A 72,089-nucleotide genomic window follows, 5' to 3' on the forward strand; every position below is an offset into this window, starting at 1 on the left:
AACCCCTGACTCCTCCTCCATAAGGAGCGCATCACTGAAATGAACCCGTTTGGCCTGACATAGAGCCCATATTCACATTTGAATCCATCCGCCGACCTCAAGCTGATCCTACTCGCACTGAACTAGGTTAATTACCTTTCAAAGGCCCCTAACAACTCATCCTTCGCTCGTAACACATAAGAACATCCATCATAGCCGAAGAAATCATCCGTAGTCCACAACTCAATAGACTGAGTGTCCTTCGGGCATATTTTTCTCAATTCAATGATATTATCGCAACCTTCATATTTGGTTCAAGTCTTCAATCAATCAAGTGACTAACTGCCATACTTACACAATCTTCCTGAGGGACACCCTCCCACAACCTACCATTACGAATAACTGGGTCGTGCCCCCAAACCACCGACTGCACAATTGCTGAAAAGCGATCAAGGATCATTAACCAGGATGCAAAGCCCTTTCACAAAACTCCGTTCTCAGTTTACGTCGAAGACAATACCGATTTACCTTAACGTCGAGACTTCTTCCCGGCTCATCCGAGCTCGTGACATCCTTGTCTATACTGAGTTGTTACCTCTATCTTCACCTCAAATTCCATACCACTCATTGCACCCAACATGCCAACATACGATAAAACACGCTCTTCATCACAGCTTCGGAACCATTATTAGATTAACACTTCATCATGTAAAACTTTCCACTTAACTCACTTCAGGAGAACCATAGCAACACACAGGTGAATTCTCATAACCGTAGAATATGCAAATCTCTAAGTAGTGGTCTAACCTACCATAACCCTTTCGGGATTCGCCTACACGTCACAGACCCATAATAATGGAGTACTCTCGAATAACATCGTTTACGGCGGACGACAGGCCTTACCTGAACCGCCGCAAATCACACGCGTAACCTGATCATGCTGAAGGAATTGATCTCTACCACCAATATGCCAACAGATATTTGGCTAACCAATCCATCTTCTTTCGACTTACCCTGATTGCCCTAGAAATAATAGTAACTGCATTCAACATATAACACCATCCATTCCCGAGTGACTTTGAATCGCGAGACCATGCTGTCTCACATCCTACGAACCATTCAGTACCTTCCAACTGCTACATCGCAAATCAAAACATCCTAGAACATTCTACGAATTCCGAACCATTACTTGCACCTTCCTGATAGTGCTACATAGGAGCCCATAATTGACATAGAAAAATTACACATCTTGACCTCTCCCAATGGAGATTCAGTTTTAATCACATATACAACTTCAAGATACCCAATTGCCACATGTAGAATCTCGACCACATTAGTACCATTCTCGAGAGTCATTTACTCTATTTAACTGCATTTATTCTGGTCAAATGAACAGAACCCCCCGTGCCTCGTTAGCACTCCGACACCGCAAGATATGACCTCGTCACAATACAAGCACGCATCTTCCTACTCTATGCACCGAGCACCCTTTACTAGCAGTAACTTAAGACATTCTGTGATTCTCACACACATACGAGGTACTGTATAACCTTTGAAAGAAAAAAATAATAATAAATTCCTTCACAGTCATCCTCGACCCCAATCTCCACAAGCCACAACTAACTCACCCACGCGCCTCAAACTGGAACGAACATAGCACCTAGCCGTGCAATAAACTTAATCAATAGCAAACTCCCCAACTTGGCTCGAAGCCATAGATCAAAAAGCACTCAACAAATCCTACGCATGTACTCTATTGCTGTCATGATATCATAGTGAGATTAACTCAAATCCTCTATCGGCTTGTGAAATCATAGATCAGTTAGAATTTAACTCTCCTGCAATTCTCACCTTCACCTTCGCGACAGATACACCCACTCCCTAAGCGACCAATTTAGATTTCAACACATTTTCTTCACTTGTAAATGAGATATCCTAACATACACATAAAGATCATACCACTTTAGAACACTCCGCAGGAGATAACCCACCTATTTTCGCCTCAATATAACATTTCTGTATGTCTTCCACCATTATACACATTACACAGGTACTTCGTCTTCCTGAGTCTGAACTCATACCGTAACATGTAACTTACTTCACTCCCAACTAGGATCCTGAAAAGATTCCTCACACGCCCATAACTCGGAGCTATACCTCGAATCACGATGGAAATTCAAACACCTAATAGTTCTTCTATCATCCAGTAGGCCTTCCTCGCCACTTCCAAGTCATATAGATACCTCTCGCAGTGCTAACGTACTCATCACATAGCTACCCAACTATCATTCCCGCTAATGGGGACAATACCGAAAGTATAAGTTCAAAAACACACCTCACATAATCAGCATCTTGGTGCTCAAGCCATAAGCAAAATCCGGCCTCAAGTCCACCCAACTGGCCCGACATCAACTCACAAGGATCACGTCTCACCCCTCGATCAGTGCATCACAAGCTATTTAGGCACATCTGTTACTGAGCGCTCACGCGCGCGTACGAACACGTTGAATGAATTTCAAGAGTTTCTTTTCAAGCTGAATCAAGAACGCACGATAAGAATTCAAGAATGTGAGGTTTTCCTAAAGGTTCTGCAGCCTCTCGAGGATAAGTACAGACGTCTCCGTACCGATCCACGAGACTCTACTAAACCGGCTCATGACTCGCGAGACCAAGTAACCTAAGCTCTGATACCACCTTGTCACGACCCCAACCCCGATCGTGATGGCGCCCAACACACTGCTAGGCAAGCCCGACCATTTACACAACCTTAACCAAATAACCTAGATGGATAAAGGAATATTCACAAATAAATAAATAAAAACAGCAATTTAAATGCGGAATCTCTGAAATAATTTCTAACATTCGAAAATCCCAAGATAAAATACTAAATAACCCACAGATCTGGTGTCACGAACATGAGCATCTAAAACGGAATATATTCACCTATCACAGGTCTGTCTAGGAAAAATACGAATAAAATGATAAAATGGATGTGAGAGATCAAGGCTGCGAACGCCATGCAACTACCTCGATACTCCCGGATAAATGCTGCTCTACTAAACAAGTCCTCACTCACCCTGTGGTGTACCTGAATCTGCACACAAGGTGCAGGGAGTATTGTGAGTACTTGTAACCCAGAAAGTAATAAACATAAATAAGGGTTGAGAGTAAGAAATCCTGGACAGGCACAAAGTAAGCTATAATTACAGCAGCTCAATCTAAATAACATCAACTCAATAAACTAATGAAAAACAATTATAGAATATCACAACAGATAAATAAGTAAATGGCAATCAAGTATGCAATGCAACACATAAACTGGTACCTCCAGTACCCCGCTGCGGCCGTGCAGCCCGCTCCATTTATTTAACGTCGACGGCGCTCACTGGGGGTGTGCAGACTCCGGGAGGGGCCCCTTACGGCCCAAGCGCAATAATAAGTCATATCGCGGCATCAACTAGGCCCTCGACCTCATATCAATATCAATTTCATACCACTGCGGCGTGCAGTCCGATCCCATACTCAGTCCAATATCACATAAGCCTTTCGGCACAATAATATAAAAATATTCAGCCCAAACTTCATTTAAAAATATTACTTTAGTTTCTACATTTAGAAAAATGGCTGAGTTTACAAAACGGTATTAAGTTATAGGACTGAGTTCAATGATATGTAGAAATGGTAAGAAACCAGTAAAAATAATCCCTGAAGGATTCAAGTAGTTGGCACGAAGCCCAATTATGACAATTATTCCATTTTTTTTATAAGGATCACAAAACTACAATCAATTAGGTAGTAATTTTATTAAGCGGGACGGACCAAGTCACAATCCCCGACGGTGCTCTACCCCACGCCCGTTATCCGGCGTGCAAGTCACCTCACATAGCACTACATTGTGCAAATTTCGGGGTTTCAAACCCTCAACACAGCATTTACATTTATTACTAACCTCAAGCCGGCCAAAGTCCTAGCTTGCTATGCCCTTGCCTTTCGAATTCACCTCTTCGCGGGTCGAATCTGACCAAAACCACAACGAATACGTCACAATATGCTAAGGGAATATAACCCAATCGAAAAGACTCGAAAAACATCGAAAATCACGAAGTTGGCAAAACCCGAGCCCCGGGCCCACTTCTCGAAAAATTATAAATTTTACATCACCGGATTCCTTATCTCGCCGCGAGTCTATACATATAAAGAACACTAAAATCGGAGTCCAAATGACCCCTCAAATTCCCATTTTTGTTCTCTTAGGTTTCAAGCCCTAAACCACCATTTTTGACCTTAAATCCTTGAGTTTTCAGTCTAATTTCATGTGTTTGCACCATAAAATCGTGTTTTTGGTTTAGAAATTCTTACCTCAATGAAGTCCCTTGATTCCTCTCCTCCAACTCGCCCAAATTCTCCAAGTCCGAAGTGAAAATATGAAATCCTTTCAAAAATTCGCGAAGGGAAATAAAAACTATTCTGACCAGTTATTTCCGCATCTGCGGCTCCCGCTTTTGCGGTCAATGCACCGCTTTTGCGGACATATCCGCTTCTGCGGTTTAACATCCGCTCCTGCGCCTCCCGCTTCTGCGGACAAATTAACGCATCTGCGGATCCCCATAAGAGCTCAAATACCGCATCTGCGGTCCTCCTGTCGCATCTGCGACTCTGCAGATGCAGTCACCAATTCCGCACCTGCGGTCCCTGCCGCTTCTGCGTCTCTCCTCTCGCTTCTGCGGTCCCAATTCCGCAGAAGCGAAAATACCAGAAGCATCACAGGTTCTGCAAATCTCTTAAGTTCAAAACTTCCCGTTAGCCATCCGAAATCACCCCGAGGCCCTCGGGACCTCAACAAAAAATACAAGCATGATCCAATACCTTATTCAAACATGCTCCGATCATTAAAACACCTCGAACAACACTAAAACCATCATTTCTCATCGAATTCAATCCTAAGTTCTTCTAAAACTTCCGAAACACGCATTCGATCAGAAACCCAACCAAAACACCTCCGAATGACCTGAAATTTTGCACACACCTCCAAAATCACCTAACGAAGCTACTGCAACTCTCGAAATCTCATTCCGAACCCCGGATCAACATTTCACCTACCAACCGGAATTCGCCAAAATACTAACTTCGCCAATTCAAGCCTAATTCTACACCGAACCTCCAAAATCAATTTCGATCGCACTCCTAAGTCACAAATCATCCCCCGAAGCTAACCAAATCATCGGAATTCAAATCCGAGCCCTCTAACACAAAAGTCAACATCCGGTTGACTTTTCCAACTTAAGCCTTCTTAAAAGAGACTAAGTGTCTCATTTCTTATCAAAACCATTCCAAACCTAATCTAACACATCAAATACTGATAATGAAACTTAAAGAAGCATAACATGGGGAAAACGGGGCGGTAACTCACACGACGACGGGTCGGGTCGTCACAGATTGGCTACGGGCTTCCTATTTTTCCGTTAGCGGAGGAGCTTTGCCAGTTCTATAACGTATGCCCGGCTCAGCTCACGCCATATACCCTAAAGGTGCTCTTTCTACTGACCAAGTATGTAGAGTTGGCCGGATGTGAGGTCTCGGTTCATCATCTCTTACATTTGTTCAATGCCGGCTATCTGAGAGGGACCATGGTGCATTTGAGAAGCCGTGGTACGAAATTACTGGTGACCGGAACTGACGACCGAGCGACCCGCGGGTTCTGGCGCAAGTATTTTTTCATTAGGACCGAGCACGTGGTCTCTAATCCTGCCGGGTTCCCAGAGAGGTGGAATTCGACACGTAAGTATTGCAACTTGTTAAGTTCCTTATCGCTTGCCACTGTTGTAGTTCTGACTCTTGTATTGCATCCATGGCTCGTCCGCCCCAACCCGTCGTCGGTCTCAGGAGGTGGGTTGCCGGCTTGCTACCCCATGCGGAAGAGACCCGCACATGGCCTGTCTTCATGCGGCGCTATGGCCCCAAAGTTGTTTCAGGTAGACTTCTTATTTTTGTCTTGCAAATTTTGAAAACCCACTCACTTGTTCATTTTTACGACAACAGGTCGAGGGGCTTCCAGGAAGAGGGCGCCAGTTCCTATTTCCACGCAATCCGGCATTGCCTCGGATGCTCGCGATATATTATGCGAGTCTATCTGAGGGGGTCTCCCCCTAGTTCCTTTCCATGGGGCCACGTCCACGACTGCGGTCATGAAGGAGTCGGCATCATTACTACCGGCCCCGCAACCCGTGGACGAGTCTTCCAATGGTGAGGAGCCGTTGGAGAGAAAAAGGAGGAGGTTGGAGACGGGTAAGGGTGTGGCCACCGAGGCTGACGGGAGTGGGATACCTCGAACGACGCCCAGACCTGTATTCATGGACGACGCCATTCTGTCTGGAAGGTCGGCTCAACAGTGGAGTGCCGCCCCTGGTGGTAGTTCGATACGTGCCGTAGAAGGGGGGTCGTCGACTGACGTCGGAGGACCTGACAAGTGAGATGAGGAATCAGACTCTGACGTCATCCAGGAAGATATGAATGAGTTTGTGGGCGGTCACACCCACGTGGAGATGACGACGGATGGGTCCGACCGTCGCATTGTGATTTCGGGGGCTTACAACTTGCTGCTAAACAGCGAGCAGGCTGCATCGGCCCTTACCCTGCTATGTGCCGCTCCTGAGAGCGAGATGCTCAACGCCGTGAACGACGCGGAACTTTCACGTAGGGTGCTGGCATGGCCTTACAGGTACTCTTTATTCTCTCTTTTTCGTATTATAGGACTGACCTGTGGCGTGCTTATCTCTGCTTTTCTTTTCAGACCCTCATTTTGGAAGTGGAGAAGCGACGCCGTGAGCAGAAAATGATGGCTCTCTACAAGACGATGCTGAAGAAGTATCGAAAATATCGCTCTAAACATCGAGCGGTGGTCGACCTCTAACAGTAGAACCCCGAGTTTCAGGTGTTCCGCGAGGGGCCTGAGCGGAGGCAGGCCCAGTTAGAGCACAGGGGGGCTGAACTAGAAGAGACGGACAGTGAGCTGGTAAAAGCCGTGGCCCATAACAGCGAGTTGGAGGCTCTCCTCAGGGCGAAAGATGATGAGCTTGAACTGAGTCGAGGGGTGGCGGCGGAGAATGTCGGCCTTTATCGGAGGGTAGCGGATCTGACCGCCGAGCTTGACGCCAGGATGGCGAAAATTAGTGGACTTAGGGAGGAGCTAAGTGCTAATGCTGGTAGAGAGACGGAATTACAAAGACGGGCTGCTCCCCCACGGTCAGAGGAAGTGGGTCACCTTTCTCAACCCTCCTTGTCTCGTCCTTCGTCTGGTCAGAGTACGCGTCGCAACGCGTATGAGATGTGGGTCTTTGCGGAGGCCCGACTTGACATGTATAGGGCACTTCGTGCTGAGGGTCGGGCGACGGAGGAGGAGGTTCGGGCAAGGCAAAGCGAGGCTCGCACTGCTCGTGAAGCATGTGGGTACTGCCTCGATTCTCCAGATGGGGAGGGTTCCACTTTCGAGGATATCGATCGCCTCGACTCAGATTCTTGGTATAACGATGTTTATTGCCCAGGGGGCCACGAGTAGCCACAAACTTGTATACTTGTATATATATTTTTTGGTTTTGGGGAATGTACTAGGGCCCATCCGCGGGGGCAAATGTAAATATTTCGTGTTGTAATATAAACTTTGTTTTTATTGCCTCGTCTATTTGTTGCCTTTCCCTCCTGGGGTTTTCTTTTGTAATGCTTAGCCTCCGTAGAGGTTGCTTTCGTTATTCATTAACGAGGTCGTCGTGGTTTGAGCGAGGTCGGACCAATGTCGAGGGCATTAGCCATTAGGACGTTGCTTCGACTGTCGTCGAAGTAATCTGTCGTGGTTCGAACGAGGTCGAATCCGATGTCAATGGCCTTAGCTATTAGGATGTTGCTTCGAGTGTCGTCAAAGTAGTGTGCATCGTGGAGTCGAACCCGATATCGATGGCCTTAGCCATTAGGGCGTTGCTTCGACTGTCGTCGAAGTAATTTGTCGTGGTTCGAACGAGGTCAAATCTGATGTCGATGGCCTTAGCCATTAGGGCGTTGCTTCGACTGTTGTCGAAGTAATCTGTCGTGGTTAGAACGAGGTCGAATCCGATGTCGATGGTCTTAGCCATTAGGGCATTGCTCTGACTGTCGTCGAAGTAATCTATCGTGGTTTGAGCAAGGTCGAATCCGATGTCGATGGCCTTAGCCATTAGGGCGTTGCTTCGACTGTCGTCGAAGTAATCTATCGTGGTTCGAACGAGGTCGAATCCGATGTCGATGGCCTTAGCCATTAGGACGTTCGTCCAGTGGAGACTCCCGCTCGTAGAATAGAGACCGACTTTTGTTCGTGTAATGGAGATTTCTGTTCATTCAAATGGAGACTGTTCATTCAATGGAGAATTTTGTTCATATAATGGAGAATTCTGTTCATACAATGGAGAATAACTAGTGTAGTCCCCTCATTACATTGGCCTAGAGACCGTGTCGACCGGCTGATGTGATGAATCCGCGCCCTGATGTCACCGGGTATCCCCTTCGCCCATTGTTGCGGCGATCCCTCCTTACCTCGGATTGTACTAACGTTAGTCGTTGGATTGGGCCGTTAAGATCGTCTTCATCCGCTCTTACTTCGGCGCAGTAGGCGTTATGAATCTCTTCCCATGTGGTGGGGGGATACTTCATGAGTCTGTTGAGCAGCTTCTTGGTTACTTTTGATCCGTTTTTGTTCAACCCATTTTGGAAAGCTGCAACCGCCATTCCCTCTGATACATTTGGCAGTCCCATTCTTACCCTGTTGAATCGGTCCAGGAAGTCCCGGAGTCCTTCACCTGTCGTTTGTCTGATGGCGAAAATATCATTGACCCTAGCTTCGGCCTTCTTTGCTCCTGCATGAGCGGTGGCGAATTTGTCCGCCATCTCCTCGAACGTTGATATCGATCGAGCGGGTAGTTGAGATTACCATGTTAACGCCCCTCCTGTCAAAGTTTCACCAAACTTTTTTAACAACACGGATGGGACTTGTTCTTTTGATAAGTCGTTGCCTTTTACAACGGTTACATAATGGATCAGATGGTCTCTGGATCTGTGGTCCCGTCATATATTTTCAAGTATTGTGGAATTTTGAAGGTTTTTGGGATTGGGTGAGGAGCAGCTTCCTCACTGTATGGTTGCTCGACAAATCTTCCCACGTCGCGTTTTGGCAATAGCTTAGGGGCGCCAGGTATCTTGTCAACCTTTCTGGTGTTCCTTCATTTGATCACGAAGCACCTTATTCTCGTTCTCCATTTCTTCCATTTTCTTGAGGATGGTCGCAAGCGCACCATCGCTTGTGTTGATAGCAGTGTGGATGTTGCTCGTTCGTACATCGCTTGGCTCACCGGCGGCAACGGTGATTTCTGCCGTTGGCGAGTCTTTGGCATTTCCCTGAGGGGGTTTTTCGAGCATGTTGCTTAGAGTGCTCGTCAACCATTCCTCTAGCAGCCTTTTGACTACTGAGGGTGTTTCTTTTGTCGCAGACGCATAAGCCCCTCTTTCACGCAAGATCGCTAGATCTTCGAGTGAAGAGGGCGAGATCTCCCCCTCTGGCACATTACCTGGTGTTACATTCGCGGTATTTTCCCTACCGGCTTCGTTGATGGAGTCTATGAGATTATTTGAGACGTCTGCTATCATCTTCAACCTTGCTTCTTTTTCTGCCATTGTTGGCTTCTATGAGGTCTGAAGGACAGTGATTGTCGTTGTCGATATCCTAGGTGTGAACTATGATTTCGACTACCGAAATTCCCACAGACGGCGATGTTGCTCCCAAACGCACACGCAAGTATACGTGGTCAACAAGTAATATAGGATTGTAAGTCCAGATATCGTACCCACAGGGACTTGTGATTAACTATCAACTAAATTAAATCAAACAATTAATCTATTCAAGCGAATCCTAAAGTATGAATATTTAACTAAAGATAATCTGGAGTAGTAAACTAAGAGATTAAAGAAAACAAGTTGGCGAATTATAGAGACGAATTTAATGTGAGTGAATATTCTAGAGCTATGGGTTAGCTAACAATCCTGTTGAGTTTTCCACTTAAATCGTCTAATTAATTTATCTGGTTTATTGGTTGACAGGGTTAATATTGCTCGTAGCCTTCTCCCGAAGTACAACTCGCCTATTCAAGCTAACCTAACGCCTATATTCCTATGGAATTAGGATTAACAACAACGCATTTATAATTCCCGTATAATAACCAAGCAAGGCGATTAGGTATATTCCTATCCTAACCGCAAATCCGCTCCCCCTAAGAGTTAAGATCTTGCTCTACTCAATCTTATATGCAATCTAGAATTCCCTCTCCCGAGTTCAATCCTAGATTCGTAAATATTATTCAATTGGTGATCAAGCAATCAAATAATTAAGCGCAAGATTGAATAAATAAACCAATATGATAAAATAATAAGAACAATTCAAGCTTCAAACTACAACGTTCATGTAGCACCCAAAAACTCTAGAACAAATAAACTATGAAATTAAAGGAAGAGAAGAGAAGAAAACTAGTTGGAAGCCTTCTCCAAGCGTGGTGTGTTCCTCCACGTGAATTCTCCTTCAAAGTATGTTAGATATCACCAAGGTGGCGTCCTCCCCCTTCAAAAATAGCTTTAGTCTTGCTTTTATACGTGTTGGGTAGGTCTAGGGCCGAATAAACTTGTCCCGGGCGAAATAGGACACATTTCATGTCACCGGCGCCCAGCCCGGCGCCAGGCGCCTTCCATAGCGCCCAAATATTTGTGCATACTGTTTTTGGCGCCACAGCTGGCGCCAGGCGCTGCCTGTGGCGCCCAACTGGCCCTTTTTTCCCGGTTTCGTTCATTTTGGCTCAAATCTTGCGCGTTTCGCCCCGTTCTGTTTGGAATTTGGAAAAACGTAAAACATGAAAGTTGTATACCTTTGAGTTAGCTTTCCAACCATATATTGTGGAGCCCAAATGGAGTTCTGAGCAAAAGGTTATGTGTATTTTGCTAGACAGTCTGCAATATGCCTACTCGAGTCTCCGTTTGTTCTTAACTATCAAAGTTGACCCCTGACACGATCCCGGCTTAATTCCTTGGGCTTTTACTCAGACTTCAAAGCTCCAGATCACTTGAATTCATTCCATAACATCTATATAGCTCGGAATCACTCCTACAAGACATAAAACACACCGTTAGTGCAAAACACTACCGATTAAAGCGCAAACTCAACTAAAGTGCAGTAAATTAGAGTGTAATAATCGACTAAAATACGTAATTATAACCTATCATTAGCAACAAATTGTTTGACTCAATAGTTGCTAAATACTTTTAATCAAATCAATCAAAAGGGATGAAGGAGTAAATCGTAATCGAAAATAATAAACCCTAGGATGATCTTGGTAATCGATTTTGCAATAAGAGTATAAGTGAGATAGAGAGAGAAGAGAATGTTGGAGAGAGAGAGAGAGTATATTCATCCAGATCCCCCCTTTTACAAAGCTCGGATCCCCCTCTTATATACTAGGGGATCCCCCCCTTTTTATCTTAAAAGGCAAAACATAAACAGTACATGATAGAAAGGGGTCCATGGGGTTATGAAGTCATTTCACCTATTGTGTCCAAGTAGCCCCTCTGTCGAGGCTCACATATGTTCAGGGGTCGGTCGTGCTGCTCTAAGGACGTAGTCGGCCAAATTCGACCCATACATTAGTAATACCAAGGCTATTGATACATGTAGTAGTATGGTTAAAGACAAAAAGGGTGTTTGGCTAAGCTTATAAGCTGGTCAAACTGGCTTATAAGAACTTTTTGGCTTATCTACGCGTTTGGTAAAATTAAAAGTGCTTATAAGCCAAAAATAAGCTAAAAGCTATAAGTTGGTCTCCCCCACCTTATCAGATTTCAGCTTATAAGCACTTTAGGTTTGACCAAAATATTTACTATTCTATCCCTAAAATACTTCTTTTTAAAACAAAACTCTTCGTATACCCAGTTCTTCAGCTGCTTATTATTAATTTCAGCACTTTTATCCAAACACGTAACTGCTTATTTTTTTAATCAGTTTCGGCACTTAAAAGTGTTTTTCAACACCTAATGCTTATCAGCTACTCTAAATCAGCTAAGCCAAACGGGCTCAAAATTATCTTTAAAGTCCCTTAAAGCTACATAATATGAAGGACATCTTTGTAAACAACTATTTTTCTTAAAAATTATGCAATGTATTATAATTTTAATACACCACACCAAATAATAGATAAGAAATAATATATGTATAACTAATGCTTGCATTACTAATATATGCATTATTAATCCACGCATGACTAATATACCTTATTCCGCACTATTATATACCCTACCAAACGACCCCTAAATGAATTGTACCTCTGGTGCGTTATGCAATACGGGCTTAGTGGTGAATATCGACTTCTGATTGTGATAAAGGAAAGTTTTTCGCAGCAATTTTTCCTTTAGATTCTCGTGGCCCGTGCTCTCAGAACCAACCATCTATAAAAGGGAAAACAAATAAAAATTCCCTATTGTTGTGTAGTTATGGTTAAACCCAAGGAGAGAATTAAAAAATAGAAGATCAGAAATGAAGGGAGTAATAGCTGGTCTGGATGTAGTTCTTTTTGGCCAAAAATATTTTTTTTTTGTGAAGTTAAAGTGTTTGACCAAGTTTTTAGAAGTAAAAAGTCCTTTTTAGCAGAAATAGTTTTTGAGAAGCAAAAAAAAGTAACTTCTCTCTTATAATAATATTTTGAAAAGCACTTTTGACAAAAAAATATACTCAGTGACTTAGAAGAACTCTTTAAAAGCTTGATCTAGCCTATTTGGCCAAGCTTCTTTCAAATCATGCACTCTTTTTTCTTAACTTGAAGTGTTTGGTCAAGTTTTTTGAGAGGAAAAATACATTTGGGGAGAAGCAGAAACAATTTTTGAGAAGTAGAAAAAAGTAACTTCTTCCCAGAAGCATAAGCAAACCCAGTTTTGAATTTTCTTCCTACCAAAAATACCCTTGGCAAAATATTATATATACCAAATTAATCTTACTTAGTTTTAAAATATGAAGTAATATATAATAAATTTTGGTATGAATTTTCATATTTGTTGAAGAATATTTCATATATTTATATCACCTTGAAAGAATAAAGTAATTTTTATTTTTTTCTTTATATTTTACCTAAATAAAATAAAAAACTTAATTATTATATATAATAATAAATATTTATAATTATTTATCTACATATATAATATTAACTACTAAATACATCTCTTCATATCCTATTCATAATTTGATACTTAAAAGTATTTTTTTTAAAAAAGTTTGGCCAACACAAATTATTGCTTAAAAATATTTTTTAAATTGATTAGCCAAATACAAATTGCTTTTCTCCGAAAGTATTTTTCAAAAAATACTTCTCAAGATAAGCTGATTTTACAGCTTGGACAAATAGCTATAATTGTTGTGCAGATATACTTTTCAAATTAATTAATCAAATAAAAACTACTTCTAATCAAAAATATTTTTCTTAAAATCATTTTTGAGAAATTTATTCAAAGTAGGCTGATTTTAACAGCACGACCAAACCAAGCTATAAGACAACTGCCTGCAAAAGCTAAACTGGCGCCTCCAGTCTCCACGACACACCTCCTCAGGTCTCCGAGAGGCTAATGACTGACCCACACGGTTCCTCTAATTTGGGTTGGGACTTGGGAGCGACACAATCCCATACCGTAAACCCTCACACAGACGATCCTACCTTTCCACAAATGCCTGAAAGTCCGAAACCCATCTCTTGTTTTGAAAAACACAAAAGCCTCGTCGTCGACTTTCCTTTCTCTCTGTAAAAAATAAAAAATAAAAAAATCCTTTTCGCTGATTAATCACTTGCTCCGATCATTATCGTTATTGGAGATGGCGGCGGCGAGTGGAACAACATGGCAACCACAAGAGGAAGGGTTCAAAGAGATCTGTGGATTATTGGAGCAACAGATGTCTCCGACTTCAGATAAGTCTCAGATTTGGCAACAACTTCAACACTACTCTCACTTCCCTGATTTCAATAACTACCTCGCTTTTATCTTCGCTCGTGCTGAGGTATCACTCCTTTATCCTAGACTCTTCTTTCGTGATAAAATTCTTTGACTCTTAGCTAATAATTCAATTATTTAACGGATTGATTTTTTTCTTACTTAGTTCGAAAATCTTCCTTGTTGAAATGGTCGTGGTGTGGATTATTTTAGCATATTTATCCCTAAGTGCTTACTTGAAAGTTAAATTGACTTTTGGAAAATGCGTTTTAAACTTAGTTGTTGCATAAGTTATTCGTCTTCTTTATGGAGTTAGCAAAGTCATACCTATGTGCTTCCTTGATATTTGAATTGCTCTTTGGACAATGCCAATGAAACTTAACTGTTGCATTTAGTCTTAAGTCTTCTTTATGGCGATACTGTGAGGAGTGGCGGAGCCAGGATTGTAACAAGGGGATTTAGAAAAAATAGAACTTGTGACCTCAAGCAATTTTTGAACTACCTTTGCCACTACAAGGGGATTCAAAAGTTAATATATTTTTGAAAAAGTTGTTTTTGTCCTGTTTGCACAGAATGATTTTCCAATGAAGGGGATTCAATTGAACCTCCTTCCTTGGCAGTGGCGGAGCAACTGGCAGTGAGTTCTCTCTCCATTTCTTCCAATCTCTGATTTAAATATTGCATTGAGTTTATTGGCGGCATTGTGATCTCTCTCTCTCTTTCTTTCATTCCCTGATATTCTATAGGATTATAACTTTCTTATGTTGCTAGCATGTAGTAGATCTCACAACAGTGAAAAGATGGCTTGTATTGACATCTATTTTTTGATGCATGGTAGATCATCTTGTTCATATTGCAATTGGAACGGGTTTGGTCTAAACATGGTGATATTTTGGAAAGCTACTATATTTTCCACTCAACAATCTGGTTGGTCCTTATAACAGGGGAAGTCAGTGGACGTTCGGCAAGCAGCTGGGTTGCTACTGAAAAATAACCTGAGAACTGCCTTCAAAAACATGCCTCCTGCTAATCAGCAGTACATTAAATCTGAGTTGCTACCTTCTCTTGGGGCGGCAGATAGACACATCAGGTCTACTGCTGGGACCATCATTAGTGTTCTTGTACAGATTGACGGAGTTGCTGGATGGCCAGAGTTGCTACAGGCACTTGTCAATAGCTTGGATAGTAACGACATAAATCACATGGAAGGAGCCATGGATGCCTTATCAAAGGTATCATTTTACTGTTATTTAACTAGCATTTCACTCGATAATATTTCACGGGATACAGTGTGAAACTTGGTGTCAATATCTGATTTGGAAGTGTTGCATAACTATAATAAACAAGAACTTTTTCTTCTGTAGTGTGCTCATTATGTGAGATCCTCAAAGATTGCTAAATTCTCTTTGCAACATATGTTGTAAGGGCGATGATCTTAGCCTCTTGTTACGTTGTTAGTGAACGTGAGTGTAAAGTGACAACAGTGGTAAAAATAGCCACAGTGGGACATGTGTCAGATCTTTGTTAAACTAACACATGACTGGCCTGCTGAACATTTTCTGTAATGCAGATCTGTGAGGACGTTCCTCAACTTCTTGATTCTGATATTTCTGGATTATCTGAACGACCCATTACTGTTTTCCTTCCTAGGTTTCTCCTGGTAAGCTAACTCTTCCCTTTCCTTATATTCACTTCTTTGCCCAATTTTATCTGATGTTGCTTCATTTATCATATAGTTTGCTGTATATTTGATATTCAAGCTAAATTCATAATATCATTCTAACTTGACCTTTAAACGGACAGCTTTTCCAGTCATCTCATGCTTCTCTCAGAAAGCTTTCACTGAGTTCTGTGAATCAATTTATAATGCTGATGCCTAAAGTGAGTACCTCTTCTGTTGGGCTATCTAGTTATTACCCTTTCTGCTGCCTTTGTGTCATTTTGACTCCATTGCTCATCTGGTCAGTGCTACTGTTATAGGTTTTGTATCTATCCATGGATAAATATCTTCAAGGTTTGTTTCTTCTTGCCAATGACCCTGCTCCAGAGGTGCGGAAGTTGGTAAGTAACTGCCGTGATATCTTTCATATACATTCTCTCTCTTCTGTGGTGCACATCATCAAAATTGCTATCAGTATCATTTGATGTACGCCTATTTATGATAGCTTTAGCAGGATAAATTGAGCTTGTAAGACTGAATTAAATCTGTTAAGAGATTTATGACTTTAGTTCACAGATCACACATCTGGTGTATTAATAGGTTAAAATGGTCTTTGTAGTAGGCACCTGGTAGATGGGATGTTTCTTTCTGAGTGTTTCTTTTTCTAGTTGTTTAGCTTGGTCATAAGAGGTAATGGTAAATTTGTATGTCTATTAGAACCTTAGCTGTCTTTTGTGTTAGGGCTATGATTTTTCTATGTCAAGAATGATGGGAGTCGGATGTTCAGTTCTCTGTTAAATAGTGTTATTGAAGGCGTGCTTAAAGCGCACTTGAGCCCTAAAGCAATGCTCAAAGCATGTTGAGCTCTTCGCCTCGCGTAGCGGGCGCTTCAGTGTCGTCATCAAGGCTATAAGGCATACTTTTCCTTGCCAATGACTGTAATGTTGAAGAGACGACACTAAACAATTGATATTTTACGTTATCGTAAAATTTTCTTCAATTTCTTGGTCTATATATTTGGTATTCGCTTATAGATATTAGTCCTGGAATACACATACATATTTGTAGTGTTTCTCCATTTGCGCCTTTCTTCATTAAAGCCCGCGCTTTATTTGCGCTTTAAGCCCCAACAGTCCTTAGAGGTTTTTTGCGCTTTTCGCTTTTGATGACACTGCCAATGTTGTCAAAGGCGAAAAGCCCTCTAGGTCTGCTGAGGCTTTAAGCGCACTTAAAGTGTGAGCTTAAGTAAAAAAAGGCGTAATGAAGGAGAAATATATATATATATATATATATATATATATATATATATATAACAAAGTAACAAATTCATTCATAATTTTTCCCTTTACAGCTAATACACTTATTTTCCAATTATGTTTGATGTTTAGAACCGCTTAATTTACGACAAAACTCATGGACAATGAGGTGCATGTCTTAGTGCCTTGCCTTAGGCTGAGGTGCACTTAAGTGAGGCAAAGCGCCCTCCCTAAGCTTTTCTGAGCTTCAGGGCTTAAGCGCACCTTAAATGAACTTTTCACAACACTGTAGTGTTAAATGACACGGAAGATGTTTTTCTAGCTGACATGATTGTTCTACTTATTTGTCACTGGTTCTTTCTTCTATCACTCTTCTCTACTAAATCTAATTTTTTTAAATTTTTATTTTAGCATGCCCACCTACAAAAGAGGTTTTGAAGTCTGTTCCTATGATATCAATTATGCTTTTGACTGTTGTAGAGAGTTTTCTTTTGCTACCTTATTTTAAAAAAAAAAGAAAGTTCTGGCACCAATTACTCAGTTTGCCTTTTTCTCAACAGGTTTGTGCAGCGTTTGTTCAACTAATTGAAGTTCGTCCTGCCTTTTTGGAGGTGACATCTATTTCCACTCTAAATTAATTGCCTATTCTCTTATTTGTCACATCTCCTTTCCGCTTGCACTTGCTTTTATGTGCGGAAAGAGTTCCAGGTTTCTAAACGTTTTAAAATTTTAAATACAATGAAGTAACAACATTTTGAAGGAACAGTATTTTTAACTGTAAGTTTATTTTGATTTGTACTTTTTGATTGTTTGAGGTTTATTATTGCCTTTTTTTTTAATAAGTGAAGATATCATTGAACTGCACCAAGCAAGTCTTATTATTGTCTTATTGGGATTAGGGGGAATGGGGGCAAAATGCCGCATCACTTGTGCACTGTCAATGAATCAACTAAGCAATCAACTACACCTTAATCCCAAACTATTTAGGCTTAGCGATATGAATCCTCTATATTAGGATACTGTTTGGAAGTTGAATTCATTATAGAAGGTTTAAACTACTGGTTCCACTTCCTGATTTCCCTTTTAGGTATTACATATACGTTATATGCAGGGAGTTTTAGGAAAAAGAAAAACTGAACAGTCTGTACACTTTAATTAGTGGTCTTGCCTGAGAGAGTGAGAGGAACATGGAACTGCATACTCCTATTCTTTTAACATGTTCTTAATCAACTTCTGGTCCTTTGACACAGCCGCACTTAAGGAATGTTATAGAATATATATTGCAAGTCAACAAGGATCCAGATGAAGAAGTGGCACTTGAAGCTTGTGAATTTTGGTAACCTTCCCCTTTTCAGTGCTTCAATTTTAGATATCACTGGCATGATAATTGTGTCAACGGTGGAGGAAGCATACACCATTTTGCTGGAAATTGTTTACTAATCTTTGCATTGAGAGCACAATATTCTTCATTATTATGCTATAGATTTATTCTGTTTTTGATAAAATGGTTGATGGAATTGTAAAGATGATATACTATTTAACATGGTTTGGGAACCTTTAGTGACATGTTATGTTGGTGCTAAGCTTTTGTTGCCGTTAGGTGTAATTGGATGTTTGTCTCTATTTTGAAGTGTGTCTAGGTTTCCTTTGCCTGAATGGACTGAATTCAAATTTCAATAAGCTGGTTGGCGAAAATATACATTTATCATTCGTTTTAAAGCTATACTTGATATTAGAGATCACATGAGCTCCATGCACCCTCCACTTAAGATATTTTGGATACGCGTGCATTGTTAGAAGAATTTTAGCTAGCATGGCGAGGACTCAAAGAAGTTAGGCGAGATTATTGTATTAGAGAGTTAGTAAGAGATGTTTGTAAACGATAGTTAAATCATTTTAGGATGAAAGGACTAGATGCCAAATAAATTGGGATGGAGAACATACAACAACTGCACTTCAATCTCAAGCTAGTCGGGCCGGTTAATCCTTAGCTATCAACAGTTTGTCTTTTTGGAGAAATAGGAGATTCTCTAAATTTCATACCTATTCTGCACTCAATCTCTATGCAACATTAGTAGATCTCTGTCAAGCACTACACTTAGTGTAAGTGTGTCAATAACGACTAACCTTAATCCTGATCAGTTGGTCACGTCTATACAGATGCTTTGCATCGATGGATGTAGAACATAGATTAGGAAAAGAGTCTCTACAATAATGAAGAGGGAGTTAAGTAATAAGGAGATCATTAAGATTATTAAGATTATACTTAATTGGGAGGGAAGAGCCAGAGCAATGTGAGAATTGTTTTAGATACCGTGTGAGAGAGAATGAGTTAATAGATACTGACTGCTTGAAATTTGGTGTAATGACACTGTAAACCTTTCCAGTTACCTTGCAAGTCATGGAAGTGTACCATAGAAATAATGTGCGTAATGATATGTGGTGAGCCTCAAATAGAGCCCCCTATGAGTATTTTCTTTTTCTTTATGTGAACTATGTAGAAAATGTTATGGCACCCAAGAATTGCACCTATTATTAATACAGAAGGATAGATTTGCTTAAGTTCTTCTAGAGTTCTACTTGCTGGATATCTTCCTCTTTTTTGTGGTCGGGGCTGCATTATGTTTCATAAATAAACTATGCTCTTGGGTGCTCGAAGTTTTTGCTTTTACCTGTTCTGTCTGCTCTCAAAAATCTCACGTTATGGTTGAGAATTGTTGCTTTGTTTTGGATAATTGGGAATCTTCTATTGCGAATTGATGTCTCTTGTCAAATTTGATTGGATGTGGGTGTCATTGACAGGTCCGCATACTTTGATGCTCAGTTGCCCCCCGAAAACTTGAGAGAATTCTTGCCACGGTTGATTCCGGTATGCTTTATCCACAAACTATTTATCTTTTTCATATTGGTATTATGTGTCTTCTGTCTTAGCATATTCTTATGCATAATGCTTCCTGCACCACTTTTAGGTTTTGCTGTCTAACATGGTTTATGCTGATGATGACGAGTCACTTCTGGAGGCTGAGGTTTGGTGTTTAGTTCATCTTCAGATGTCAAATAAGTCTGAAATGATTTGTTGTGTTCTGTTTTTGCTTAACCAAACATTAATGTTTTATTACAGGAGGATGGCTCTCTGCCAGATCGTGATCAGGTTTGGTTGTCATTTCTCCTTTTTAGCTAAAAAACTAATCCTTTCCATTTGGCAACTTGACATTAATTACATTGGAAGTCATTATGGACAGGATATCAAACCTAGATTTCATTCTTCACGTTTTCATGGTTCAGAGGATGGTGAAGATGATGATGTATGTGGTTTAATTGACCAATCATTTTCTTAATTAGTGCTCACTTTTTCTATGGCCTTTGATATCAGCATTATGCTTCCTAATTATAGGATGAAGACATAGTAAATATGTGGAACTTACGCAAGTGCAGTGCAGCTGCTCTGGACATTCTCTCAAATGTGTTCGGTGATGATATTCTACCAATGTTGATGCCTGTTGTTCAGGTGATTGATTATTTGTGAAATTAAATCCAGCTATTCATTCCTAGCTTTCATCTCTCTCTCTCTCAAAGAGGTAAAGAAAGGAAATTCTTTACTCAGATGTTTGCATACTGACGAAGATTGGTATTGATTCCCCAGAAGGTTGTGTCTCTGAATTTTATGCTTCTGACTGATGGCAACTGAATTTGAAAAAAGATTTCAATGATTAGGAGATGGAGGAAGTTGGGCAATTAATACAATTATTGACTACAGCAAGTGGTAGAAGGAGATAAGGAGGGTGTTATGCTATGGGCAGCAAACAGTTAACAGTGATATGAAATACTCTGTTAAAGCAGTTGTAGCATTTTGCAAAAGCAGTCACAGTACTTTGAGCCAAATTGGCCATGGAAAATGATATGGAAGTCCAAAGCACCTGTCAAGGTAGCTTGTTTTGGGTGGGTTGCGATCAGAGAAGCATGCTTAACCCAAGACAATTTGCAGAGGAGAGGTTTCATGTTAAGTCCATCTTCCTGAGCCGAGGGTCCATCGGAAACAACCTCTCTGCCCTATCGGGGTAGGGGTAAGGTCTGCGTACTCACTACCCTCCCAGACCCACTTTGTGGGATCTTACTGGGTTGTTGTTGTTGTTGTTGTAGGTTTCATGTTAAGTAATACTCCCTCTGTTCAAATTTATGTGAACCTGTTTGACTGGGCACGGAGTTTAAGAAAAAATGAAGACTTTTGGAATTTGTGGTCCTAAACAAGTCAGAAAAGGGTCCAGAGTATTTGTGTGGTTATAAAAGCTTCTCATTAAGGGTAGAATTGGAAGTTTAAGTTAAATTGTTTCCAAATTTAGAAAGCGTTCATTCTTTTTGGAACGGACCAAAAAGGAAATAGGTTCACATAAACTGGAACTGAGGGAGTAGATGTTATCTTTGTGAAGAGGATCTGGAATCAGTCAATCACCTTTTTATCCATTGCAAAGTGGTCAAGCAGTGTTGGGAGGTCTTCCTAAATTTGTGTGGTGTAGTTTGGGTAATGCCTTCAGATGTTAGAAGTCTAATGGAAAGCTGGAATAGGCAGAAGATAGCAAACAACCAGAAGAAGTTTTGGAGGACTATACCTTGGTGTATTTTCAGGACAATTTGGACTGAGAGAAATAGTGCTTGCTTTGAGAACAAAAAGAATCATATTTCTAGAGTCAATGACCTTTGTCTACAAAATCTGTTTCTTTTGGCGTGAGTGGAAGATCAGTATATGGATTTCTTAGAATCATTTGGGAATTATGTAACTTGAAATTATTGTAGGGGTTGTTTGTTTCTGTTGTGTACCTTCTTGGTACCTTTATTAATAAAACTTTAACCTTATAAAATATGCTAGGTTAAATTATATGTTAAGATGCTATAGATAAATGATTGTGAAAATAGTCTTGTGCAATTTAAAATAAAGGGGAACAAATAAATTATCATAAATGGCCTATATCTTGACGGGCCTGTTCTCATCAAATAAGTGGTTGTTGCCCATAACAATAGCAGAACTCTTCCCTCTAGGCAGCAATTCCCTTAGAGGAGCAATATTACATCAATTTGAAGAATTGAAGTTTTATCGTCGTGTGTAGAAACACTGATCATACTAATGAAAGAAGGAAATGAGAGAAACTAGAACTGAAGTTAATTTTGTCCTTTTACCTTTTGGTTAGTAGTTCGCGATAAATGGATCTAATACATTGCAACTTTCTTGTATCTGGACAGACTAAATTGTCAAATACGAGTGATGAAGCCTGGAAGGAAAGGGAAGCAGCTGTATTAGCTCTGGGTGCTATAGCTGAAGGCTGCCTAAATGGGCTTTTCCCTCATTTATCGGAGGTAATCCTATCATTGACAAGCTTCCTAGAAAAAAAATTTGCGTTGATGAAAGAGATTGTATATAAAATGTATGAGAAGTTTGGTTTCTGAGCGCCATCACGTCATGTCTTTCTTTGCAATTTATTGCTGGTTTTTTCTTTCGGGAAGTGAGTGGTATATATGTTCTGAGATATGCACATATTGTAGAAACTTGTCTTTTAAAAGTTCTTTCTTTTCATTTCTTTTTTTCCCCATTCAGATCATTACCTTTCTCATCCCACTTTTAGATGACAAGTATCCTCTAATACGAAGCATCTCTTGTTGGACACTGTCCCGCTTCAGCAAATATATCGTTCAGGTTGGTAATAAATGCTCCTTTTCTAGCTCTAAGCTACATTATCATACATGTGACTTAAATGACCACCATATTTACAAAGAGTTTGTGGCGATCCTAAACCACCGACCCTTCTTGGGTCAAATTCATTACAACGATGTGGTATTTTCTCGTTTCAGGGTTTAGTGTTTTATAGTTGTCACCCTCAAATAGATATATTTGTAGGAATGTTGTTTATACTTTCAGTTGTAAATTTGTAATAGAGAATGGGTAAAGCAGTGGTTACAAACTGGAAAATAGTTTTCAGCCCCAAGCCTTGCCTGACATGGGGGTATGAGGTGTTGTTTAAGTTGCTGATATATCTACATTTGTTGATCTTAGGGTTAAGAATATTGTGAGATTTAGATGAACTGGTCCAATGTGGTCATCGCGTACCTGACTAATCTGAATGCCCCAATATCGACTGTTAAAATTAAGTTTTGGTGCTTTTACTAATTATCAAGTACGTAATTATTATATATACTTAATGTTATAGCACTTATATATGTTAGCTTGTTGAAGTTATCCTGCACCAATTCCTATTCAGAAAAAGTTGCACTACTTGTTTCCGACTGTTGAAGTTTTTATTTGCTGCTTGAGACCCTTTTTCCTTTTTGTTAATTTCAGTTCTCCGTTTGACTGAAATTAAGTCTCCTTTGCAATATGTTGGCATCACTGGATAATTTCTATGTTTTCGTGCTGTTTGTTTGACTTTCTTTTAGGGCACTGATCATCCAGAAGGCCGTGAACAATTCAACAAAATTTTGATGGGTCTTCTGCGGAGAGTATTGGATGATAATAAACGAGTGCAAGAAGCTGCTTGTTCAGCTTTTGCTACTCTTGAAGAGGTCTTGTGCTAAGCTGTTGTAATATTCAGGTTCTGTTATATGTATACCTAACTGATGGTTTACTTTTTGCAGGAGGCTGCAGAAGAGTTAGCACCATGCTTGGAAATCATTCTGCAACATTTGATGTGTGCCTTCGGAAAATACCAGGTCTTTTTGTCTTCCCTACATTGGCTGACACCTTGCTGTGTTTCTGTTTGTTAAAAGCGTCTGACCTTTTATTTGTCCATAGAGACGGAACCTTAGAATCGTGTATGATGCCGTTGGAACATTGGCAGATGCAGTTGGAGGGGAACTTAATCAGGTAGATTATGTGCCTCACTCTTTTTGTGTTAGCTAACATGTTAACTCGTTAGTGCTCCTTTGGTTTTATGATTTTTGGTTATGTTTAAAGAAATTTAGTCGGCTTGTGATATCTGATTTTTGCTTTTTTTAATTCTTTTGTTGGTTAACACAGCCAAGGTATCTCGAGATTTTGATGCCCCCTTTAATTGGAAAGTGGCAGCAACTACCAAATTCAGACAAGGATCTTTTCCCGCTGCTGGAGTGCTTTACGTCAATAGCTCAGGTTGATTTTCTTTTTTTTGATGAAAAAAAGTGGTACACGTGGCATTTATTGCTGTTAGTACTGCCTTAAATGCGTCAACATTTTCAAGTAAATGTTTTGCATGTTTTTATGGTTCCCTTCTCTTTGTGAGCTGATATATCATTGTCATTTAGTATTGCTGCAGGTTCTTAGCAGTGATTGGTTAAATTACTTTTTCTTTTTGGTGTGGTCTTGTAAAATATTTGGATGAACATATTGACTTATTGTTATTCGTAAGCCTTTGGTCTGATATTCTTGCATCTTATAGTTTCTGGACTGAAATTATAGGTGCATTACTTTGTTATTTGTCTTTATTATCCTTGTTGGTTGGTTTGTTTTGTGTGTGTGGTGGTGGGAGGGGGGAGGGGGGAGGTTGAGTTTTCAATTTTAAGCATAATGGTCATTTACGAGACTCTTTTGCATCATCCTATGTTGAGGAGCTAAAAACTAATTGAGTAGGGTATCTCTTGTGTCTCTGAGTTACATTGGGCATTCTAGCTTAAAATTTTTAGCAGGAGCTTTCTTTTATTGTTTATTTTGCATTCTTCAAAGTGTCTGCAGTAGTTTGGTAAATGATGCTGTTTGACTATCGTAAATTGCAGGGATATAAAAAGAGTCTGGTTGACAAATTGTGGAGGTTTACTTATTATTTATATGTCTAGGTGGTAGGATCTTTGTCAATCTTGGTTACTGTCTCTCCAAATTATGGTTGCTTTCTCTCCAATCACGCTTGTACATTATGGCTTTTCATTATTCAGCAGGGAACTTCCCTGTTTAGTCCTGAATCTGGGGCATACCTTCAAAGTTTCAGAGAATAACTTCTGTTTCATTATTTTATATTGCTAGCACGTTATGTGACCATGCTAGACTTTGTTTGTGCTGTCTAGATGTTTATTGTTGTAGAAAACTACATATGCAAGTACTCTCAGATGTGAAACAGCATAGAACCACATATTATAGATATCCATTCCTTTCTTTCAGGCATTGGGTACTGGATTTGCACCGTTTGCTCAACCTGTATTTCAGAGGTGCATTACCATCATCCAGTCGCAACAATTGGCGAAGGTTTTATACAATACTATATCCTGTTGTTTTCTATCTCTGATTTGAGTGCTTCGGTTCTTTTCTTTCTTTTATATTTGTTGATAGATATAAATTGGCTAATACTTTCTATGAAAGACAAGTTTTTCACTGTTTATATTAGATGGTCCAAGTCATCCTTCTAGTCACCTACATGCACATTTTGAACACCCCCCCTCCCCCACAAAAGAAAAAACCAAGGAAAAAGCAGAAAGAAAGAGACACACAGCAGCACATGTTGGCCTTGGAAGTCTATAGTGATGTTTGCAATCTTTTTGAGTGTGTTGCACTCTCTCTACATTCACAACCATACATATAACAACAACAACAACAACAACAACAACAAACCCAGTGTGTAATCCCATAGGTGGGGTCTGGGGAGGATAGTGTGTACAGACCTTACTCTTACCTTGTGAAGGTAGAGAGACTGTCTCTAATAGATCCTCGGCTCAAAGAAAGACGAAAAAGAAGCAGTAACAACAAGAAGATACTAAGACACCAGAACGAAAGAGATAACATGGAGTAGTAGAAATCTATGAATCAGAAAATATGAGAATATAGGACAGCCAAAGCGAAATTGGAGAATACAAGAATAGTACTAATACTACTGGTATGGAAAAGAAATACGTTCCTACTAACCATCTACCCCAATTCTCGATATCCACACCCTTCTATTAAGGATTATGTCCTCGGTAAGATGGAGCTGTGCCATCTCCTGCCTAATCACCTCTCCCCAATACTTCTTTGGCCTATCTCTACCTCTCCTTAACCCATCTAAGCCAACCTCTCACACCTCCTCACTTCGGCATCTTTGCCTCTCCTCTTCACATGCCCGAACCATCTTAGCCTCATTTCCGCATCTATTTCTCCATGGGGGCACACCCACCTTGTATCGAATATCTTCATTCCCTAATCTTATCCCTCTTGGTATGTCAACATATCCATCTCAACATCCTCATATTTGCTGCTTTCATTTTTTGGATATGTGATTTCTTGACTGGCCAACACTCAGCCCCGTACAACAAAGTCAGTCCAACCACCACTTTGTAGAACTTACATACTCATTAGTGGCATATTTTTATCACACAAAACACCGGATGCGAGCCTCCATTTCATCCACCTCGCTTCGATACGATGTGTGACATCCTCGTCAATCTCCCCATCACGTTGGATTACTGATCTAAGATACTTGAAACTCTCTTTCTTGGGGATGACTTATGAGTCCATCATAATGTCCACGTCCGCTTTTAGTCACATTATTGAACTTGCACTCCAAGTATTCCGTCTCGGTTCTGCTCAACTTGAAACTTTTTGACTCCAAGGCTGTCTCCAAACCTTCAGCCTCGCATTAATGCCGCCTCGCGTCTCGTCAATCAGTACTATGTCATCTGCAAATAACATGCACCATGGAACCTCCTTTTGGATGTCCCGGGTCAGAACGTCCATCGCCAAAGCAAATGAAAACGGACTAAGGGTTGAGCCTTGGTGCAACACCATCACAACTGGAAAGTGTTTTGACTTTTGAGTCTCCTCCCACAGTCCTAACCCGAGTTTTAGCACCATCATACATGTCCTTAATCAGCATAGTGTAAGCTACAAGGACACCTCTAACCTCCAAACACCTCCATAGAACCTCTCTCGGTCTTTGTTGTATGTTCTTTATGTCAATAAACACCATATGCAAGTCCCTCTTCCTCTCCTTTTACTGTTCCACCCATCTCCTTACCAGGTGAATGGCTTCCGTAGTCGATCGGTCCGGCTTGAACCGAACTGGTTCCTGGAAATACACACTCCTCCTCACCCCCGCTTCGACCACCCTTTCCCAAACTTTCATAGTGTGGCTTAACAACTTGATATCCCTGTAATTGTTGCAATTCTAGATATCACCTTTGTTCTTGTACAACGGAATCATCGTACTCCACCTCCATTCTTCGGGGATCTTTTTCATCCTAAGAATGACATTAGACAACCAATAAGCTACTCCAAGCTTGCTTGCCAGTGTTCTTCCAAAATTCCACCGCGTTTTCGTCTGGCCTGGTCGCTCTACCCCTGCTCATCTTACGCATAGCCCCCTCAACCTCCTCAACTTTTGTACCCCTACGGTACCCAAAATCACGACGACTCTCGGAGTGCTCCAGCTCACCCATCACAATGTTCCTGCCCCCCCCCCCCCCTCAAGAGTTTATAAAAGTATGTCTGCCATCTTCGTCTAATCACAGCCTCACATATATATTATATTATTTCTATTTTGTTTGTATATTTGAATTTGGGGAATTCTCTTATTAAGTCTTACTGTTTACTTTATAGTATGTTGCGACAATTTTCTGAATTTGGGGTGTCCTCTTTTAGCTTGTCGCATAGTTTATATTTTTATTTTACGGTTGCTATAATGAGAAGGTTGAACCCTTTTCATTGCAAGGTCAGAGGGTTATGCTTCTTTCAGTTGCATGCTTTTTGTTCTTGATAAGCAACTTATTCATTTACCCCCCCTGAGCCCCGACTTCTAAGATGCTCTGTTCTCTGCTCACTATTACTGAGTTTTGATTGCAGGTTGATCCTGCTTCAGCTGGATTACAATATGACCGAGAATTTATTGTTTGTTCTTTGGACCTGCTGTCTGGACTTGCTGAAGGTCTTGGCACTAGTATTGAGAGTTTGGTAATTCTTTTTCCTCCAAAACTGATGCATGCATTGAATTTCAAGTTGGTTTTCTCTGATTGTTCTTTCCAACCATTATATGTCACTTGTTTCACATTTTGGTTTCTGTGCTTGAAATAGTACTTTCAGTATTCTGATACCAAGCTGCATGGACAATCTTATTTTATGTTTCAATATGGAATTGCAATTTCTCTAGGTTTCACAAGGTAATTTAAGGGATTTGCTGCTGCAATGTTGCTTGGATGATGCACCTGATGTTCGGCAGAGTGCCTTTGCTTTGCTTGGTGACCTTGCAAGGGTAAGTTGATACCTAACCTTTGAGCTTGAGCCACTTCATAGGCTTCAGCTTCTATCTGAATTTCTTTAGTACGGTCTTAATGTAGTTAGCATTGTGATTTCTGTTTGGAAATCCAAATGCCTTGAAAAGGCATTCTTTCTTTTCGCAGCTAACGTTCTTTTGCTTGTTGCTACTAGGTTTGTTCCATTCATTTGCGGCCTCGGTTGGCGGAATTTCTTGATGCTGCCACTAAGCAACTGGTATGAACTACTCTTCTCTTTCTTAATGTGTTTCCAGCTGTTTGATTCCTTGTCATATTTACTCCATAGATGCTTTTACAGGACACTTCCAAGCTGAAGGAAACCATTTCTGTGGCCAACAACGCATGTTGGGCAATTGGTGAATTAGCAATCAAGGTAATTTTGACAAATTTGTTGCTCCCAAGATCATTATTGCTCCCAAGATCATTAGATCCGGATTAGATGAAGAAGTGATGTAATGTTTGTAGAATGTGATATTACTCAGAAAACTCCCCACTATGTTTATCTAAAAAGAAAAAGGGAGGAAGAAAGAAAAAGTTAAGAAAAACACAAAGAAGCCCTTTTATGTCACCTAATACAACAACAACATGCCCAGTATTATCCCACACCGTGAGATCTGGGGAGGGTAGTGTGTATGCAGACCTTACCCCTACCTTGTGAGGATAGAAAGGTTATTTCCAATAGACCCTCAGCTCAGGAAAGCATAAGCACCGCATTAATGAAAATATAGACAAAAAGGGACAGTACCAAAAAGCCATATAAAAGCAGAATAAAAACAACAAGACAGTAAGTTGATCAACAATGAAAGAAAACGGTTAGTCATAAAAACCTACTACCAACAGAAAGCGAGACTGCGTGCCAATACTATTGTTATGAACACTCTAGACTACCTACTCTACTACCCTAATCCTCGACCTCCATACCTTCCTATCAAAGGTCATGTCCTCGGTCAGCTGAAGCTGCGTCATGTCTTGCCTAATCACCTTTCCCCACCTCTTCTTTGGCCTACCTCTACCTCTTCGTAGGCCCTCCAATGTCAACCTCTCACACCTCCTCACCGGGGCGTCTGTGTTTCTCCTCCTCACATGACTAAACCACCTAAGCCGCGCTTCCCGCATCTTGTCCTCAATAGGGGCCACTAGGGGTGGGCATAATACCGACCGAACCGAAAAAACCGGCCGAACCGTAAATTTCGGTTTTTCGGTTTCGGTTTAATCGGTTTTTCGGTCGGTGCACGATTTTAAAATTATTAATTTTCGGTTTTTCGGTGCGGTTTACGGTTTTTGTATTTCGGTTTTCGGTTAAACCGAAAAACCGAACTTTTCCAAAGTCATGTTTGAATTCTCACTTATCCTTTTTGCTTGGTTCGATGCGTTAACGTTGCAGAACTCTGGAGCAAGAATATGTACGATATATGTGCATTAATAATGGTTGAAGCAGCTTTTCCAGCATATAAATATTGTTTCCGGCTATCTTTTTCAAAACAAGAATTACATTAATTTGTTAAGTAGCGCTAGGATAGAGCATGCCCTCTTCTCTAACATGTTGTAAATATGCATGTCCACAGTAGACTTGAAAATTATAAACCAATTACATATATGAAAGATACACGTCTATATCTTTCTGTTGTATGCAAAATATTTTGGACTTTTAGTATTTGAAAAGTTACTGGTGTTCCATACTACTAGTGTTTGTGCCTAAACGCTATAATTGGTGAGGGGGAATGAATTGCCACAATACAGTGTATTGAATACACATTATTTATAGGAGTCTTTAGACATTGTATTGTACATAATTATATAAGGACAGACTTCGCTGTTCCTACGAGTCTACAACCGTTTGAAACCGAAAATATAAACCGAAAATAACCGAACCGAACTTTGAAACAATCGCATCGAACCGTAAATATTTTGGTTTGATTTGGTTATTAATATTACAAAACGGAAAACCGATTAACCGAACCGTATTTTTATAATAACCGACCGAACCAACCGATGCCCACCCCTAGGGGCCACACCCACCTTGTCGCGAATAACCTCATTTCTAATCCTATCTAGCCTGGTGTGCCCGCACATCCATCTCAACATCCTCATCTTTGCTACCTTTCTCTTCTGCAAGTTTGTTGTGTGAGAGAGCACTTGTTCTTTTATGCTCTTGTGACTAAAATCATGTGTATGGACAATCAATCAATAAGATAGTTTTTCCTTATGATAGACTTTTCTGAAAATAGGATATAGCAGGAACAAAAACTGATTGATAACACTGAAAATACAGAATTTACTTCAGCATGTCTGAAATAACCACGCCAACACTGAGAACTCCCTAATTAAAGCATAAAACACGAAATGACATTCAGACAGAATAGAGTAATTACTGAAATGGATACAAGTGACAGAGACACAGTACATAACATTGAAATTATACAGACATGACACTTCTAGACATTTGAGAGGCTAGAACTCTCCCAAGGATTCGTTTTTTTGTTTGAATACTTATCTGCAAAAACTCCCTGCCGCCTTTCTCCAGGAAAGCTACCCAATACATGAGTAACTGTCTCATGGCAGTTACTAACTTTTCAATTTGTTATTTTTGGCCTCCTGGAGTAAGAATTTATAAAATGAGGTCCATCACCTTATCAGGTAACAAGAATCTTATTGAAGACGGGAATAAACCTGCATGGATATGCCAAAAAGTAGACAGTATATGAAAGTATGGTTCTTTGCAAAGTGCACCTAATCTTTCATATAGACTGGCAACCTCAGGCACACCAAAAGGAAATTAGAAGAGGCAATTTCTGATATGTACAGAATCCGACTCTACACCGTCAATATATCATTCCTCTCCGTCAATGTTGTTAAATTATCCCACGTTGGTTGAGGGAATGAGTCGCTGTCCCCTTACATGATTATGGACAATCTTTACCTCATGAGCTAGCGTTTGTGGTTGAGTTGGGTCTAAGGTCCATTTTCTTAACATGATATTAGAGTCTCTCCTACTCAGACTGGCATATCTCCACATAGTCATTGAGGCCTTTATTAATACTCATTCCATCAAGTGGAGTGTTAAAATGGGAAATAGGAGAGTTGTGGGCTGGCTTTGAATCCAGTGCAGTTTAGGTTTTCTGCCAAAGTAAAAGCAAAGATATCCCTAGATCTAGTGTAGAAGCATCATCCAGAGCTATGACTCTTGGAAGTAGTGAGCTTCTTTGGTCGAAACTTCTCCAAGAGACTGCCTAGCTGACAAACTGATGAAGCTAATATGTGACCCTCAAGTTGTTTGTCACATAGCCTCAAACTCAGTTTTTCATGAGAGGACAAAACATACAGAGGTGCACTTACATTTTTCTGAAGACAAATATATATACCTTTCATGTGTGCAGTTCTTCTTTTGACTGCTTCTGTGCTCCGTTTTTTGTGTCTGGACTTAAATTTCCAATAGATACCATGCATTTTCTTTGGTCTTGTTTTATGGACCACGAGTTTGATGTGAGACGTCATAATTTCAGGTTCATAAAGAGATATCTCCAGTAGTCCTGTCTGTCGTCTCGTGCTTAGTACCAATCCTTCAACATGCTGAGGTAATTATCTGTTTTATATCTAAGATTGAAATATTTTATGATTGTTATGCCAGTAGGACATATAGAGAACTTCTAATATTTTTCGTTTTTATTTTTCATTTTGGTTTGTATGATTTTGGCCTGGGATGAATTTAAATGTGGAGCATGGTTTGTGAGTATTCATATGGCCAGTCCCAGCTTGTTTGGGGCTGAGGCGTAGTTATTGTTGTTGTTTGTTTGGTTAATTCTGTTGTTTGTATATGCCTACCTGCATGTATGTTGTGGCCAAGTTTGTGTTTTGTTTTGTCTTGCTCATTTTATATTTGATTCTGAAAAGGGTCTCAACAAGTCACTGATAGAAAACAGTGCTATCACCCTTGGAAGACTTGCATGGGTTTGTCCGGAGTTTGTGTCACCGCATATGGAGCATTTTATGCAAGCATGGTGCTTTGCCCTGTCTATGTAAGTTTACTCCAATTGCAATTGTTCCATTCGTTTGTGACTGGCGGTTTGCATCGTACAAGTATGAACTGTTAGTTTTTTGCATTAAACATAGAGAATCGCAGTCAAGCTGGCCAAATATGTCTAACGAATGTTAGACTGGCTTACTCCATTTACTTAAACAAATGTCACTTAACATACCTCCATCCGAGCATGGTAATACTGTTTAACTGAAGTTGGGTAGCTAAATCCCAAAAGACCTGCTTTAGAAATTTTTCGCTTTAACTTGCTGAACACCAAAGTGAAATTATTTTAGTGACTGATAGTGCATGGTAAAAAGTAGAACGTTTTCTTCGAAGCCATGGTATGTGTTTGTGTTTTTTGTTCTTACGTAATGGGAGTGGATGCATATGTGTGAGGTCGTAGAGCAGATGGTTGAATGTAAGTAGTTTCTGTAGTGTTGTTTTTCTTTTAAGTTCATCATGTTTTGGGAGGTGGAAAAAATGAAAAAGGTGATAAAAACTTTGGCTACCCATTTTTCCTTTGCCGCAGTACTAGTGCACTAGTTAGTCAAGCTTGCCTGAGAAGAAAACCCCCATTTCACAATGTGAACTTAGTGAACTTGTCTTTTCCTTTTCCAATTCATGAAAATGAATGTGATGAAGATCTCTGATTGGTAACCCGCACATTCCTGATCTCCTCCGCACCTATCATTGTTGTTGTGTTAGTTCTGAGGTGTTCACATCAAGTATTGATGTTTGAGCTGTGTTCAGCACTATTATAGTGCACAAAATGCCTTGTTGATGACCGACAACTTGCATTCTTTTTCTGGCAGGATACGTGATGATATTGAGAAGGAGGATGCCTTTCGTGGTTTATGTGCAATGGTAGTTTTGTCTTTTAATATTGCCTCTTCAGTCAGATCACAATGACTGAATACTGCTAAATTCTTATGAATATCCTATTATTGACAGCTTTTGATTTCTGCCTTTTTAAGCCTGAAAATCTTTATAGCCCAACCTCAAGCACTGAACTGGTTTGACAAGACTAAATTCTGAATGCCATAAAATTGGGAAAGTACCTCTTTGTAAAAAAAAAAAAATTAACTTTACTTTGTCCTCTCTCTTTACCACTTACATCACTTAGTAAATTGGGACACTATCTCTTTGTGAATGCGATGAAGAAGATGCCCAATTGACTTAGAGGTAGTCATGATTTTATATCAAACTAGAGATTTGGTACTATAGGTGCAATATCATTCAGTATAATCAACTATTACTTTATTAACGAGAAGGAAAAATTTAATGAAAGACTTCAAATTATGACAGATATAGATTTATCAAACAAATTATGGCAGAATATCAATGTATCGTGGAAAATTATGGCAGAATATCCATGATGGATACAAATACTATAGAAATGCAAGACGTTCTCGTAAATTCAAAACCAGTGAAGAGTTATTCTTTAGAACCTGTTAAATTTATTATCTGAATGGAGGAGTGTCTTTACTCGGTTTCATTTTTTCCAGGTTAAGGCAAATCCATCAGGTGCAATGAATTCACTTCTCTTTATGTGTAAAGCCATTGCAAGTTGGCATGTAAGCTTTCTATTTTCTATTGTATTTCAATAGTGGAGGGAAATAAGAAATTCGGAGAACTTTCCTTATGGTTGTGATCCTTTTCAGGAGATAAGAAGCGAAGATCTACACAAAGAAATCTGTCTGGTTCTGCAAGGATATAAGCAAGTAAGCACTGCTTGATATAATACTCCCTCCATCCCAATTTATGTGAAGGTGTTTGACTAGGCACAGAGTGTAAGAAATAAAGGAAGACTTTTGAAACTTATGGTCTAAAACAAATCGCAGATATTTGTGTGGCTAGAAATCATCTCATTAAGGGTAAAAAGGAAAATTTAAAGTTGAATTGTTACTAAATATAGGAAGCTGTCATTCTTTTTGGAACTGACTAAAAATGAAAGAATGTCACATAAATTGGGACGGAGGGAGTAGTTTTTTGTGGCATAATACCTAACTATCCTCGTGAGCTTGAAATTATTTATTGGTGCGCAGTGCATAGGACAAAAATAGTTCAGGTGTGCACCGAATAAACGGTGCCAAGTTCGGGTTATATTGATGCATTAAGCTTTTCTTTTTTTATCTGCTAGAAGGGTGTCTTTTCATGATGTCTTTATCGTTTTACTCGCTAATTTGTGAGTAGATCTTTGAGGGTTTTCCTGACCAATTTGCTTCTGGGATGCCACTAGTTTAACATTGGCTCTGATGAAATTATCTTTCTGTTTCCTTAATGAATTCTTTTGTTGTTTCATCTGGAGATGAACCTGGTGAATAAATGGGGAAAAAGAAGAAAAGTATTTCATTTTTCTCATGAGCTCTCACTGGTATATTATCTGGAGGTATAAGATGTCTAATGCATTATTCTGAGGTTGGAAATATTTTGCCAGATGCTCAAGGATGGTGCTTGGGAACAGTTTATGTCAGCTTTGGAGCCCTCAGTGAAGGACAAGTTGTTAAAGTATCAAGTTTAATTTCTTATTGACAGAGAATGTCTTCCAAGTTCCAATGCTTGTTGTCATGGCTATATTATACTTCAGATCTATGGATCTATTTGCTTCTTGTTCGTTTGAGTCTTAGCATTATCTGATTGTTGTTGAGCCGTGCATGTGGAGCAAGCACAAAGTTTTGGGTTCAATTTCCTCCATGGAACATTCTCGTTGAAGATTGAAGCTATTCATATTCTTTCGAAGCTTCAGTTGCTCTGGTTTTGGACACAGCAGTTATCCTGGAAGCTGAGGTTCAACATATTAAGTGTACAGGTGTGCTTCGTTACAATTGCATTTTATTTTTTGTGTCTGTCCCGAATCTATTGAAGGAGGTGATCCTAAGTTCTTGGGTAATTGTGTTTGATAATTTCTTCTCGGGTTAAGGAGCAATTTTTCTTATTTTTAACTTTACAATTGTAAGGTTCCATTTGTTGGTTTAAGTCTACATAGCATGTCTGACAATTTGTTTTTTCACCTTTTCTTCTGGAGGATAGAACTAGATGGTCTGTTGGGAGGTCGAATGAGGTGAGCAATAATAATAGTCTGTACTTTGTGGTTTATTGGTGGGGGTTTACGTATACATACCTTTGAAAGGAATTATTGTAACATCTTTTTATCCTGCGATAATGTCTTCATTCCCCGTCTATAGAAAATATGAAAAATATTTGATAGTTATGATTCAAACGACATTGTGTTCGAAGATACTTTATTGAAGATTCTGAGTGTAAATGTTCAATTGAATTTTGTTAAGAATTGCTGCATTGGTTTTAATGTCTGCATGTGCTGGTGAACCCCCCCCCCCCCCCCCCAAACCCTCCCCCAAAATCTATTTCTGAAAATTGAATCGAAATTCCCCATCTCTCTATTCAAAATAATGATCGCATCATAGCCTCTGAAAATGGGGCATTCGAAGCATCACTCTCATTCTATACTCTGCAACGTGATTGAAAAAATCTACTTGTAACCTTGAGGAAGTATTGCCCCTTCAGTGATATCTAAGACATTGTATATATAGTTATCTCCATATGGATAGCCAATGGATTGAAACGACTAATACTCATATAAGATTGAAGTTATTTCCTAGGATATTCAATTGTGGTGAGTGATAGAATATGGTGGTGCTATTGAAACACTCACTAGCAAAGCCACATTTGTGTCTGTTGAATATGAAATGCAGATATACAGTATATTCTGTTTACTACTATGCTGCATTTTCTAACTTTTCCCAAATTTCTTTTCTTCTCATATCTTCTATGCGTTCCACGGCTTCTTGGATTTCAAGTTGTAAAAGGCACTTGGAATACAGAAATGGTGCTAGCGCTTCTAGCATTCTCTTCACATTTTCTGTCAATTGTCGAACATTTTTGCTCCAATGCCCCTCCAGATTTTTCTCCATCCCTTCAACTAGAACTGGGAACACCTCTTCCATTGCTTGTGATGCCATCTTCCAGAATTGCTCATTGTTCCACACATACAATGCGCGTTCCGCAACCTAAAATCAAAACCATTAGTAGTCTCCAAAATCTTCTCTTCATAAGGTGTGTTTAGTATGAGCGAAATACCTTCTAGAGGTCAGTTTGTGGTGTTTGGTTTGGAGAAAATGTTTTCCTTTGAAAAAAACATCTATCATAAAAATGGAGAATATGAATTCCCTCACATATGGGCGGAATTTAAAGGGGAGGCACTGGCTTTTACCTGTGAGTTCCAACTGTTTAAACACTTGGTAATTTTGGTGCACAAAGGCAGTGCTAGTTCTTTGTACTGTTGAGGATCTAGAGTTTCCACAAGTTCTTCCAATTCACCAATAAGCAGAACTTCCTTCTGGTAATTTGTTATCGGCCAGTATCTCAAAATACCTCTAATAACAACCTCACCAAGCTCTGGCTCTTTCTGCACAAACTGAGATACACAATAGGACAATTGCGTGTGGTAAACTTGCATCCCTTTTGGCTTATGCAAAGGGACAAGAACTCTCACTAAGAAAAGTTTGTGCTCTTCTTTCAAAGGAACACTAAAGCCATTGATAATTGTGCCCCATATCTCAAGAAGTTCTCCTATTCCAGGGTGCCTTTGATCAGTCTCAAAAACATAGTGCAAAAATACATCATTCATTTCCTTTCTCATGAATGTTCTATAGAATGTTAATTTTGAATAAATTCTGTGGAAGACATTCTTCAAGCTATCACGTTCCCTTTGGTCTTCAGATTGGAACAATGTGAGGAGATTAAGAAGGAAAGAATGGTCTATATAAATTCGGAGCGATTCAACACTTGTTCTACTGACAATCCTGAGGAAAATGTCATAAACTATTTGCAAATGTGGCCAAGATGGTGTAGGATTACTGACAAGATCATCGTCGTCGGGTAATATTGAGGCAACAGAGTAAATTGGTGGAGGGAGTGGCCTAAAAAGATTAGTGGACAACATTTTGAAAAGGGGTGAAAGTACTTGATCATCAAGTGGTTTTATGAGAGTCTTGATTATTGATAGGAGTTGAATGAGTTTTAGCCTCTTTAAATCTTGTTGTGAAGGGGATACTTGTGGATCAGTGAAAGTGTAAGTGAAAGAACAGTAAGAAATAAGAGAGAGCAATTCCTCTGTTTCAGAATCAAGAAAATTTGACATGTTCCTGGAATCTAAAAGGAGTTGTTTTAGAGTTGTGGGTGTTTTTCTTGGAGAAGCTCTTGGAGAGTTTTTTGGGCTGTATGTTTTTCTTGGAGAAGCTCTTGGAGAGTTTTTGGGGCTATTTCCATTAAACCCACCCATTTTCCTTTTTGCCTTTTACAAGTCGTCTGACAGAAAAGACTTTCTGAAACAATAAAAGTACTTGGACTCGTCGACCACTTTCTGAATCGATAAAAGACTTTCTGAATCGATAAAAGAACTTGGACTCGTCGACCACTTTCTTGAAGATTGAGATGAGTCTATATCGGTCCTCACTTCAAAAGGTGAGAGTGAATGGTTAATGGTTTATTTAAAGAAAAGATTAGTATAATTCTTTCTCATAGATTAGTGTAAAGAGGAACAAGAAACACGATGTTTAAGAGGAAACACTCTTGGAAATGTCCGATGATTGAGAGGTTTTTAAAGAAAAGACAGATAGGTAAAAGATAAGGTAAACTTTGTTTCTGGAATATTAATGGCCAGCTCCTCTATGCTCCTGGTTAATTTTTTGGAGATATTGATGCTTCATTACTTAGTCATCAAAGCAAAGTTCTTGGCTAATTTTCCATTACTTCAAATTTTTCTTTTTATATAAAATATAGTAGGAGGTACCAAAAAAAGATTTTTATTCGGTTCAACAAAACAAACAACAAATATTATTCGAATGTATGCGCATAGTTGGATATTCCTGTAACCATTACTTTTCAATTTGTGAAATGAAATAATGCATGTAACATTTGACGATTGTGTAACGTTAAACTTGTAAAATTGAAAAAAATATATGCAGGTAATTTACATGAATTTGTTCAAAATTACATTCTTCTGTTATATTCCTTGCATTAAGATACAATCTTATATAGAATCATAGTAGTAAGTAGTAAGCAAAGACTGTCAAGGCATTCAATAAAGTTCTTATATGCACCCTCATGCAGTAAGAAGGATATAGTTTATCACTATGATAAAATAATATAATTTGATGTAAATATCGGGTATCACTAAATTTATTTCAGGAGATATATACTATGCATGGTTATATTCAGTCGAAGCCACTTATGATCCTTCATCGATAAATTACACTGTGTAGTTAGGTAATTTTTATATAGTTATGTACATATATATACTACTATTATGAAAGCCCTTAACTTTTCGTTTATTTTTTTCTTTAAATTTTGACACCTCTAAATAAACTGACTCCACCACAAATCATATTCTTGTTTTTATTTAAAGAGCGACTCGTTAGCATATAGTTTGCATTGTTGAAAGGGGACAAATCATAGCACAATGATAGTGATTCAAACACTTGAATACAAACCAATTAAGCAGAGTGAGTTGCACACTCAATGTTTACAATTGTCATGGGCTCAACGTACTAAGATATCCCACAACCAACAAAAAAGAAAATATACAGCAAATTCAATGCTTCTAACATCAAGAAAACAGAAGGCTCTTTTTTTTCTTTCTTTTTTGTAATTTCTCAATGGGTGTCCAGTACCCGCTTTGGGGCCCGACTAATCCGAGTGTGCGCCGGGAAATCTCATTCACCATTTTAGGCCTCACCAACCGGATGATAACTTGACTGCAGATCTACAAGATCAGAGTTAACAGAGAAACTTAACCATCTCTTTTTGTCACAATAAACTAGGCAAGGCTGCAAAATAATCCCAAAAAGAATTGCCAAGAAACTCACAATCATGACCTTAAATGTACACAGTGCCATAACCACAAGAATAAATAAGGTTGGTGGCAGACACATTAAAATTGAACCAACTGTGCTTAAGGGAATCCTATAAGGTCTTGATGCTGCTGGATATTTTATCCTTAACTTCACAAAAGCTATAAATTCCACAATCATTCCACAACAATACAGAAAGTTGGCTGCAGCCACAATCTCTTGAAAACTAAGCCAGGACAGAAGTACAACACCTGATGCAGAAAACAAGATTCCAATAAGAGGAGTTCCATAACGCGATCTCTTGGCGAAAAAATCAGGTAGCATCCCTCGTTCTGCCATTCCCAAAAGCTGAAAAGAGTCACCACTCATTTCAGCCAAAAACATTCCCATATTTGACACAGCCGACGCCCCTTGAACCCATAATCTTAACCAAACTCCTCCAATGATTTTAGCTATATCCGAGAAATAACCATCGCTCCAAAGATCACGATGCAATGGAACAGCTCCGGTGCCAAATAAAAGAGGAAAAAAATAGCCAGAGATAACTAAGGGAAGTGCATAGAATATAGCCTTAGGAAGTGTTTTCCCAGGATTTTCTACTTCTCCTGCCATACAACTAACTGCATCCCAATAGTTCAAATTCCAGAAAAGTGTATTTAGATACAATCCCCATTGTACATTTTCCAAGTCTACGACGAACCATCTTGAAGGCTCTAATTTTGGAAGCGCGATAAGTCCCATAATTCCAAAAGGAAGGAGAGTAAATATTCCTAATATTGTAGCAACCCAACCAACTAAAGTTAAACCTCTGTAGTTCAAATAAGTGAGTGCCATAACTATAGCTAGGATCACGATCGTTCTTGGAAAACCATTTGCCAATGCTGGAACAGCAGATTTAATGTAGTCTAGAAACAAAATTGGGTACAACGCATTATCAACTACACCACTCATCCATTTCACCCATCCTAGCTGAAATCCCCAATAAGGACCTAAAGTCGTCGAAACCCAAACAACATAACCTCCATTTTCAGGGAACATTGTGCTTAATTCTGCAGTTATTAAGGATTCTGGGATACTCCATATAAAAGGAAAGATTAGAAAACCGAGTAGTGCTAAAAGAGGACCGGCTGCACGGACAGTGTCTTCAACACCAAAAGGTCCACCAGAGACTCCATAGAATATAAGGAATGTGAGAGGGATAAATGAAACCTTAGTGTAGTTCTTCACATTTGGAGAACCTGCCTCGTGTAAACTCGAATATTCAGTGTTGTTATCTTCAACTCCCATTTGACCAGATTTTAGCTTTGCTGTTGGAACTTATTGTTTTCTGTTTATATGCAGTATCAAATTATGAGTGCCTCAGTAATCTATGGGGGAAAAAATGCTGTAAATACAAACTACTGAGAGAAAAGATGAGACAATGGCCTTACTAGATTTTCCATGTCAAACTAAGTTGTTCAAATTTTCATCAAACTAGTGCCATGTTTCTCCTTATCCCTCAATTTTTTGATAGAAAAAGAAACCGGATAGGCCTTCAAGTTAAAAGACATCACACTTATCCCTCATTTTATTTCTCAATCTTTTCTCATCGAAAATCGATTCAGATTCAAGTTTTAAATTTTATTATTTAAACTTATTTAGTGGATTTTTTAACACATATATAAAAGGGGTATTATCACTTTTAGCCCGCGCCAGAAACTATTTACATCTGGTAGCCGAAAAAGTATATAAAATTTGTATAATTTTTGTATATAACATACCGAATGTATATATATACAAAAAATATACAAATTTTATACATTTTTTCGGCTGTTATTTTTGCAGCGGCTATACTGTGTCATTTTGCCTATATAAAAACTAAGCTTAAGCTAGGATGCGGATAAATCCATAACTTTTACACCTCTCATTGTTGTTTTCCCTTCTTATACACGCTATGGCGATACTGCCTAAGCTTACTGTACTTTCCATTAATCAAGCCAGTATGAATTAAACTACACATAGAATTAAAATGCTTGTTAGTGTAATTTAACAAGTTATATAGCTTATTATATTGCAAAGTTATCAATCACAACTTATTAAACCGTTGATGCAAAGTTAAACAGAGTAAACACCAGAAATGGAAACAGAGGATCTGTTACCAACTTAATAATAAATTTCACTACTTCAATTGAGCAAATTAAGAGGAATTGCATGAGTAGATGAGAAGAATTGAAGTAAAGGATGAAAACTTTACCTCCAAATACACACACAAGGAGAGCAAAATCAACAGTTCATAAGTGAGAATTAATAATGTGGAGAAGAAAAATATATCATGTGAAGCACGAAGGGGTCGAGAGGAATAGAGGGCTGTGATTCCGAGTCATGCCACGTGTCAATTATCGGCAGGGGCGTGAATCTGTCGCCGTCCCAGAATTCCAATATGTAATATGGAGAATCAATGAACACATGTTGAAATTTGATGAAGAACGTGCTTGATAAATTATTAAGGGTGGGGCTCCGATGGGTCAGTCAGTGGCTTCGAATTCAGTACTATGTTATCACTAAATTAGTATAAGTAATAAATTTCAAAAGAGTGTTGCTAAACGACCCAACTGGTGTGTCCCAACTTTGGCCACACCAGTAAAAAGACAACCAAGCCCCTTTATGTATTAAGCCTACATTTTTCCCTCCAAAAACACAAAATTAAATTATAGTCTTGAACTATGCGAAAATTTAATGAGGGAGCTGAAGAGTCTTGTATTATATTTGTGTATATCAATTGTATTTATGTGTATTTTATCATTAGACAAATTATAAAATACAAATTATTATATTTTCTTCCTTTATACGGTATATACAGTATATTTTCTTCCTTTATACGGTATATACGATTGGAACTTCTTCCTATACGATTTATTATTCTTCTTCCTTCGTATCAAACCAAGTGAAGGGACACTTTACCCTATCTAAAACATGGATTCAACCCAAGAAAATTCGATGGTGCAAGAAAATATGAATCCAAGTGAGCACAATACAAATACAACAACCACGAATATGAACCAACAAACTAGGCTTGATCGGGTTAGGGATGAGTTGTATAGATCTTTAGGGATGACATCGGACGATAGTTTATTGAATGTTGAAGTCGATGTTGATTCTCACGGCAGTTTCAACAATGTTGTGCACTTAGATGATGATGATGATGAAGAACCCGATGGAGAATATCACGGAGAAACTAACGACGATGAGGAGCAGGTTTTAGGAAATGAGTTAGTGTTATGTGATGTTGATCCGGAAGTGGAGAATGAATTCACTGAAGAGGATGTAGTTGTAGGTCCTATCTCTGGAACGCGATTTAGAGATAAGGATTCTTTGTTTGAATTCTACAAAGAACATGCTAAACTGAAAGGATTCTCTGTCATCAAAAGAAATTCCAACAAGAAGGGTGGTGCCACGGCCAAATACCTAACTTTCTGTTGTGATAGGGCTAGGATTCGCCGAACCAACGTTTACCGACCAAGAGTAACGACTGTAAAGCTAGGCTAGCTGCTGTGTTGGATGAATATGGTTCTTGGCGTCGTATCAAAGGTCGTTCACGATCACAACCATGAGTTGCTCCACTCCGTATCGCGACTGATGGCGGACGATAGGTCCGTTTGTGATTTCGTTGTAAAGAGGGTATCGTTGTAGTCGTCTAACGATATATCTGGGCTATAGTACTCTACNATCGCGACTGATGGCGGGACATAGGTCCGTTTGTGATTCTTTGAAGAGGGATCTTGTAGCTCACGATATATCTGGCATTAGACTCTCCAAGAATATTAGGCTTGCTGAGGTTCAACATGGTGGACCTAAAAAAGTCNCGGGTTTGCGAACTCCAAAGGATTGTAGAAACTATATTTTGAAGAGCAGGAATTTTGAAATGAAAGAAGGGGACGCACAGTCGCTGCTCAACTTTTTTCGTGAAATGCAGGTAAAGGATAGGGAATTTTTCTATTCAATAGACGTTGATAATTTGGTAGGCTTCGAAATGTGGTATGGGTGCATTCGCACTGTAAGTCGGCGTATGAGCAATTCCATGATGCGATATGCTTTGATATGACGTACCTTGTGAATAAATATAATATGCCATGCGCAACATTTGTTGGCATCAATCACCATAGGCAGTCCATTTTACTGGGATGTGCTCTCATGTCTCATGAAGATATCGATAGTTATAAATTGGTTTTTAGAACTTGGCTTGATGCCATGGGAAATATTCATCCAAATGCGATCATAACTGATCAGTGTCAGAGCATTAAGGTAGCCCTTGCTGAGGTGATGCCAAATACAATACATAGGTATTGTATTTGGCATATATTTTCAAAGTTGCCTATTTACTTAAGTGGTGTTCGTCCTTCTAAAATTGCACGTGGAGAATTCAAATCCAACGTAAACCATACTCAAATCCCAGTTGCAAACAACACGACCTGTTTTTAATTTTTTTTTTTAAAATCAAATTTTCACGAATAAATACTTAAATTCTACTGATTTTACCTACTCAGTATAGTAACTAAAACTGTTGAGAAATATAAATGCTTCTTTGGGAAGCTAAATAGGTTGACATTACTAAATGCTTCATTGAGAAGCTCAATGCATTCGGCTCTTTTTAGGAATGGAGAAAATTATTTGTGCAATTTTTTTTATGATTTCGTTTGTATTATACTAGAAATTTTACTTCAAAATCATATCTAATAATTTACTGGAATGGATAAAAAAACTATTCTAATTGTACAAATAATTATTCTAATAATTTACTGGACAAAAAATTATTCTAATAAACATTTAGAAGAAAAATTTACTGGAAAATGCAGTAAGAAAGCAGATAATCCTACGTTTTCTTAAGCATAGTTCATTAAACTCAATTTTGAGGAATCTATATATGTATATACGTTCAATGTAACTATATATAAAGCGCAACAACGTAATTAACTAGCGTCGATATCTACTTATTATCCATATTAAACATAATTTAATTGATCACTATATCCCGAAATAGAACGATCGTTGTCAATTGACTAGTGGAACCTATATATACTTGTTATATATGTATATACGTTTAATGTGACTATATATAAAGCGCAACAACGTAATTAACTAGCGTCGATATCTACTTATTATCCATATTTCATAATTTAATTGATCACTATATCCCGAAATAGAACGATCGTTGTCAATTGACTAGTGAAACCTATATATACTTCTTATATATGTATATACGTTCAATGTAACTATATATAAAGCACAACAACGTAATTAACTAGCGTCGATATCTACTTATTATCCATATTTCTAAATGCTTCATTGAGAAGCTCATTGCATTCAGCTCTTTTTAGGAATGGAGAAAATTATTTGTGCAATTTTTTTTATGATTTCGTTTGTATTATACTAGAAATTTTACTTCAAAACCATATCTAATAATTTACTGGAATGGATAAAAAACTATTCTAATTGTACAAATAATTATTCTAATAATTTACTGGACAAAAAATTATTCTNCGATCGTTGTCAATTGACTAGTGGAACCTATATATACTTGTGATATATGTATATACGTTCAATGTAACTATATATAAAGCGCAACAACGTTATCCATATTTCTAAATGCTTCATTGAGAAGCTCATTGAATTCGGCTCTTTTTAGGAATGGAGAAAATTATTTGTGCAATTTTTTTTATGATTTCGTTTGTATTATACTAGAAATTTTACTTCAAAACCATATCTAATAATTTACTGGAATGGATAAAAAACTATTCTAATTGTACAAATAATTATTCTAATAATTTACTGGACAAAAAATTATTCTAATAAACATTTAGAAGAAAAATTTACTGGAAAATGCAGTAAGAAAGCAGATAATCCTACGTTTTCTTAAGCATAGTTCATTAAACTCAATTTTGAGGAATCTAAATGGTTTGATTGAAAATTGTGAAGTCTTATTTGAAGAGTGTAAGGGTTACATGGAGAATTGTGATTCAATTAATTTAAAAAATTATAAACCCTAACCCTAACCCTATAAATATAACTACACTATTAACATCATAATTCAACTTATCTCTTCTAAATCAAGATTTTGGGACAAACAACAATGGATAGAACCCCGACAAAGAAAATCGATGAACCTCTCCAAGGTTCGCCTGTTAACCACAATATATTGTATCATGACGTTAGAAACAAGTTAAAGAACTTGAAGACTGAGACCAACTTGCTTATGTTGAGGATCACAAGGGAAATAGGAAAAGATTATGTCAAAAGGGTGCTGCTGGATTCCTACCCGCTAACAACTTGCTATGACATGTTTGAAGAACTCCTGTCTGAGCAGGAGGAAGAACCAAATGCTCCTGTTATTGTTATTAGCAGTGACACAGAGGCCACTTCGAAGGTGTCAAAGTCTATTAATCAACCATCTGAATAGAGTTTTAAGGAGATAGGGGTTTTATTTTGTTTTTTTATTATTATTATGGCTATGTTTTTTTAGCATTTTATGCTAAAATTATTGTCCAAATATAATTTGGACTATTATGAAAAGTTGTTCAACAATATTATCAATGAAAAAAATATATATTTAGTATTTCTTGCGCATTCTTTTAATTTGATTCTAACACTATTTTTGTTTGGTTGTTTCAAAATATTTAACATCGCTCCTTTGATGTGTATAATTTCACAAATATTTAACCAAATGCATTCGAATACAGAAAACATACACATCGAATGCAACACTAATGATTTAATATAATTTCACAATATCTATTTAGTATTTCCTCCTCTTTCTTTTATATGATTCTTTAGCTCAAAGGTTTATATACAAACAACAAACCCTAACCTATTCATATTTGAGTAAGGATTCATACAAAATACAGAACAATAGCAAACCCTAACCTATTCAAACCCTAATAATGTAGCTAAGCAGTGTCAGCAAGATAAAAAGACATGCCATTTTCCTCCAGAATTATCCAATTTTTAATAAATTTAGAAGGGCTCTGGCAACAATGTAATTCATCGAAGCTAGTGAACAAACAATCTTCATACTTTAAAAGAACAACTTGAGATTGAGACCTGAATAAGAACTTGTCTTAAAGACATAGCTCCATTAGCCAGCAGTAGCTTGTATGTTCTTTAACCACTGCTTAAACAATGAGGATTCAATAGCATTCCTACAAGGAAATAGATATTTCACTCAATCCGAGCCATAGTAAGAAAAGTCTGAACCTTTACATAAAATGCTTCCTCTTTGAAAGTCTTCCAGAAATCTAACTACAAATTCCATAAACTTAGAAGAAAAGAAAAAAGCAAAAAGAAATAGCAACTGGAGGGACTTCCAAACAGCCATTTTAATTCAAAGCCAAACTTGAAAAAAATGCTTCACCCTTTTCCCGAAATACTCGAAACACTTACTTAACCTCACAACAAATGCCATACTGATCATGCATAAGTTGAATGCTAAAATGGCACATTAAACATGATCGAAATGTTAAGCAATTAACAAAATCAAACTTCATATATATAATCATGCCCAACTTCATTACAATACTAGATAATCAAAGGTAAAAGTAACATCCTTGCAAACCAAAGAGAAACAAAAAACACTTTCAAACACAAGATAACATAAAACCTACAATTGACATAATTAATTTCCAATATTTTCATAAAGCTTCAACCCTATAAATATGCCCGCTAACATAGCAGTTGAAATAACACTTGCTGCATGTTCATTTGTTACCACTTCTTCACTTTCTTCAACGGTCGAGCTTGAAGATGACTCTTCTTGTGAACAACTTGTTTTTTGAAAATTTTTGAAGGCTTCTAAGGCTTCATCATAATATTGGAAAGCATGAAAGTAGCTACCTTCGACTCCAACAAGCATTTTAACACACTCAGACTAACATTTGTATATACCCGGCTTCTTCCCACAATAAACAACAAACACCATAGATTTGAGTTTTTGTTTACCTTCAACAGATTTTTCATATTCATCGAACGCCGATATGGCCGCACTATGAGACTTGAAAGACTGGAAGATGCTAAGCTTAATCCTGATAACCATTGGAGAACATTCCCGGCCTTTTACCCGAAAATACAACATACACTTTTGAAGGACTATTCTTCTTAGAATGCATCCTTAATCTATTAACTAAATGGAGATGATAAGAGTTTAAATGAAGGATTTTGTTTAACTAGGTTTTCGGCCAAAAAATGATTTGGTTAAGTAGATTTTCGGCCAAAGAATATTTGGTTAAGTAGGTTTTCGGCCAAGGAATATTTGTTTAAGTAAGTTTGAGTACATATATGTTTGTTTAAATGTATTTTATGGAAGACCGTATTATACTATAAAATATACGAAATACAAATCAAATACTAAAAATTATACGAAATGCCCAATAAAATACATGTATATAGATTTAATTATGGAGGATTATACGGGTGTATATTAATAAAAAAAAGGGCTGTAAATATGTAAAAAAAAATAAAAAAAAACTTTTTGCATTGAGAAGACAAATAGGTTTTACCTTTTGAGCTCTTCCATGCATTGAGAAGATAAACAATAAATGGTGGGAGAAATAATTAAAAATAAAGTAAAAGGGTATTATGGGTATTGAAAAACATAATTTACCCTAATAATGGCGTAAAAAGACTAAATTAACCCCATTTGGTCAATCTGGCCAAATTTAGTTAGGCCAAAAGGATTTTTCCTAAAAAAAATCACAATATTGTAAAGGATAGCTGTTAATTAAGTTAACCATGGTTAGTTGATAACTTTAATTAATAAGTATGTTTACCTCGAAATACGAGTAACAATTAAACGTGTTTGTGATTTTAAAGATACGTGATCTAATTCAATACTAATTAATAACCAAAAAATTAAACGTATAAATTAAAGAAGTTGAATCAAACCAGTGCTTAAACAAGTCTTGACCTCGAGCTGTGATGGCCTCGAGGTTGGTCAGCAAGAACAGTAAAGTAAAAGCAATAAAGTTAAGAGACAATTCTGATGAGTAATGAGCAAGAAAGTAAGACAGTATATTCTATTGCCAATGATTGATGATGCGTTACAAATGATTGGTATCCCCTTTATATAGTAGGGGAACCCTAAATAAGGTACATTTTTATTTTCAGCAAGGAATCTTATTGGGACAGCTGTCTAACCGTCTAGTACAAATCCGTACTAGCTCGTACAAATCTATTCCGGAATTTGCGCCGGGATCTTGGGGATGTTGCGGGAATCTTGCTCTTTTTGTTACAAACCCATAACGGCATTATCTCGGGGTTGGTCATACTCAGCTTCGCTGCTCATCGCATACTTCAATCTTCGAGCCTTTTACTCTGTCATCGGGCTCGAGCTTGGTCCATCGGGTTTGAACTCGGGCTTGAGGCGACTCTTCGAGCCTGTGAAATCGGGCATACCTGATTTCGACCGTATACAGATAGTCTCGCGTTTCTTAGAGTAAGATGATAAGAAACTATTTGATCCTCGATCCTCCGATGCTTCGATCATGATGTCAACCTCGTGATGTCAACGACTGAAGTGATTGAAAGGTCGCGTCTGCATAGTTTCCAAGGTCAGTAATTGAAGGCGGCTGATGGTCGGCCATTGGCTTCCCCAAACCATTAAAGCGACCACTATAAATAGGTCAATTTTACAACTTTTACAATCTTTACTTCTCAAATCTTTCTCAAAACCTCACTAGCTTCTTCATCTTTCCTGAGTTCATCCTTTCTTCAACTTGTTCTTGCTACAGCATCAACTTCTTCTCTTCTTTTGAATTTCTCAACAGTAATGGCAAAAACATCAAAACCGTTCCTCAGAAAGAAAAAGCCTCCTCCTCATCACATCCGGCCAGTGGCAGAACTTTAGTGCCACCTCGTATCGAGGAGTGCATTCCCGGGCCATGCGAGCTATCTTACGATTTCAAAATCGATAAGCAGGCGGGTTCAGGTCGATATGAGCCTATGACTCAGTACATCTGCTTGATAACCGAAGATGAACATGAGCAGGCGAAAGAGGATTGAAATTGGGTGGATAAAGATTAAAGAACGCGAAGCGCTAGCGCTACAGGGTCGGTTTTTTTGGGGGGGTAGGCTTGTGAACAAGCAAGCTTATCCCCGCCCCGACCGGCAGCTGCTAGGTTTCCCCATCTCTTCTAAACTTCCCCCGGTCTTCGGCCCGAGCTGTATGAGGCAAAAACTCGTCCCACGTAGGGTTCGGAGGCCGAGCCCCACCCCAGCAGTAAGGGTGCGGCTTAGGCTCACTCAACGATTGCCTTTGGTTCCAAACTCCATATGGGGAAGGAGCGTTGTTGTTTGCGAGGTCTTGATCATTTACATGGACCCACTTTTCATTCCATTTGTGGGAATTTGATGATCTATAAACCGCCCCTAACGAGCGATCGGCTCATGTTTGAGCATGATGAATCACTTCGTGCCGACCTGTTGCCAATGCACTTTCCTGTCGTGATTCCTTCCCCTGAAGAGGACATCACCACTCATGTGAAAGGGTACTTAAGCATGTATACTTATCCTTTCACATTGGGTCCCGCAGATCTAGCACTAGGTCCCGTAGATCCAGTCATTCTCGGTTTCTGTCATCAATATCAGGTGACGCTTGGCCAAATCTACCCTTCTTTCTGGCGCATCGTCAATTTGCTCGGGTATTTCTCGGGCAAGGTCGAGGGGATGCCCTTTACCCTCGACCATCTGATCAGGCTATACAGCCCTCGACTTTATCGAGGCGGTCTGATAAAGCTCCAGCATCGATCTTCGAAGTCTCTATTCTCTAGCATCAATGAGGACAAGGACCGAGGGTGGATGAGCCGGTTTGTCCGAATCAAGATTCCGATTTAATTCCTGCTGAAAGGGTACCATTCCTCGAGGAATGGAACATGAAACGTAAGTACAAACCTATCGACGAAGATTATTGATGTGCTCTATTCTTCCTCGATCTAATTCTCTTTCGATGATGCAGCTGTCTTTTGGTTTCTTGGTGCGATTTCGGACCTCGCAGGTTGGGTTCGACAACTGGCTTCCACTTCTTCACATGCAGAACGGTGTTGGCGTGATTTGGCCAAGGGTCCGTGGGAAGCTAAAAACCATGATGAGCTCACTTGTTTATATATTGGTATTCTCTATAAAATACTCATTTTCTCCTTATGCAGGCCTCGGAGATACTGTTGCTATAAGGCCGTCCGCGCCCGGTGAGGAGGAAATCCCAAAGCCAAGCAAGGAGAAGAAAAGGAAAAGGGCTTCGCCAGCAAGTTCCCCGAAGCACAAGAAAATAGGGCTCGAAAGCCTAGGGCCGATCCCGCGTCCCTATTTGCAGAAGCGGTCCTACACCTTCGAGATGACGAGGAAGAGGGAGAAGATGACGTCTGCTTGTTGGTAGCTCGAAAGATGGGGAGCACCGAAGCTTTGAAGGCCCCTGAACCAGTGGCGGCTGATGGTGTTTAATCTCGAACAGAAGAAATTTCGGAGGGGAGCTCGAGCAGAGTCCCCGAGCCATAGGGCGGCAAAAGAGCACCTCGTCTTGGAGGGCATTCGGCGGATGAGCCCGAGGGGCCTGATTCTGGGGTCCATCAAAGAGAAGATAATGTTCCAAGTGAATCACTTAGGATAATTAACGTAGATGAATCATCGTCTGGCCTTGTGTTCTATGAAGGGCAATTCCAAGATGCCCAGGCCATGAAGACTCCCGATGTGGGGACGACCCATGAAGGGAATGATATTTTCCGGGAATGTCTTGCGGGAGTCGAAGATGCTCCCGACCCTGATGCTTCGTTTATCTTTGATGAGGCTCAGCGACTTCTCAAACAAGTAAGTTTCGGCCTCCATAATTATACTCGAGTTTTATTCTCGTTTTTCTAAATCTAACTCCTTTTCTTTGTGTGAAGTCCGTGGCGCTTCATCGACAAACATTTTCCAAATCTCGATCTGAGCTTGCCCGATGTGAGGCCGGACTCAAGAAGCTTGTGGAAGAGAGGGACAGCCTTAAACGCCTCTATGTAAAGAAAGAGGAGGAGGTCAGGGATCTCCGAGTTGAACTGATGAAGGCTCATCAAGAACAGACCGAGCTCATTGAGTAGGTAATGTAAACTTTGGGGGTTTGTTATGTGCTCATTTGATTTAGCGATTAACACTTCAACTTTGTAGGCACAACAGAAAGGCAAGCTGGTGGAGCAGCTTCGAGAAGAGCTCAAGGTGAAAGAGACCGAGACCTTGGGGTGGAAGCAGCATATGGATCATCTCGCCTCGGAGAAAGACACGCTTCGGGTCTAGTTGACTTCGATCGAACGCCAGCTTCAAAATGTAAAGGGGGAAAGCCTGGCCCGGAGCTGAAAGATTAAGGAGCTCGAGGCTAGATCGGTCGTCGAGCTTGTGAAGGCCAAATCTGAGGCAGAGGCGTTTATGGCCTCTTATCGAGCTGACGCCGAGGCTGCTAACATTCAGGCACAGGAAATCTCCACTACTGCTGAAGTCAAATTGTCATGTGCTCTCGATCATGCAAGGCGACAATCCCGGAGAGAAACTCTCGAGGAAGTGCATGCTCGGGGCTTTGATCTCTCAGCTGATATTAAAAAGGCAAAAACTCTGGAAGACGAGGTTGCTGCTTTACTCTCTGATGATGAAGATTTTGCTAGTGGTTCCGACAGCGGAGGAGATGAGGATGAAGTCCTCGAGGAGGAGGTTCCTGAAGATGCGGCTCCCGAGGATGTGGCTCCCAAAGTACACTAGGCTCTTAGGATTTTGTTTTTTGTTTTTGTGTAAGGCCCCTTGTGGGCACTGTAAATACCCTTTATGAATATAAGGAATTCCTTTTCTTTCCGCTCCATCTCTGATTTGTTTCGAATTCTGTTTCGTCTTCGTTTTGTGAAATTTTTTGATGTTATAACCTCAATGATCGAGTGAGCTCTGGCTCGGACTCAGAGTAGAACAAACCCTTAGTTTTGTTAGTAATCAATGGGCGATTTGAACTTATAATGGAATACCTTTTAAGGTTTTCTGATGAATCCTCGAGCTGAGCTTAAGTCGATTTGATGCGAGATCGCGATGATGGGACCCTTAGGTCCGAGTTGAGTGAGAACAAGGTCTCGGACCCTAAATGTATCGGCCCTTAGGCTCTTTTAGGTCGGGATATTATGGCTTCTAAGAGATGGCTATTATTTCCCCTTTTCGGCTTAAAAGACAGTAAAAATTTATTTATGCCTTGGCATGCATTTTGTTACCCATTGGGTTTTTTAAGGGTTCGGTGTCGATCGGAACCCTTTTGTTTATAGTGCCTGAGCACAAGTTTGTATTTGAATAATTTTTTACCTCGTAAGGCTTTTTGAGGGCTGATTTTATCGAAGCCCTTTGATTATTTTGTCGAGGGTAGCCTTTATTTAACCGGTTTTCTGAGAATTCGAAGGCCTGTTTTATTGCGGAATTCGGGCGTCTCCGAGCCTTTAGCCGTAGCCTTTAATATGGACGTAGCCTTCGGGTGTGTCTCTTGGAATTGTTTCCCGATAACCTTTTGAACTTGATCTGAAAGGTTAGTCCCCGAGTATGGTGGCCTTGGCCTTTGTGTCGAGGGATGCCTCTTTGAGGTCTTATAAATTCGAGTTCAGATACTCGAATGTGTGAACTGTCGATGACAGTCCCCGTGTATTCAAGGCGTATTTGCATTTTGGCCCTTGAGCCATTTTTCGCCGAATCATAAGTATAGAGCTCGTATAGTAGCAAATTTCTTTGGGACACAAAGTGTTTGATATAGAAAGAATGCTTCTTTGAATAATTCATACATGCGTACATCTTTTGCCATCGAGGCTCGAATATTCTATATGGACACGGTTCATTTAACTGTTTGGCCCATTACAAAGTTTTCCTATCGAGGCCCTTTTTGGCGTGGAGTATTTTCCTCAAAAATATAACCTCCGAGGGTGATGCCCCCCCAGTATCCGAGGTTGATTGAAAAGAAGCCTTGGATAATGTTGAATTCTCCTTAGGTAGCACATAGTTGTTGCCTCATTAAAAACCTTGCCGTAAAAACCCATTTGGGATAAAACCCGATATAAGGGAAAAAGAGTGCAACGCGTGCTTTAAAACCTAAGGTCTTCGTGTATAAGGGTGCCCTCGGCGTCTTCGATCAAACATCTGTAATGAGTTAGTCTTAAATACAAATGGAAAAAGGAGAAGGTCATACCTTAGCAATAATGTCGTTTGAGTAGTGATACATTCCAGTTGTTTGGCAGTTGTTCGCCTTCCATCGTGCCAAGTTTGTAGGATCCTTTTCTGATAACTCCAATGACTCGGTACGGTCCTTCCCAATTCGGGCCTAGTTTACCTTCATTCGGGTCTTAAGTATTGAGGGTAACTTTCCTTAGGACCAAGTCCCTGATTCCGAAGCATCGAAGGTTGGTCCGTCTATTATAATATCTCTCGATTCTTTGCTTTTGCGCCGCCATCCGAACAAGTGAAGTTTCTCTTTCTTCATCTAATAGCTCGAGGCTAGTATTCATAGCCTCGTGATTTGAATCCTCCGATGCATGTCGAAATCTGGCGCTGGGTTCTCCGACTTCAACCGGGATTAAGGCCTCGGAGCCATATACTAAAGAGAATGGGGTTGCCCCTATGCTGGACTTCGATATTGTTCGATGTGCCCAAAGGACCTCGGGTAAAACTTCTCTCCATTTTCCCTTAGCACCATTAAGCCTTTTCTTAAAGTTTTGTATGATAGTCTTATTTGTCGATTCGGCCTGCCCGTTTCCGCTTGGATGATATGGTGTTGATAAGATCCTTTTTATTTTGTGTGCTTGAAGGAATTCCGTTTCCTTGTTGCCGATGAATTGTTTGTCGTTGTCACATACAATTTTGGTAGGTATCCCGAATCGACACACGATATGGTCCCAGATGAATTCAATAACTTCTTTTTCTCTGACTTTCTCGAAGGCATGTGCTTCCACCCATTTAGAAAAGTAGTTAGTCATAAACAAAATGAATTTAGCTTTACTTGGGCCGTTGGTAGAGGGCCGACGATGTTCATTCCCCATTTCATGAAAGGTCACGGGGATATGACAGAGTGAAGTTGCTCCTCGGGCTAATGAATCATCGGTGCGAACCTTTGACATTTATTATATTTTTTAACGAACTCCTTAGTATCTTTTTTCATGCTATCCTAGTAATACCCTGCTCTAATAATTTTGCGAATCAAAGACTCCGCACCAGAGTTGTTTCCACAAGTGCCTTCATGAATTTCCCGTAGGACATAATCGGTGTCCCCCGGCCCTAAACATACCGCCAATGGTCCATCGAAGGTCCTCCTGTATAATGTTCCATCTTTGCACAATGTGAACCTAGCGGCCTTGGTTCGTAGAGCCCTCGATTCTTTATGATCTGATGGGAGCTTTCCATTTTTAAAATATTCGATATACTTATTCCTCCAATCCCAAGTCAAACTTGTAGTATTTATCTCGGCGTGACCCTGTTCGACCACAAATCTTGACAATTGGACGACAACCCCCGGGATAATATCATCTTCTTCAACTGATGACCCTAAGTTAGCAAGTGTGTCGGCCTCACTGTTTTGTTCTCGAGGCACATGATCCAGAGTCCACTCCTTGAAGCGGTGCAAGGTTACCTGTAGCTTGTCCAAATATCTTTGCATCCTATTCTCTCGAACTTCGAAGCTTTTGTTCACTTGGTTCACCACCAACAGAGAATCGCACTTGGCTTCAACGACCTCTGCCCCCAAGGTCTTAGCTAGCTCGAGACCTACAATCATGGCCTCATACTCAGCCTCATTATTAGTCAACCTCGAAGTTTTAATATATTGTCTAATAGTGTTACCCGTAGGTGGTTTCAAAACAATGCCAAGCCCGGACCCTTTCACATTCGAGGCATCGTCCGTGAAGAGGGTCCATACCCCCGATGATGCACCCGATTTTAGCAGAAGTTCTTTCTCCACTTCGGGTACGAGGGTCGGCGTAAAATCAGCCACGAAGGCAGCTAGGATTTGAGACTTGACGGTTGTTCGGGGTTGATATTCAATATCGTACCCGCAAGTTCAACGGCCCATTTGGCTAATCGGCCCGATAGCTGGCGATTATGCAAAACATTTCGAAGGGGTTAAGTGGTTAACACATATATGGGGTGACATTGAAAATATGGCTTTAATTTTCTAGATGCGCTTATTAATGCAAGTGCCAGTTTTTCTAAGTGTGGATATCTAGTTTCAACATCTCCTAGAGTTCGACTTACGTAATAGACAGGGAAGTGCGTACCTTGCTCTTCCCGAACTAGTACCCTACTTACCGCTATCTCGGACATTGCCAAATATAAGTAAAGCTTTTCATCTACCTCGGAGTGTGAAGCAGAGGTGGGCTCGATAAGTATCGCTTCATGTTGTACTTCCTCAAGATTTTGAATGTTTCCTGCAAATAAGTTAAATGGTCCTCAGCGTGTAGGGACTTAAACAACGTGTTCTCAATGTAAACTTCCATTGATTTACCTATCTGATCTTCGAACATTTTGTTTTCTAGGCATTGGTACGTAGCTCTAGGATTTTCTAGCCCGAATGGCATTACATTGTAACAGTATGTTCCAAACTTAGTGATAAACGAGGTCTTCTCCTGGTCTTCTGAGTTCGTTTGAATTTGATTGTACCCGGAGTAGGCATCGAGAAAGGTAAGGATCTCGTGGCCAGTCGTGGCATCGATCATGCGATCGATGTTAGGCAGTGGGAAGGAGTCTTTAGGGCATGCTTTGTTTAAATCCTTATAATCTACGCACATTCTATGTTTGTTCCCTTTTTTAGGGACTACAACTACGTTGGCTAACCACTCGGGGTATTTTACCTCCCGAATGGACCCTATTTTAAGAAGTTTAGTTAGCTCATCCTTTATGAATGCATGCTTCACCTCGGACTGGGGCCTTCTTTTTGCTTTACTGGTTTGAACCTGGGGTCGAGGCTCAGCCGGTGTGTTGTTATTTCTGGTGGGGTCCCTGTCATGTCTAAATGGGACCAACCAAAACAATCCATGTTATCGATAAGAAATTGAATGAGTTTTTCCTGAGTTTGAGGGTTAACCCCGTTCCCAGGTATACATTTCTCTCGGGCATATATTCGATCAGTATGACCTGTTCCAGCTCCTCGACCGTTGACTTGGTTGCATCTGACTCTTCGGGAACAACGAAAGTTCGAGAAGTAAGGAAATCCTCATCTTCTTCTCTGATTACCTGTTTCTCCAATTCGGCCGAGGCTGGGGACGATGATTGCTATTTGGCCGTTTGCTTATCTTTGATGCTCGATTTTCTCGAGGCCGAAGACTCTGGTATCGGTGTCACCTCATTGACTGCAAACATTTCCTTTGCAGCGTGTTGTTCCCCATAAACTATTTTCAGACCATCCACTATCGGGAATTTCATCATTTGATGAAGGGTTGAAGGTACTGCCCTCATGTTGTGGATCCATGGCCTCCCAAGTAGTGCATTATATCTCATGTTTCCTTCAATGATATGGAATTTTGTATCTTGGATGGTCCCCGCCACGTTTACTGGTAGGATTATCTCCCCATTTGTTGTTTCACTTGCCATGTTGAAGCCGTTTAAGACTCGAGATGCAGGTACAATTTGGTCATGTAGGCCAAATTGTACGACCCTCGACCTGATTATGTTTGCTGAGCTACCTGGATCCACTAGAACACGTTTAACTTGAATTTTGTTTAGTAAAATAGAACTTACCAGGGCGTCATTGTGCGGCTAAGAAATACCTTCCGCTTCCTCGTCATTGAACGATAGGATACCCTCGGGCACATAACTCCGAGTTTGTTTTTCTCTGGTAATCGACACCTTGGTACGTTTGAATATAGGCCCCTGTGGAACATCGGGCCCACCAACGATCATATGTATTATATGCTGCGACTCTTCCTGCTTATTCTTTTTGTTGGCGTCTCTTTCTCTGAAGTGGTTCTTAGCTCGATCGCTAAGAAACTCTCGAATATGACCCTCATTGAACAATCGAGCTACCTCCTCCCTCGGTTGTCTGCAATCTTCGGTCCTATGGCCATGTGTGCCATGATATTTGCACATTAAGTTTGGATTTCTTTGAGAAGGATCGATTTGTATAGGTCTAGGTCACCTGGTGTCTTTGAACCTTCCGATAGCCGATACGATCCCCGATGCATTGACACTGAAATTATACTCCGATAATCGAGGTGCTTTCGCTGGATTGATCGGGTCCAACCCTACACCATTAGAAAGTGACAAGAGCGATCGATGAGCTTTTACCCGAGAAGGTCGGGATCGAATCCACAGGAAGCTAGATTGTTTGGAAATTGAGTTCCTATCTATACTAGTAACGTGCAAAGTAATTGTTTACACTTCTAAACATGCGTTGATGGTTCACTAATCTAGATTATCACTAATGATGCTGAAATTAAGCTTAGTATGATATCTTTTTGTGTGGTTTTCTTAATTTATGGGAAGGCACTAGGGAAGTGACTTTGCCCTAGGTGAATACTTGACGGGTTCTAAAGTCTAAGGCAAAGTTGTTATGTTTGGGATTGCGATATAGTCAATGCACGAAACTACTCACTCTATACCTCTCGCTAGCTTGAGTGACTTTGCCCTAATTGGCTTTCTCAAGACCAATTGGGTGTCAAAATAGTGCAAGCAATATATGCTCAAGTCGGGTATTACTATCTCTAGGTTTAACCCTTTAGTTGGGGCTATCAATCTCTTGAATACGCCCCAATTCTTTGTTGGCCTGATTTTTCTAGACTCAAGCTCTCTTTCTCAAGAAGAGCCCAAGTCAAAGGGCACAAATTAGTGTTTGCAAACCACTAATTCAACATGGAAAACAGAAATCAGGCCAAATATCAACCACCCATAAACATCTAAGACCTAAAATAATAATGGAATAAATCAGATATTGAGATGAATAATAACCCATAAAATATAATTACAAGCTAAGATTCGAAGATTCAATGTTAAGCTAGCTACAAAATTACTCAAAATAGCTAAAAAAAAACGGCGTTCACGTGCTCAGCTACAGATAAGATACCCTAAAAATCTGAAAAAGAAGTATTTATATAAGGCCGAATTTTCTGGACAAAAATACCCCTGACGGAGGTACCGCGGACCGCGGCCGTGGTCATGCTTTTTGGCTTCAAATCTTTGTTCTCTGAATCTAGCCACCGTGGACCGCAATAAATAAACCGCGCCGCGATGGCTTTACCGCTACCGTACAAAATTCATCGCGGTCAACGGTGTCTTGAAACTTCCAAAATCCTGGCTCTCTAAATCCCTTCTCTGCGGACCACAACAAATGGACTGCGGGGGCGATGAGGCTACCGCAGCCGTGAAGAATCTACCGCGGGCCGCATTGCTTGAAACTCTAGGATTGCATCTTCTCTGATCTTTTCCACCGCTGACCGCGGCTGCGGTGGGTCTATTGCTGCCGTAGTGGATTTACTACTGCAGCGGTGCTCTGACTTGTTCTTGGCACTTGTGCAGGTTTCACTCTTTTTTGAGCTAGTTTTGACTTCTTTGTCACTTTTTGACCAAACCCTGCAAACAAGCACATGTAAGCTTTTGGGATTACTTGTATACACTTTTAATCCAAAACTCAAGCAAAAAGGAGTATAAAATAGACTAGAATCCCTAGTTATCAACTCCCCCAAACTTAAGCTTTTGCTTGTCCTCAAGCAAACAAAGTAAGTCCCACCTCCTTAAGAATAAAACCAAGAAAATTCAGCTGACCTAAAGTGACCTCATCTAGCATCAATTGGGACTAACAATTGCCCTCAATTCAAATGAATCATTAACAACATTCAACCTTTTTAAGCCCCATGGTCTTAGTGCGACACGAAAGCATCAAGAGTTGACTCAACTCATCAAGGAAGCTCTTTCTACTGCTTTGGTCATTGTGGAACCCAAACTCATACTCCTCACTCTTCCTTAAGCAAAACCTCACTTTTAGATTGTAGCACTCAGAACGAGGATTGTGGAAAACACACTCATCTCTCTCAAAGAAAGGTCACAAGTCCGGCTCTAAGTACCATAAGCTTGCCCCTTATATGAGTCACCACTAATGTAAGCTTCACTCAACTCAAGATCATATAGGGCTTTTGTGGGGATACAATGAAGGCTTTTGGTTCAGGGTAGGATATATTTGGTCTAAGAAGGTTTCATCTTCCCTTAAGCACTTCATTTGCTTCATTTTGGCACACATTCTCTTGACTCTTTGAGTCATTTACTTCTTTCTTAGAGGTTAGAGAGACACACCGTCACTCTTTCTTGTTCATTTCAAACCTTTTTTCTCCTTTCTAATGTTTCCATGCCTTTCATCTTTTTACTTTTATTGAATCCCTTCATTTCTTCAACATTTGTTCATTCTTTTTGACTTTTTGATTTTTTTTCTTCATTTTGTACTTTTTACCACTTTTTTTGCATTCCTCGTCTCCCCCCCCAAACTTATGCTTTTGCCTTGTGCTAAGGAAAGATCGGGTGCCAAGAGAGGGTCTTTTTAGAACGGGTAAAGGCTTGTATCATGGTCTTTGAAAGAAAAAGGGCTATGGCTCAAAGGGGTTGACTAGGGATATTATCATTGGTAGGCTATGGATATTTTCAAGATACCATTCGGATCAAGGAGAGCCTATAATCACTTCTCAAGTCAAACTACACTTAAGATTTTGCCTAGACAAACATTCAGGGCAAGTTCTAGACTCAATGGCACGGGACTTGGACTTGCAAATCAAATTCTCACCACACAAGATTTAGGATTGCTAACGAGACAGAGTCGGGGCCCCACAACAACCTTAGCTAAGATTTGAGCAACGCAAATGGTCCCGAAAAACCACTTGATGATTATTAGCCAACACAAGAGTCTCAAGGTCACAACTGTCACCATCCTATACATACCAATTTGTTTTAAACCATAAGGTCAAAGGCAAATGTGTTAGGCCCAAGTGAAGCTTTTCTTGAGGCACTATTACTCACTAGCTACTATTTACACAAAAACGAAAAGAAAACAGACTCAAACCCTTAAGAAGGTTGTCATGCCATCCATCATCGGGAAGAGCCACCCAGTTCACACCAATTCCACCTTTGGAAAGAACCACGGCATTAACCAAAGGCTTATTGAACGCAAAACTCAAAATAAGAAGCAACGAAAATGAAGTAAGAAGCTATGAAAGAAAATGCGAAAAGTAAACTGAATATGTACAATAGGGGATTTAAACGAATATACATAAGAGGGAATGAATATATACATCAGAAAGTAACTTTATATACAGACCAAGGTTGCAAAATACGAAAAGTGAAATAAACTGGTAAAATTATATACATACCAAAAAGTGAAAAAGCATAACAAAAACGAAAATAGTATCATATTTACAATCCAACATCATCAAAATAGGGCTACCCCCTCAAAAAGCTAGCATTGTACTCAATGCTAACTAGCCAAAAATAAGCTCAACAAAATAAAAGAAGATAGAGAGTAAAGAAAACTCCCTATTGGTCCTCCGTCTGCATGGGATCATGAGTCTGGGTCCCTGGGTCCTCTGACTGCTCGGGAACCTATGACTAGATCCCTGTAGCCTGTGCTTGCACTGGGACCTGAGGCTGCTCTGAGACCTGGGGCTGGCCAAAAGAACCTCCCTGCGGGTCCTCCAACTCAATCACTACATCGACTGCCTGGGGGATCACTCTCCGTCTCTTTGGTGCCCTCTCCAACTCCTGCTCCGGCTCAGTCTGAGCTGCTAGAGGAGGGTCATGCAACAGTAGCTCCATTGGCAAATGATCATCAGCCTTCATCTTTTCCACTTCCACCCTCAACTCCTTCATAGACTCCTTTGAGGCTTGAGTCTTTCTCAGCTTCTTTGTCTCCTTTGTCAGCTCCTTCAATGCCTTCCCATGAGCACCTACAGCCTCCAATATCACCTGCTGGTTCCAATATCACCTGCTGGTTCTCCATTAGCTTCTTCTGGTTGTCCAGAAGCTCCTTGAGAGTCTCCTCCACAGAAGCTGGAACCTGTGGCTGTGGGGGTACGGACTGGGCTGCCACCGAGCTAGAAAGCACGGACAACCTAGAAGTAGCTGCCTGCATCCAGTTGTTAATACTGGCAAGTGTTTGGCTCAAATGGTGGGCAGTCAATGGGTAAGCTGAGGATGAGAGGATAACTGGGGCAGTGTAAGTAGATGGTCCGGGGGTAGTATCTGGTGTGGCTGAGGGAGGCTGAGAAGAAGGGACTACTACTACTAGCTCTTTAGACTGGCCAGTAGAAGTAGTGGCTTTGCCTTTTGGATCCTTGGCTTTAGGGTTGTCATCAGCCTTTAGGCTATTCCAGGTAAAGGGCATTTTTGGTTTCACCTTCACATCAAATCTTCTTTTCTCCACCTCCTGGTCTTCAAAATACATTGTAAGAAAATTTGGGAAGGGGTATGATCTGTCAGCATCATTGACCACCCTAGTGATCACCCTAGACATAACATTCCCGACATTGATCGGGTACCCTGCCATAATAGATGCCACCAATACCGCCCGAGAGACCGGCATAGAGTTTTCATGGGTAGTGGGGTGTAGCCTGCTGCATACAAAAGTTTCCAACCCCTTTGCCTCGAAGTTTAAAGTCTTCCTCAAAATTTGAACCCCTAGTGTCAACCAAGCTGGGGTGGAACCCGGTAGTGCCAGATATTCTGCTAACCACGGACGGGCTGCCTCATCCAGTGCTACCTTTTCTAAGTACAATGATTCATCTTCCTCCTGAAAGCCCAGGTAGTCATTAATTGCCTTCCTATCGAAAAGCACTTTCAAGTTCCTCACTTTAGTCACTTTGGTATCCTTCTTGATGTGGGCAACATTGACGTAGAACTCTTTGACTAAGTGCTCGTTTGCCTCTGGCACCCTGCTGGTGAAATAATCCCACCCCAGTCGTTCTCTGAATTGCCTCTTCACATTAGGGTTGTGAGGTAGGAGATCCCTCTCTATGAATTGGCGCTCAATGATAAGCGACCTTAGAGGCCACCATTCCCGGAACTTGTGGTATGCCAGCTCACTAACAAACCTCCTTTTCCAAACCTCGGGGTTTCTAGTTCTCTCCATACCCCTGGGTTGAGTTTCTCCCTCTTCTTCTTCATCAATTGAATCCTCACCGGGTGACGAAGCTGTGGGTGAAGTAGAGGCTTCATTGTCACTGCTTTCTGCTGAGCCCTCAGACGACTCAGATGAAATTAGAATTGAAGCTTGAGCAGTAGGAGAGCCTGGAGGGATAGGTTCATTTCTTAATCTCAATCTCTCCGGGAAGTCAGGAACATACTCCGGCACTGAATCAGACTCAGATGCCTCCCGAGAGGGCAAATACTCACTTCCCTCTGAATGTGAAGCAGCTCTATCGGCAGCCTTAATTTGTTTTCTAGTTTCCCCAATTGCTTTCCTGACATGGGGAGTCAATTTGATCATCCCTCGTCCTTTACCACAGGAGGACTCTCCTTTTCCTTTCTGTTTTTCACCATCTCCTCTTGATTTAACCATTGTCTGCAAGGAGAATTCAGTTAATGTTTGTTAGTATCACACTACCAGAAGAAACAGTGAAGAATATGAATCAAAACAACTGACCGCGGACCGCATAAAAAGTATTGCAGTCGCAAAGGCACCACCGCGGACCGCATAAAATGGCACCGCGGATCGCAATGGGGTGGGGTTCAGACTACCCACCCTCTGATTCAGGTCACCGCGGACCGCAAAAAATGACGTGCGGCCGCAGTAAGGCACTGCGGACGACAAAAAATCAATCGCGGCCGCAGTCCTTAAAATCAAACTCTCTCAAGTTCATCATTGCGTACCGTGGAAAAACACCACGCGGCCACAGAGAGGCACCGCGGACCGCAAAAAATCAATTGCGGTGGAGGTAAGCAGTACACAGCAACACAAACCTAGGGTTTCAAATATTTGCACATTTTAGCCTTAATCAACCTATTATCAACCCACTAGGTAGTTAATCACTATGTTTGACTAATTAACCCTAATCTAAACAACATTATGTAAACCTAAGTTAAGAAATGAAAGAAAAGGGAAGAAGAACTACGAACTAACAAAATAAAACAAAATTAAAGACTAGGGAAAGATTTGAAGTACCAGAGATGAGATGCAACACAGATGATTGAGAATCAGTGTTTGAATTTGTGCACATAGGCTAGTGATGAACAATACTTTATCTCTTTAGAATGCAAATGAGCGAAAAGTGTAAAAGGGGCTTGAGGTCCTATTTATAGAAAAAGGACCTGGGACCCACGCTACTTACCTACCGCGGCCGCGGAAAATCCACCGTGGACCGCGGTAACTAAACACAAGAGGCACTGGCAAGGACTTCACCGCGGACCGCAGAAAATGCTTTGCGGCCGCGATAGGGTACCGCGGACCGCAAAAAATGCATTGCGGCCGCGGTGAAAACTTCATCGAACCTCCACTTTTGGTCATTCAGAACTGCGGACCGCAATGAAATTTTGTCCCCGCGATAAGGCCATTGTGGCCGCGAAAAATGCAATGAGGCAGCAGTCCTAAACTTCAGAGAGTGCTCCATTTTTTCAATTTGGTCCTGCACTGCATCAAAACCACCCTACATACATCTCACAACTAGTTAGTCCAAAGGCAAGTCCTACACTAAAAAGAAAATCAAAGGAAAAACAAAAAGAAAGACACATGGGTTGCCTCCCAAGAAGCGCCTGATTTAACGTCGCGGCACGACTCAGGTTACCATCAAATCACTTTAGATGGATCATTGCCATCACATGGCTGTCATCAATCTTGCCAAGATAGTGTTTGACTCTGTGCCCATTAACTCTGAAGATCTCTCCATTTTTGTTCTTCAAATCAAGTGCACCAAACAGAGTTACCAGCACCACTTCAAAAGGTCCACTCCATTTCGACTTAAGCTTTCCCGGAAACAGACGTAACCGAGAATTGAACAAGAGAACCAAATCACCCACTTTGAACTCCTTGCCACTAGCATACTTGTCATGAAGGTACTTTATCTTGTCCTTGTACAAGGACGAACTAGAGTAGGCATGAAATCAAATTCATCAAGTTTTTTAAGCCGCTCCACACGAAGATTTACTGCCACATCCCATTCAAGATTTAGCTTCCTCAAAGCCCATATGGCCTTGTGCTCAAGCTCAACCAGTAGATGGCAAGCTTTCCCAAACACCAGCCGGTACGGAAACATACTAATCGGACTCTTGTAAGCAGTCCTATAAGCCCATAAAGCATCATCCAATTTCTTTGACCAATCGGTCCTATTTGCATTGACCGTCTTTGACAATATACTCTTGATTTCCCTGTTTGAGACTTCAACTTGGCCACTCGATTGAGGATGATAAGGAGTGGACACTTTGTGATTGACACCGTACTTTGCAAGCAAAAGTGTCCAAAGCTCTATTGATAAATTAATGAGACCCCCCATCACTTATGATTGCTCGAGGAGTGCCAAACCTAGTAAAAATACTCTTTTTGAGAAAGGCAACAACACTCCGGACCTCATTATTGGGTAAAGCCACAGCCTCAACCCACTTTGAAACATAGTCAACTGCCACTATAATGTATGTGTTGCGACATGAACTAACAAACGGGCCCATGAAATCAATGCCCAACACATCAAAAATATCAACTTCGAGAATAGTGTTGAGAGGCATCTCATCCTTCTTCGAAATTCCACCTGCTCTTTGACATTCGTCGCATCTCTTCACAAGTTCACTTGCATCCTTGTACAAAGTTGGACAGTAAAACCCACAACTAAGAACCTTTGAAGTTGTCCTCGCCCCACCATGATGACCACCATAGGGAGAGGAATGACAAGCCTCTAGAATACTCAATTGCTCCTACTCCGGGACACATCTTCGGATCACACCGTCAGTGCAGATCTTGAACAAGTACGGCTAATCCCAATAGTAGTCCAAACTATCCCGTTTAAGCTTCTTCCTTTGGTTAGAAGAGAGCTCACACGGGATAATACCGGTCACAAGGAAATTAGCAACGTCCGCAAACCATGGCATACCATTCACCTACACAGAAAGAAGTTGCTCATCGAGAAATGAATCATTGATCTCTAGGCCATCATGAGGCCTCCCCTGCTCCTCCAATCGGGACAAGTGGTCCGCCACTTGGTTTTTACAACCTTTTCGGTCCACAATCTCCAAATCAAACTCTTGAAGTAACAAGACCCATCGTATCAGCCTAGCTTTGGAATCCTTCTTCGTCATCAAGTATCGGAATGTGGCATGATCGGTATGAACTATGACTTGGCGTCCATGAGATACGGCCGAAATTTCTCCATTGAGAACACAATAGCCAATAACTCTTTTTCAGTCACCGTGTAATTCACTTGAGCATCATTCATTTTCTTGCTCGCATAATACACCGGGTGAAACATTTTATTCACTCTTTGACCCAAGTCCGCTCTAACCACAACATCACTCGCGTCACACACGAGCTCAAAAGGCAAGCTCCAATTGGGTGCGGTAATAATAGGAGTAGTGGTCAACTTGTACTTGAGGAGTTCAAAATCTGTCATGCATTCCTCATTGAACACGAACTTTGCATCCTTTTCCAAAAGTTTGCACAAAGGATTCACTACCTTCGAAAAGTCCTTGATAAATCTCCGGTAGAACCCCGCATGCCCAAGAAAACTTCTAACCCCCTTGACTGAAGTAGGGGGAGGGAGCCTTGAAATTACTTCAATTTTAGCTTTGTCCACCTCTATACCGTGCTTTGAGATTTTATAGCCAAGGACTATGCCCTCCTCAACCATGAAGTGNTTATCAGAATCAGTACTCAAATAACCACTATTATCTTTAGCCCCACGGTGGGCGCCAAACTGTTTACCTCGAAATACGAGTAACAATTAAACTTATTTGTGGTTCTAAAGATACGTGATCTAATTCAATACTAATTAATAACCAAGAAATTAAATGTATAAATTAAAAAAGTAAGTTGAATCAAACCAGTGCTTAAACAAGTCTTGACCTCGAGCTGTGATGGCCTCGAGGTTGGTCAGCAAGAACAGTAAAGTAAAAGCAATAAAGTTAAGAGACAATTCTAATGAGTAATGAGCAAGAAAGTAAGAGAGTATATTCTATTGCCAATGATTGATGATACGTTACAAATGATTGGTATCCCCTTTATATAGTAGGGGAACCCTAAATAAGGTACATTTCTATTTTCAGCAAGGAATCTTATTGGGACATCTGTCTAACCGCCTAGTACAAATACGTACTAGCTCGTACAAATCTATTCCGAAATTTACGTTGGGATCTTGGGGATGTTGCGGGAATCTTGCTCTTTCTGTTACAAACCCATAACGCCATTATCTCGGGGTTGGTCATACTCGGCTTCGGTGCTCATCGCATACTTCGATCTTCGAGCCTTGTACTCTGTCATCGGGCTCGAGCTTGGTCCATCGGGTTCGAACTCGATCCATCCCGAACTAGGGCTTGAGGCGACTCTTCGATCCTGTGAAAACGGGCATACCTGATTTCGACCGTATACAAAGTAGTTAGAGTTAATTTGTACAACTGGACATTAGTTGCTTTATAGTTTGTTTGGATGGTTGTTACCTATTGTATCGTATTGTTACTTTAAATACGATGTTTGTTTTGATTGTTACTTAAATTTTATTGTATCGTATCGTTAAATCTATCGTTACGTAACGACGAAATGTGCCACTTTATGTAACTGCCGATTTGATGTGGTCGCGTCGTTACCTTGTCTTTTTCTCTCAATCTCACCATTTATTATTATTAATAATTTTATTTATCATTTACCCTATCTTTTTATATGGTAATTTTATCCCGTATCATAAATTTTATTTATAATATTGCAAGTTTATTCTTCATAATGCTGGTGCGTGATATCATGAAACGATGGCAAACAACACAATCTATTCAAACATTGTATTCATCAAACTATATAATATAATACAATACGATAGGATACATTATGAAATAATATGTAACAACCAATCAAATAAGTTGTTAGTCGGTTAGTGAGCTATCTAGATAAATAGAGTTGAACTCATCATTTTCATTCTAAGCAATAACAATCAATTTACTCCCAAATCTTCTTCTCTCAATTCTGCATTTCTTCATGCATTGATGCACAATATTTGACATGGTATCAGAGCCGTCAATTGAGTGTTTCTAGGGGTTTCTTCAAGCAATTCGAAGAGGAAATCGAGAGAAACCACTTAGTTTTTTTGGGTTCAAAACCCTAATTTTGCTCAAATTGGGAGAGGATTGAGAGAAATTAGTCCTATTTTGTTGATTCAAAGCTTCATTATCATCTTTTGTCATGGCAATCGTAGTAAGGCATTGGGGATCGTAGACCACTAAGGAGAGAGGCCAGTCTTCCTACTCAGCATAGGACTTAGCTGGGAAGAGACTTTCTTCTTCTCCCAAATTCAGACACTAACAGCGACATCATTACCGGAGATGTGACCGGCGGTGCTGTGGTCCTCGATCACTGTCATCCATTATACCTACATCCCTCCGGTGGTCCAGGTTCTATGAATGTTGGCTTACTACTGACAGGTATGGAAAATTATACGCTATGGAATCGAGCAATGAAAACTGCATTATTGGGAAAGAACAAGTTGTGTCTTGTCGATGGATACACGAGTAAGAGTGATTTCGGTGCGGGCCTAGCAAAGCAATAGGATCGCTGCAACACAATTGTTACCTCATGGTTAATGAGTAACGTGAGCAAGGATCTGTTGACAGGAGTGCTATTTTCATCTAATGCCCAAACTGTGTGGCAAGAACTCAAGGAACGTTTTGACAAGGTGAATGCTTTACGCCTCTATTACTTGCACAAAGAGATTTTTACGGCTACACGGGGAATTACGTCTATTTCTGTGTACTTTACAAAACTGAAGGATCTTTGGGCTGAATATAATTCAATACTACCACCTCCCCCTACTAAGGACTATATAGAGGAAATAGAGTTCCAACGATTGTTACAGTTCCTAATGGGACTAAATGACACTTTTGAGGAAGCTCAAGGACAAATATTGATGATGCAAAATGTGCCAAGTATCAATCTAGCATATGTGATGGTTGTTCAAGATGAAAGCAGAAGGATGATGTCTGGGAACAATTATGGGACTTCTAGCAGTATTGATCCCACAACAATGTTCAGTCAACATTCTGGCTCAAAGTCGAAGAGAAACTATAATCTAGTTTGTGACTTTTGTCACTTGAAGGGGCACACCAGAGATCAATGCTACAAGTTGATGAAATGCGAGTATTGCAACAAGATAGGGCATCTGAAGGAGTCATGTTATAAGATTGTTGGTTACCCCTCAGATTTCAAGGGTAAGAAGAGAGCAAATGATGTGCAGATGGAAGGAAATGGCATGCAATTCTCCAATTCTGGAGTTTCTACCACAACACCTACACAAGGAAGCAACTGGTAGATGAACAGCCCTGGAGTTCCCAATCAAATGTTCACACAAGAGCAATACTCACAAATTTTACAACTATTGCAGAAAACTTCCATTTGGGATACAACTGTCAGTGCAAATATGGCAGGTAACTATGTTTGTAATGATGTAAATGGCTCCAATTGGATTATAGATACATGTGCTACCAACCATATGACTGGCAATAAGGACTTGCTGCAAAATCACGCATTAGTAGGCAATGTAGGGCATGTCCAGTGGTCAACAGGGGATTCAGCTGCAGTCACACACACAGGGAACCACCAACTCTCAGGAGGTGATGTCCTTAGTAATGCCATATGCGTACCAGTATTCAGATTCAATCTTTTGTCTGTGTCAAATTCGACAAAGGATTTGAACTGTTATGCCACATTCTTCCCAACATTTTGTATGATTCAGGATCTCTTGTCTGGGAGGGTGAAGAAGATTGGTAGAGAACTAGATAGACTATACTACTTACAGTCGTTTGCAAAGAATAAAAGAGTTGCAGTCCCACATTCTTTTGCAGTAACTAGAGGCATTGCTGGAGATGGCTCAGCAACTTTATGGCTTAAGCGGATGGGGCATGTGCCTGTTTCAGTTTTAAAGAGAATTCATGTTTTCCAAGGCAGCAATAGTTTTCATTCCAACAAGCTATTAAATAAATGTGTCGTCTGTCCTCTTGCGAGACCGACTAGGCTTCCTTTTCCAATAAGTTCTAGTAGATGTTTAGATAGATTTAAGCTCATTCACATGGATGTTTGGGGTCCCTATAGAGTAGCAACATAGAATGGTATGAGATTCTTCCTTACTTTGGTTGATAATTGTACAAAATGGACTTGGGTCGTTCTAATGAAGTTTAAATCTGATGTTGTTGTGTTATTTAAAGATTTCATTATCATGGTAAAGACTCAGTTTCAGAAAACAATAAAGAAGTTTAGATCTGATAATGGTGGTGAATTCTTCAACAGTACTTGCAAGGAATTGTTCACTTCACATGGAATTTTACATCAAAGCTCATGTTCTTACACTCCCCAACAAAATGGGGTTGTGGAAATGATGCACGGACACATCTTGGAGACAGGTATGGCCATTAGGTTTCAAGGGCATCTCCCAGCCATGTTCTGGGGTTATTGTATTGATGTAGCAGTGTACATAATTAACAGGATACCATCCATTGTCCTCCAGAATAGAACTCCCTATGAGTTGTTGCACCACAAACTACCTTCACTGGCACATCTAAGGGTTATAGGGTGCTTATGTTTTTCCACCACTTGACTACTACAGACAAATTCAGTCCTAGAGCAGTGAGATCTATCCTGCTTGGATATGCACCATACCAAAAGGGATACAAGCTGCTAGACATTAAAAACAAAGTTATCTTTATCAGTAGAGATGTTGCTTTCCATGAGGATGTTTTTCCTTTTCAATTATTGTCTGATGAGATCTCTAAGCATTTGTTTCTTGATTCTCCTGTTATACCAAGACAAGAGTTCTTGGATGATACTTCAAAAGGCCCTATAGCCCATGTTCTCCCTTTAGTACATTGCCATACTGACAGGTCTCTTCCTCAAACCAATGTGGCATCTGATGATCCTGCTATTTGCTCACCTACACACGAACTTGCACCAGAGGAGATTGCAGACACTCATAGAGAGTCTGATATAGAGGAGGATACAACAGTCAATACAGAATCTCATGAAATTGATGTCAGGAAGTCAACCAGAGTTTCCAAACCTCCTGCTTAGCTTCAAGATTACATTATTCCAGGAAAGAATGAAGGTGTTAATTGCTGCAGATATCCCATTTCTGCTGTTATAGGACATGATGGCCTGTCTCCCAAGTATCAAAGTTACTTGTCCAAGATATCCATTGAGGAAGAGCCTACTAGCTATGTTGCAGCAGCTAAGGATACCGAATGGGTAGATGCCATGAAGGCTGAAATCAAAGCATTAGAGGACAATAAGACATGGGAGATTGTACCTTTACCCAAAGGGAAGAAAGCAATAGGATGCAAATGTGTTTACAAAATTAAATATAAGGCCTCAGGAGAAGTTGAGAGATACAAAGCAAGGCTTGTGGCTAAAGGATTTAATTAGAGAGAAGGTCTCGATTATCAAGAGACATTCTCTCATGATAGTTAAGATGGTTACTGTCAGAAGCGTAATTGCTCTTGTAGCTTCCAGGGAGTGGACTATCCATCAAATGGATGTCTACAATGTCTTCTTGCAAGGGGAATTAACTGAGGTAGTCTATATGCAGATACCACAAGGCTTCACCAGTTCTGGTGATAAATCATTAGTTTGCAGGCTACATAAGTCCCTCTATGGGTTTAAGCAAGCCTCACGACAATGGAATCTCAAATTAACCTCAGTTCTCATTGGTTCTGGTTTTACTCAAAGCCATCTGGATTATTCCTTGTTCACTAAGAAAGTTGCAGCCAAGATAGTGGTGGTGCTAGTGTATGTTGATGATATCCTCGTCACATGTGATGACTCTCAGTTGATTCAAGCTACCAAACTTGTCCTACAAAACAATTTCAAGATCAAAGACTTAGGTGAGCTTAGATTTTTCTTGGGCATCAAATTTGCTAGAAGGGCAGAGGGGATATTGATGCATCAAAGGAAATACTCAGTAGAGTTGATTGCAGATTTGGGCCTCTCAAAGTCCAAGCATGTTGCATCTCCTATGGAGGTGAATCAGAAGCTTACCACTATTGAATTTGACACTCACGTGGGTGTCATTGATGATCCACCCTTATCTGATCCTGGTCCATATCAAAGATTGCTTGGTCGCTTGCTTTATCTCACAGCTACCCGTCCAGATATTTCTTTTGCTGTCCAATGTCTCAGTCAGTTCATACATAGTCCTAAAAAGCCTCATATGGAGGCAGCAATTCGTGTGGTGAGGTACAATAAATCCTGTCCAGGTTTAGGGATCCTAATGATGGCTCAATGTTCAGAATCTTTGGTTTCTTTCTACGATGCTGATTGGGCTGCCTGTCCGAACTCTAGAAAATCAGTTACTGGCTGTCTTGTTAAACTAGGTGACTCTCCGATTTCTTGGAGATCCAAGAAGCAATCCACCATCTCCCACAACTTGGCTGAAGCAGAATATCATAGCTTAGCCTCGACTGTGGCAGAGGTTGTTTGGTTGCAGGGGCTGTTCAAGGAATTATGGGTCTCTTCTCCATCCCCTGTTCCCATACATTGTGATAGCAAATCTGCTATCCAAATTGCTGCCAACCCTGTTTTTCACGAACGCACTAAGCACATTGACATCAACTATTATTGAATCCGCGAAAAAGTTCAATAAGGTATTATCAACACCCTTTATCTAGCCTCAGCAGAACAACAGGCAGATGTGCTCACTAAGGGTCTTGGTCGACTTCAACATGAGTATTTGGTATCCAATCTAGGAATGAAGAACATCTTCATACCTCCTAGCTTGGAGGGGGGGGGGGTGGTAAAGGATAGCTGTTAATTAAGTTACCCATGGTTAGTTGATAACTTTAGTTAATAGGTAGTTAGAGTTAATTTGAACAGCTGGACATTAGTTGCTTTAGTCGGTAAGTGAGCTATCTAGATAAATAGAGTTGTAACTCATCATTTTCATTCTAAGCAATTATAATCAATA

General features: G+C 40.0%; 3 protein-coding genes across 3 annotated transcripts; 1 reads left to right on the top strand and 2 right to left on the bottom strand.

The window, feature by feature from the left end:
• The first annotated feature begins 13,742 nt into the window (after positions 1 to 13,742).
• On the top strand, positions 13,743 to 35,408 carry LOC109210176 (transportin-1-like). The gene is made up of 29 exons (XM_019373554.1): positions 13,743 to 14,074; positions 14,952 to 15,239; positions 15,578 to 15,667; positions 15,811 to 15,888; positions 15,988 to 16,068; positions 17,484 to 17,534; positions 18,174 to 18,259; positions 19,726 to 19,792; positions 19,893 to 19,949; positions 20,045 to 20,074; positions 20,166 to 20,228; positions 20,318 to 20,431; positions 22,159 to 22,272; positions 22,511 to 22,609; positions 23,347 to 23,472; positions 23,545 to 23,619; positions 23,702 to 23,773; positions 23,927 to 24,037; positions 25,037 to 25,120; positions 27,686 to 27,793; positions 27,990 to 28,091; positions 28,268 to 28,330; positions 28,412 to 28,486; positions 31,617 to 31,688; positions 32,005 to 32,129; positions 32,944 to 32,995; positions 33,637 to 33,705; positions 33,793 to 33,852; positions 34,569 to 35,408. The coding sequence occupies exons 1-29, from the start codon at positions 13,892 to 13,894 to the stop codon at positions 34,650 to 34,652; spliced, it is 2,679 nt and encodes an 892-aa protein (XP_019229099.1). The 5' UTR covers positions 13,743 to 13,891; the 3' UTR covers positions 34,653 to 35,408.
• Positions 35,409 to 35,868: 460 nt separating this feature from the next.
• LOC109210173 (serine/threonine protein phosphatase 2A 57 kDa regulatory subunit B' beta isoform-like) lies at positions 35,869 to 37,433 on the bottom strand. Its single transcript, XM_019373551.1, has 2 exons — positions 36,363 to 37,433; positions 35,869 to 36,159 (listed from the first exon to the last, which is right to left on the bottom strand). Exons 1-2 carry the CDS (start codon positions 37,431 to 37,433, stop codon positions 35,869 to 35,871), a joined length of 1,362 nt encoding a protein of 453 aa, XP_019229096.1.
• Positions 37,434 to 38,602: 1,169 nt separating this feature from the next.
• Positions 38,603 to 41,375, bottom strand: LOC109210177 (probable polyamine transporter At1g31830). Its single transcript, XM_019373555.1, has 2 exons — positions 41,237 to 41,375; positions 38,603 to 40,330 (listed from the first exon to the last, which is right to left on the bottom strand). The coding sequence occupies exon 2, from the start codon at positions 40,288 to 40,290 to the stop codon at positions 38,878 to 38,880; it is 1,413 nt and encodes a 470-aa protein (XP_019229100.1). The 5' UTR covers positions 40,291 to 40,330; positions 41,237 to 41,375; the 3' UTR covers positions 38,603 to 38,877.
• Positions 41,376 to 72,089: the final 30,714 nt, after the last annotated feature.

This window comes from Nicotiana attenuata, unplaced genomic scaffold, assembly GCF_001879085.1.
Source record: "Nicotiana attenuata strain UT unplaced genomic scaffold, NIATTr2, whole genome shotgun sequence".
Classification (NCBI taxonomy): Eukaryota; Viridiplantae; Streptophyta; class Magnoliopsida; order Solanales; family Solanaceae; genus Nicotiana; species Nicotiana attenuata.

Coding starts and splice junctions, on each gene's coding strand:
- LOC109210173 (XM_019373551.1), bottom strand. CDS start 37,433: ATGGGTGGGTTTAATGGAAATAGCCCCAAAAACTCTCCAAGAGCTTCT. Junction 36,160..36,362: donor TAAACAGTTGGAACTCACAG/GTAAAAGCCAGT, acceptor TTTTGATTTTAG/GTTGCGGAACGCGCATTGTA.
- LOC109210177 (XM_019373555.1), bottom strand. CDS start 40,290: ATGGGAGTTGAAGATAACAACACTGAATATTCGAGTTTACACGAGGCA.
- LOC109210176 (XM_019373554.1), top strand. CDS start 13,892: ATGGCGGCGGCGAGTGGAACAACATGGCAACCACAAGAGGAAGGGTTC. Junction 31,689..32,004: donor CAATCCTTCAACATGCTGAG/GTAATTATCTGT, acceptor GATTCTGAAAAG/GGTCTCAACAAGTCACTGAT. Junction 33,853..34,568: donor TTCTGCAAGGATATAAGCAA/GTAAGCACTGCT, acceptor ATATTTTGCCAG/ATGCTCAAGGATGGTGCTTG.